Below are 60,948 nucleotides of genomic sequence, written 5' to 3'. Positions count from 1 at the left end.
ATGCAAGAAGTCTGACTACACTGAGCCCTCCAGGCTGGAGGGCATGTTAGGGACTCTGCTCGAAAGACCCAGCTGAGCCCAGCCTTTGGGCCATCCCTGCAAAGGTGTAAGACATGTGATGGAAGAAGCCAACCTAGATGTTGACCAGCATCCAGCTGTTTGAGTCACCCTTAGACTTCCCAGCTGAGACCCTAGATGTCAGGGGCAGAGACAAGCCAATCTGTCGTACCCTGTCCAAATTCCAGACCCACAGAATCTGTGAGGATAATAAAACAGTTGTTGTTTTCAATCACTAAGTCTTAAGGTAATTTGTTGCATGGAAATAGTAATTGGAACATAAGTCTATCTGTCCATCAAACATTTACTAAATGAAGATCTTTTGCCAAGTATTGGGATTCCAAATATAAATATGATATACCCCCTGCCCTTAAGAGAAGACAGTAGCTGGGAAAGCAGATGTATAAACAAATATAACCATAAAATGTGATACGTGTTGCAAACAAGGAAGGCACAGAGGCACAGTATGTATTGAGGGTGCTGAGAACTGGCTTGAGCGTCAGGTGGTGGTTCCTGGGGGGAGGGTGGAGTGAGGCTGGGGGAAGCAGGGAAGGAAGGCAGGGTCTTCAAGTTGGGTTAAAGAGTTCAGAATTTATACCCTAGGCCAGGGGTTGGCCAACTATAGCCTATGGGCCAAATGTGGCCTGCCATCTATTTTTGTAAATTTCTACTGGAACATAGCCAAGTTTATTCATTCATGTTTTGTCTATGGGTGGTTTCATACTACAGCAGCAGAGCTGATAAGCTGAGACAGAGACCATATGGCCTGTGGAGCCTAAAATACTTACTACCTGGCCCTTTACAGAAGAAGTGTGCTCATCCCTGCGGGAGCAAGGGGAACTACGAAGGAATTTGAGTGGTCGAGTGGCATCGCTACACTTGCACTTGGCATCGCTACACTTGCACTTGGGCCGTGCGTGGTGGTGGGAACCAGGGTGGGAGGAGGGAAGCAAGGCCATTAGGCCAGTTACGAGGCTGCTGTGATTTTCCAGGTCAGGAAGCCTTAATATCTTCTTGTCAAAACACCCTTTGAGAATCTGAAGAGAGCTTTGGATCCTCACTTAAGAAAAAATAAAAAGCCCAGATACATACACATAAACACTCACGTGCAGACGTGATATCCAAGCACAATCCCATTTAATCTTTCTAAGGCCCCTCGAAGTGGTTACCACCCCTATTCATCCCTATTTTATAGGTGAGAACAGCATGGCTTAGGGAAGTTGGACAAGGAGCTGTGGCCAGGGAATGCAAGTGCCTGTGCCTAATGCTGACGCCTGAGCCCTCCACCCCTAAGGCAGCAGTGACAGAGGGGATGGAGAGGAGGGCCCAGAGTCTGGACGTGCTCAGAAGGGTGACACTGAAGTCTGGATGTAAAGCTGTGCACCTCACAGAACGAGATGTGTCTGTCTTCTGAGTGTTTTATGAGAAAACCATCCCAAAACGTGCAACCAGCCTGCTGCGGCAGCAGTTACAGGGCCACCCTAGGACAGACCCTCTCTGACCAGGAGGACCACATGGGCAATGCAGCAAGTGAGCTGCCCCCAGTCTGTGGGGACAGGTCACCAAGGATGCCTGGAATAGTGGACTCAGCTGACTCAGGTTCTTAACCTAAGACTGTCATCTATAAAGTGTGTGACCGTGAGCAGGATACTTGGCCTTTTGGAACTCAGCTTCCTAAGCCATAACCTGAGTGGTTCATGTCCCCGGGTTGCTGGCAGAATTGAATATGTTGTGTTGACAACAACTAGCCCAGTGCCAAGCACACAGCAGGCACTTTACTGACTGCTCATCCCCCTTCAATGTAAATAAATGTGTTCTGGGAAGCTGGGGACCCACTCTCCCCTGAGCTCTGTCTTCGCTGCCTGAGCCCAGCTAGGCTGTGGCTGAGGAAGGACTTCACCTTGTCTTGAATAGTCTCGTCTCTTTCCTGGATCTCTCGCTTGAGGCCTTGGATGTCCTTCTCTAGGGACTTAATGACTCCTTGCAGCTTCACCTGCTCTGCCTTCAGGTTCTCAATGTCATTGGCTCGCTCTTCAATCTCCTTCTGCAGGCTGTTGAACTAAAGAAACAGATGGCAAAGGCACAGACCACCAAAGTCTTTGAACTCATGTCCATTCCTCCCAACTGTCTGAATGTGAAGCTCCCCAGCATGGGCCAGCTGTGATCTCAACTGCCACCTTCTATGAACTAAAAACACCTAGCACTCAACATTTCTGGGCTTTCAGGAGTGAATATTTGGAGAATTTGGGACAATTCAGGAATTTTCCAGGCTAAATGAATAATGTAGCATTCTGTCATTCCATCCCATAACACCCAGGTGCACTCCCTGGATGTGAGGACTGGCTGTCTCTGCACAGAGCCCCTGGGACCAGTACCCCGAGTGGACCAGAGACTTCCACAGCCACACTGACCTTGAAAGGTTGGGATGCATGCCCCATCAAGGTCACAGAGACTGGGCCCTAACTGATGAGCCATCTTAGCCATGTCCAAGAAGGGAAGACATGATTGTCTCCTGGATTTACTAGTAGTGTGATTTCTAATAGGAAGAAACTTGAGCTTGCTTTGAAATTGGCTTCTCTAAGGCTAAATATTTTGGGGAAACTGTGGCAATTCTGTAGGGATCAATGAGTTGAATCCTTCCTCACCCCAATCATCAGTGAACTAAAAACATCTTCCCTGCTTTGTAAACCAAGCAACCTATACCCCACTCCTTCTCCTGCCCATGGAGTCTGAAACAGAGCCACCCATGACTCTGTGCCAAGAGCCCAAGGTCACTTCCAGCCTAAGAATTTATCTATCTCATCCCCAGAAGATCTTATTTCCATTCCTATTGGGGGTTTAGCTCTGAGAACAATGACTAATTCCTACTTGCCAATAAGGGAAAGCCTAGAGAGCGTCTATCAGTGCGCAGAGAACCTCCTAGCTCTGTGAAAAGGAAAGAGAAGGGAGGCCCAGATGGTTACCCTTTCAGAGGATGTGGTGAGGGTCCTTCTGGTCCTTCTGCCTAAAGGTGCACCGGCCACTGCTCCCTCCTACTCCGTTCACTGGAGACGAGGACTTCAGGCAGGACCTCTGCCAGGCCAGCCAGGGTGGCCTAGCCACCCGCCCCTCCAGCCTTCTTTTTTCTTTCTTTCTTTCTTTTTTTTTTTTTTGAGACAGAGTCTCGCTTTGTTGCCCAGGCTAGAGTGAGTGCCGTGGCGGCAGCCTAGCTCACAGCAACCTCAAACTCCTGGGCTCAAGCAATCCTCCTGCCTCAGCCTCCCGAGTAGCTGGGACTACAGGCATGCACCACCACGCCCGCTAATTTTTTCTCTATATATTTTTAATTGGTCAATTAATTTCTTTCTATTTTTAGTAGAGACGGGGTCTCACTCAGGCTGGTCTCCAACTCCTGACCTCGAGCAATCTGCCCGCCTCGGCCTCCCAGAGTGCTAGGATTACAGGTGTGAGCCACTGCACCTGGCCGGGCCTTCTCTGTAATACTGCCCTCGCCCACACCCTGGCCCCTCAGAGAACAGCCTGGTAACCTTCTTCCTCATGATGCCAGTTTCTCCTTTGAGCCGCAGGTTTGACTCCTTTTCATCCCGAAGCCTTTTCTCATACTTGGTTTTGATATCTTGGATTTCTCGGTCTTCGTCTTCTTCAATTTGCTTCTTGGTCTCTTCAAACTCCCGCAGCTGCTGCCTTACATCTTCCTGGGCCTGGCTCAGGGACAGGGAGAGCATGTGGTCAGGGAAGAAAGGACTCATGCCACCTTGGTGCCAAGAGGGCTCGGGGGAAACGAGCACAGAGTCCTATCACAGGGAATGGGAGACACTGCCATTCCAGAAACGGACACCACGGCCACGGGTCCCTCGACCTGTCCACCTTCTTCCTGTCTGTCCCTCTGTCTTGGTGTCACCCCCTTTCCCCTACCAGATAAGGCCTCATGCTCCACACTTACCAACTCCCCCCACCCAGCTCTCCTCTGGTCTTCTTCACACAGACACCTCAGCTTCCTATATTTGTCCTTGACAGAACCCATGACAGTTATAATTTTATATTTATTTGTGAAATTACTTGGCTGTCTCTCCCATGAGGTGTAAGTTCTCGTGTGTCATAGCGCCCACCGCATTCCCAGCCTACAACACAGCCTGGCACACAGCGGCCTTGCAATGAAGATCCATCCAAATCAATGAGCAAGTCTCTAATTCTGCCCTTCCTCTGCTTAGCCCAGTCAACTCTGCCCTTTCTCTGAAAGGAGGCACAGGGGACTTCCTGAGACTAGCACCTCTTCCAGAAGGGCGGTCTTCTCCTGCAGTTTCGCCTCGTAAAACTCAGTCAGCTCCTCCAGGGCCTGGCTCTTGGTCTCATCGGTATCCCGAAGCTGTTTTTCATACTCTTCCTGCATCCTCTGGGACTTGAGCTGCAACTCCTGGTACTTCTCATATTCTAGAAGCAACTTTTGGTTGTTGCAGCATTCTGGAGAGAGGAAAGGAAGGTATTTAAGGTATGATCAGCACCAGCCCCAGGGCCACACAAGAGCCTGGGGCACTACCCCATTCCTTCCAGCCCCAGCTGGAGCAGCTGCCTCCAGAGCCGAGATCCAAACACCCACCCGGCTTCCTCCCCTACCTGCACCCCAGCACTGCTTCAAGAAGCCAAACTCCCTCCCTTCCCCTTCCAAGCAGAAGGGTTCCAGAAAAGCACAAAGCAGTTTTGGGGGCTCAGGGCCAAGAAGAATGTCCTGAGGGTAGAAAACCAGTACCAGTATCCCTATTTTACAGAAGAGCAAACTGAGTTTTGGTAAAGTTAGGTGACACTCTAGAGCACAGAGCAAGTAAGTGGTGAGTCTGGGACATCAGGTAGTCTGTCAGGCTCCAACCCTGAACTTTTCTGTAGCTCCTACTTTCATGCAGTAGGTGTTTAGTATGTGTTAAGGAATGAGTAAATACACAGCAGTGAAAACCAAGGTGAATTCCAGGGGATAAATGTAGCCTGTTTTTAGACAAAGCCACATTCCCTGGGACTTCCACCATGTCTGGAGGACTCTCAAATGTTTTCCCACAACCCATCTCCCTTTCCAACCCTAGTCCACCACCCTCTCTCCCCAGGCCTCTACTTATGGGCTCACCCAGGTCTTGCAGTTCCCTGCTCTGTTTGTCTAGGAGCTCTTCCATGCGCTCACGGTGGGATATATCCTGCTTGTCTTTTTCTGTTCTTAGGACCTGAAACAGTCACACTTTCTCATTTCTACACGTCTGCTGAAAGCACTACTAGGGCAAGAATTAATTTTACAAGTAACATCCTCTTTCACTCACAAACATTTCTCAAGCCCTTATTTTGTACCATGTATATTTCATGAAGCAACAACCACACTTTCATATTCTATTTACATTATATCCTGCTCTTAAAATTTCCGTACCATCTCTAGCCTTTCCCTCTTTATATCCTTGCTACTAAATGGGTTTGTCAGTGGTGAGTTCAGTTTTGGACATGTAGCAAATGGATTTCTGGGTGAAAAAGTAGGGATTCATTCAAATCCTCTGTTGCCAGCACCTTATTGGCACCTCAGTCCTTGAGTTTGTTAATGTGTAAGCATCTAAGGAAGTGTTTTCTTCTTTTCTTTCCTTTTTTTATTTCTTTACCTGGGGAGGAAGCTCCTCCAGGCTGGGGAGATGCCATCCCCAGGACCTAACTTTGTGCTTGGCTTATATAGGATACTAAGCAAATGCTTACTGACTAAAATAATGAAATTATAAATGAATGAATTAATACAATTAATAGCCAAGGGTTTTATTTGGCCAAACTTTCTGACCCACAGAGATAACAAACAAAACAAATATCCTGTGAGCAAAAAATTGGGAGTAAGAGGCCACATTTGTATAGAACACAGAAAAGATTCTGGGAGAGTCTTAGACCAAATCTAACTACATAAAGATCATTTAGACTAATTTTATTTAACTTTCTGACAATCCAGGAATCAATATTCTGTTAGCTCTTTCCCTTCTATACTTTATTATCTCTATTTTTCATTTTGTTTTTAAATAAATTTCTCCTGATCATACATGTTCATTGTAGAGAATTTAAAAATTACAAAAAAGTATAAAGAACAAAATTCAAATTATCCAAAGATAATTATACTGTTATCTATTGTCTATGTGTATTTAGTTTACCAATTAATATCATTCACCATAGAGAGGTTTATACTCTGCTTTTTTTCACTTAGTAATTTGTTTTAGGCTTTTCTGATGCCATCAACTGTATTTTAAAATTGAACATTGTCCAGTATCTTATTGTTCAAGTATAGCTTGAGCAACATATGCCAATCATTTAGAACCCATTTAGAACAAAGTGGAAATTTTTTGTTATTTGTGGTTGTTGGTCAGTCTCTCGAACAGACCTGGTTTTTTGTTTTCAAGGACTCCATTTCCTGGATGAACTTGTCTGTTAGTTCCTTAATCTTCTCAGAATAGTTCAGGTCCTTCAGTCGAAGTTGATACTCATTCTCCATTTTTAATTCTTCCACCCGCGTCTTCAGCTCCAGCATAATCTGAGCCTTTGGGAGAAGGACACAGAATCAAGAACATTCACAGTGTGGGTGAGCTGGAACATTTAAACCTGTGGCCTTGATCTCAGACCTGCAGCTCTGCCTACCTTCAAAATCAACACGTCTCAACTAGAACTTGTCGTCTTTCCCCCACAAGACACACAGGCTAACAACTAGGAGACACACAGGCTTCTCCCTCTTCACAAAATGTGTTTGGTGAGCCCCACTGCACGCCAGGCACTGTGCTAATAACTCTTTCATCTCCTTCAAACCGGCTTCGACACCTCCTGCTCAACCAAGCCTACTCGGACCACACGATGTAATCCTGCCACGCCACCTCCCACTCCCAGCACTCGTGGTCCCCCTTGCTCTTTATTAATAATACATGTTTTGTTATTTCCTTAGATTTTGGCACTAATATATAATTTACTTGTTATTTTGTTTATTTTCTTTTTTGTTCTTTCCCCATTAGAACTTGAGCTCCAAGCAGGTTGGGATCTTTGTTGGGTTTGTTTGCTGATGTAGCCCAAGTACCCAGAACTTTGCCTAACACATAATAGTCACTAAAAGATAATTGTTCCATCATGATTCCTGCCCCCATGGCAGCCAAATAAACATATAATTACAAATCGCAATGAATGCCTAAAGCTGGGCATTCTCAGTACTGTCAGTTGGTCCCTTTTAATGTCTTTCGTGCCTGTGCCTCACCGTTATTCCTTTAATTTAGGTCCTAACTCTTCCGTCTTGCTGGTTCCTATGTCCAGTGTCTTCTTTCTCCATTGTACTCACTGATGCTAAAATACTGTAATATCCATACCTCTTATTTCCTAGAAAAGTTACTGTTGATGACAGAGTGGGTAAGAACACAGGTGATTTCTTCTTGCTTGGCTATGAGGATACCCCCTGCATCCCTATCTCATCTTCTCAGCTCTGTCTCCCCTACTGCCCACGGGTGACCTGACAAGAGGCACACGTTCCACTCATTTCTGCATCCCTGGCCAGTGGACCAGTGTGGATCTGGTGCCCAGGAAATACTGAGATGCGAGATGAACACGAACTGCATGTGCAAAGTCAGGGAGGTAACAGCGAGGATGCCCGGTCAGGGCACTGCATGTGATGGGTGTGGGGTGCATAGGAAGAGGAGGCTGAGACTGGGTCAGACCAGCAAGCACCCTGCAGGTTAGAAGTTTGGATTGTATCCTGGAGGGCTTCCCAAGGTCCTCATTTAATCTGATCAAGCTGACTTTGATGTTATAAGGACCTCCCAGATGGCAGTATGTAACGCAAACTAGATTAGAGAAGGATCAAAGGCAGGGGGGTGGTGACAGCATGGTCCAGGTGAGAGATGGCAAGGGTTTGGACTGAGGTGGGGGAGGGGAACAGAGAGGAATGAGATGTTGGACAGAGAAAGTTCAGAGAAAGTGGCACCTGAATGGGTGTGGGGTGGAGATGAGGGGATGGAGACTTCGTCCCAGGTAGAATGGCCTGGAGTTGGGCTTGGCCTGTCTCGTTTCCCTGCTCTGTCCCCAGAGCCTAGCACAGGACCAGCAACATCGTCAGCACCAAGTGAATATCCACCAATGACCCCGGGGGCTGCCTTGGGTTGGTGGGCGACATTCATTGGAGGGAACAACCCAGCTTCTGACACGCAGTGAGATCCCTGCTCACTGTCCTTCCTCAATCCATTCTCTACACTGCTGCAGAGTAATCTCTCCAGGGTGTGAATCTTGTCAAGTCAGTCCCTAACTTACATCTATCAGTGGGTACTTATGAACAATTTCCAAAGTCTAAAAGACGGTATAAACAGCCCCTGGTGATCTGTTTCTCTCTCTAGTTTTATCTCTGGCCCCTCTCTCTGGCACAGCCTCTGTTCTCCAGCCACACCCAACTGGGAGCACCTCCCCCAGGGAGCACCACTGTCATCCCTCTGCACATGCTCATTCCGCAGTGTAGAAGGCCCTTTCCCATTTGTTCTGGAAGACTCTGAGCAAGGCTTACGTCCTCTGGCACCAGCTGGCCTGGGTCAGGGTCCTTCCTTTGTGCTTCCATAGCCTCGTTCTTTCATAACACCTACTGCACGCTTAATTCCCTTTTTTATTTTACCCAGCCCTCCTCCCAAGCTATAAGTTAAAGGACACTTCTAAGTCTTTTATCTCTGTAATCCTAGATGTTTGTAGAGTGTCAGGTACTTAGCAGAACCCTCTGTAAATACTAGAAGGAGAATGAATAAATGAATGACCCAGTCAGGGTATAATTCATGGACTGAGAGGTAGTTACACAGAATATCATTTTATGTAAAGAGAGCTGGGAATCTGGGGAACATGACTTTTAAGGATCAGTGGAGGGAAAGCCAGGGAGGGAGCTGGGAAGAAAGGGTCAGAGAGGTTTACAGGGAATAATTAGAGTGTGGTCACAGGGACGGTGAGAGAGAAGGGAATGCGCGGCAGTGAGCGATGCACACGCTGGTCATTTCCGGCTGGGCAGCACACTGTCAGGCCCATCTGGGGGCTGGGGTCAGAAGTCAGCTCAGACATCTCCAGGTCTTTGGTTCAGCTTGGTGTCTTCTATTTGGCCTCTTCCCCTACCCTCTGGGAAAAACAGAGGACGAGAGAGAGAGAGAAGGAAGAGGAGGAGATGTATTTGCCTGCCTGAAGTAGGTCAGACCCCCATTCTCATGGGCTCTCCCTTATCTTCTCATCCCCATTTGCCCTGCAGAAAGTTCTAGGGAGCTCTAGAAAAGATCTCCAGCAAATGCTAGGAGATTGTCATACTACTTTGTGGCAGCTTGTGTTGCTACTCTGATGGTTTTACTTGTCTCTGTCCCCCACTTCACTGTGAGCTTCCTGATCACAGGGCCCGGGCCTGCCTTGCCACATGTGCATCCCCAGTGCCTAGCAAACGTAGATATTCAGTACATTCACTCAGATTCTGCTTAGACACAAGGAGTGCACAGCTTTGTGACCCTCTGTGAGCCTCATGTGCTTACCATCCATTCAGCTTCTTCCTTAGGGAGAGTAGCACAGAGCTATGTACTCAAATCTCTGCAGAATACAACTCATTAACAGGAACGAAGTCCCTTTGGTATAGTGATGAAGAGAGAGGGCTCTAGATTAAATCTGGACTAAAACTCTGATCCTACTACTTACTAGCTCAGTGACTTTGGACATGTCACTCAACCTCTCTGAACCTCTGTTTCTTGAAACATGGAGGGAATAATAGTATCTTTTTCATAGAGATGTTGTGAGATTTAAATGAGAAAATACTGTACTTATAAAGTAATTAGCACAGTGCTTGTTCATGGCAAATGTTGGTTACCATTAATCTTGTTTTATTATTCAGAGGCATTATTTAGGAATGTTTTCTAAATACTTTTTTTTTTAAAAGAAGGCACCATGTACTAGCAATTACTGAGTTTCACAGATACAACTGGGGTATTTAGTTTGTCAGTTCAAATTTGTCAAAATTTATTAATTGTCTTCCATGTACCTAGCATGTGCTAGGAACTGGGGGTCATACAGGAGAATTGTATGTTATGGTTCCTGCACTCAAAAAGCAGGAAGAGGAAAGCCAGAAGACAGGCTGAAAGCAGAGCACAGCACAAGTCAAGATGGTCATATGGTGGAAGATAGGCAGGGTGCAGGTGGAAACAGGACAGGTGCAGGTGGCAGTGGGGAGGATGGCTGGGTGGTGTGGACAAGGACATGCAGGGCGCCAGGGAGTCTGCACCGGGCACAGGATGCGGCCAGGCCGTAGTAGGCCCAGGGCTGGACCAAGGAGTCTGGACGCAGTCTGGTGAGGAACTTGCAAATCCCTCTTCGTTAGACCCAATTCTTACCTTCTCTTCCATGTCTGTTTTAGTCACAAGCACCTCTTCGGCAAAGCCCACCTCCCTCTCTCGCTTGATTCCCCGACCGTCCTTGTCAAACACCCTCCAGGTGAACAGGCAGCCATCCTCAGCAGCTGTCAGCAGGAACTGGTCATCAAAGGTGAGCAGCATCTGAGAGAAAAAGGTCAGGAACAGGAAGCTTTCAGAGGCCACGGAGGACCGGCTGAGCGGCTACTGAGCAATCCCTCCCTCCCTGCAGTCCCGGCACAGCCCCACAGGGAGGCAGACTTGATCCTGGGTGAGAACGAGATGGGAGCCCTCATAGGTTTCTGTTCGTGAATAAAAGCAGCAATGCTATGTCTACATTCCCTGTGGGTTTAGAATCTGAAGAGTCAGTCATTATCTAGAATGTATAGCGAACTCTCAAAATTCAACAGTAAAACCCCAAACAATCCAATTAGAAGGTGGGCAAAAAGATATGGAGACATTTCATCAAAGAGGACATACAGATAGTAAGTACATGGAAACATGTTAAACAATATTAGCCATTAGAGGAATGCAAATTAGGACCAAGATAAAATATCAATACATATATCTATTAGAACAGCTAAAATGAAAATTAGCGGCAATACCAAGTGCTGGCACTGATGCTCTGAAACTGGGTCCTCATACTTTCCTGGTGGGAATGTAAAATGATACAGCCATTACGGATAATAGCTTGGCAGGTTTTTGAAAAAATTGGACACACACTTGCCATATGATTCAGCAATCATACTCCTGGGCATTTAACCCAGAGAAATGAAAACTTATGTCCATGCAAAAGCCTGTACCTGATTGTTCATAACAGCATTATCTGTAATAGCCAAAAACTGGACAAAAAACATGCTACAATAGGTGGATGGCTAAACAAACTATGGAACACTATTCAGCAATAAAAAGGAATAAACTATTGATATACAAAACAACTTAAATGGATCTGAAGGGTATTAAGCTGAGGAAAAGAAGCGACTTTCAAAACTATATTAAACTAAAAATCTTTTGCACAGCAAAGGAAACAATCAACAGAGTAAAGAGACAATCTGTTGAATGGGAGAACATATTTGCAAAATATTCATCTGACAAAGGATAATATCCAGAATATATAAGGAACTCAAATAATTTACCAGTAAAAATATAAATAATCCCATTAAAAATGGGCAAAAGACATGAATAGACATTTCTCAAAAGAATACACACAAATGGCCCACAGTATATGAAAAAAAGTTCAGTGTCACTAATTATCAGGGAAATGCAAATCAAAACCACAATGAGGTATCATCTTACACATGTTGGTAGTTGTCCTCTATCTGGAATAAGAGATGAGAAGGGAGAAGAGACGAGATGCACATTTTCCTAGTGCCTGTTTTTTAGGGGTTCTGTGTAAACAGAGATACTACTTAAAAAAAAAACTATGAATAGCCTTTAACTTAATATTGGCTATGATCTTTTTTTTTTTTAAGAGACAGGGTCTCACTATGTTAGCCAGGCTGGTCTCAAACTCCTGGCCTCAATGATCCCCCTGCCTCAGCCTCCCACAGCTCTGGGATTACAGGCGTGAGCTATCGTGCTGAGAGTATTGGCTATGATTTCTTGACAACCATTTTGCATGCTAGAGAATTCCTTCTTTTCATTTTTTAATTGTGGCAAAATACACATTACATAAATTTTACCGTCTTGACCATTTTTAAAGGTACAGTTGTTATTAAATACAGTCAAAATGTTGTGTAACCATCACCACCATCTATCTCTATAACTCTTATAAAACTGAAACTCTATACCCATTAAACAATTATTTCCCATTCCTCCCTCCCCCTAGTCCCTGTAAACCACCATTCTACATTCAGTCTCTGTGATTTTGACTATTCTAAATATCTCATAAAAATGGAACCACACAATATTTGTCTTTTTGTGATTGGCTTATTTAATGTAGCAGAATGTCCTTGAGGTTCATCCATGTTGTAGCACGTGTCAGAATTTCCTTCCTTTTTAAGGCTGAATACTATTACATTGTACGTATACACATTTTGCTCATCCGTTCTTCTGACAACGGACACTTGGGTTGTGTCCACATTTTAGTTATGGAACACAGACACTACTACATTGAAAGGGGCAATGAAAGGACAATTTACAAATGTGTGCTTGTGTTATTGCCCCCAGGGCCTTTTGTATCCTCAGGGAGTAGTAGGGGCTAATCTCGCAGGCTATGATTTCTTGTAGTCTAAGAAATTCTCTGATAAGGGGGCAGTTGTGGGGCATTTGCAGCAACACCCACAGCAGCTGGGATGTACCGGCGGTGCAGCTGGGACACTCATAGCATCCATCAAACAGCCCATCACTATGCATAACCTTCTGGTGAGCAACCTCACACATAAATCTTTGGGTATGTCTCTAATTATTCTAATTATTCCCTAGGCTAAATTCCTAAAAGTAGTTTAAACAAGGAGTACTAATAGTCAATAGATGTTTATTGAATGCATTGGTGGATGAATAAATAAGAAGAGAGAAAAGATGTTGGGAGGTTGAAGGGATGGAGAAGGTAGGTGGGTGGCAGGCAGCTCTGGGATGGGCTCCTGAGGGGTGGGTCCCTCTCACCTTGGTGACAGGACCCGCATGGGCCTGGTACTCGTTGAATTCTTTCTGCAAAGGTAGAGGGTACTTCATTGCACGAATGGTTCCCACCGAGGTGCCCACAAACATCATACGCCCGGAGTGCGAGATGGCAATGGTTGTGTAGGTGACGTCATATGCCGACATCTCTCGAAGGATCTGGAATGCAGTCAGCTCTGGTCAGCGGGAGGGGCTGAGCTGTATCTACAGTGTCCCGAAGCCATTCTTTCCCTCTCCTCCAATAGCACCCTTAGGGGTCTGTATTTTAAAAAATGTTTTTTTTTAATATTCCTTATAGCATCTGGAATAGTGCCTAGCACATAAAATGCACAAACTAAATATTTCTTGGTTGCCTGACTGATGAACAACTAGTTTTAGGAGTCTGGAATAATACTAGTGAAAGGAAATCTTTATGTAGCATGTACTACGTACCAAACACTGTCCTATGCCCTTGACATGTTGTTACTTATGCAATTCTTACAAAAACCCTCTGAGGTAGCCACCGTTATCCTTATCTTAAAGATGACAGACCAGAGTCACAGAGGTGGTAAGTAACTTGCCTCGACTCCTATACCTAGTAAGTGGCAGTCTGGCTCCAGTCTCTGCACTTGACTGCTATGCTGTCATGCATCTCAAAATGAGAATGGGATGTTGATCGTAGGTTTATTTATCAAACATTTATTAATGCCTATTAAATAAACAAAACTATATAACAGTCCCCCCTCATCAGTGGGGAGACCTCCAGTGGATGCCGGAAACCACAGATACTTACATACGGAACCTTATATACAAGGGCTGTCTGGAAAGTATCCATCCATAAATGTTTCTATTTTTCATATTACTTGGCTGGATAGTTTCCAGACAGCCCTCATATACTATGTTTTTTCCTATTCATACATAACTATGATAAAGATTAATTTATAACTTAGGCGCAGTAGGAGATTAACAACAGTAACTAAAAATAGAACAATTATAACAATATACTGTAATACAAGTCAGGTGAATGTAGTCTTTCTCTCCCTCTCTCTCATAATAACTTATTATACTATACTCACCTATTTTCAGACTGCAGTTGACCTCCAGTGACCGAAACTGCAGCTAAGGGGAGACTACTGCACTAGCAGGGAACTCGTTTATTCCTCCACTCATTAATGCATTCACCTGCCCACCCGCCCAAACATTTACTGAATGATGTCGTGGGCCAAGCAGAGGGCCAGCCAGCAGGGCTAACAAGATGAGTGGAACATGGCCCTGCCCTAAAGGAGCTTCATTCTGCTGTAGCACTGGAAAAGCTGCCATGGACTCAGGACCAGGCTACGTGGAGGCATGCAGGAGAGGCGCCACACTCTGGGCTGTGCTCCCGCCGTGGGGAGCCTGCCACTGTGGCACCTGTGCACTCTCCCAGGCACCAGCTCCTGACAGTGATGAGCCCCCAGGAAAAGCCAGAGAAGCCAGCGAAGATCAGCTGTTGCTGGGCTCCTGGAGAGGGACACAAGCCACATTGGTATGAAGTGTCCTTGCTGAGCTCTCCTCTCTTCCCTTAACTATTTGGAGCCAAATGTGGTAATTCTAAAATTTCAGAGTTTGGGGATTTCAAAAGAATACAGTGTCCAGCCTAGGTGGTAACCACTAACTATACGGTCATGCATTGCTTGATATGGAGACACGTCCTGCAAAACTTCTGGTCAGGCAATTTGTCATTGTGTGAACATCACAGAGTGTACTTCCACAAGCCTAGATGGTCTAGCCTACTACATACCTAGGCTACATGGTATAGCCTATTGCTCCCAGGCTACAAACATGGATAGCATGTTATTGTACGAATACTGTAGGCAGTTGTAACACAATGGTGTGTGTGTGTGTATCTAAACATAGGAAAAGCACAGCAAATCTGGGGCATTATAATCTTATGGGCCTACCATTACATACGCAGTCCATTACTGACATTATGTGATGCATGCCCGTAGTTGTGTTTTTACCCCAGGGAAGTAAGTGCAGACCAAGGGTAAGAGCGCAGTTTAGAGATGATGTTGACCTCCCTGCCTGGAAGGTGGAAGAGAAGTTATAGACAGCAAGCAAAACAGAAATGGAAAAGGTCCCCACAATTTAACCCAATCAGGAAGGGCACTGGGCAGGGAATGTAGGAAATGACACTAACTGAGCAGCTTGCCCAAAAGGAATGAGGAGCCAAGAACAGGAGGCCCTGTACTTTCTGCTGTAAGTACACGGACTAATACAGTAGCCCAGAGGCAGGCAGGCAGGCAGGGCAGACTCACCGAAGAATCTGCAATCTCCTTGATGGTTTGGTCTGATCCAACAGCAAATATAATTTTGGCATCAGGGGAAATAGTAACGCAGCTGTAGTTGCAGGACTTGAGCACACATTCTGTCTCTCTCCTTCCTGAGGACAGATTCCATTCATACACAGCACCATCTGTGCCACAAGAAATCAGTTTGCTATCATCTGCATTCCACACAATGGAACGGATCTGCAGGAGATAAAGACATATCCAGTTAAGGGTGCACGTGCACGCACGTGCGCACACACACACACGCGCGCACACACACGCACACTGCGATGTGGAAAAGGCATCAACTCCTCAGGTGCTCCACTCGACTGAGGCAAAATGTCCTTTCCTGGTATAGGCCCTTCTGTCAGCACAAAACACAGCTTCTTAGAAATGTTAACACTCTCTTTTCTAAGATGCTTGCAAGCTACTAAAGATGAAACATTCTCATTTCTTTTTCACTTGATGAATGTAAAGTCTGAATCATAATGGTTTATTAATGCTACAAACAACCAATTTTTGCTATTTTTCGAAAATTTTCTTATTTTGAAATAATTATATGTTCACAGGAAGTTGCAAAAATAGAGAAAGAGTGGACTTCTGATATGGCAAGGTATGGACCTCAGCTGACCTCCCTAATGAAATAAATTAACTGGCAAGTATGATCAAAACAGCCCCACAGACTTCAGTTCCTCTGAAACCTATGCGATCTCTCATCTGTGGTCTTTGGACCCCTATCTATTAATACAATGATTATCTCCCCACCGTGCAACACTGTTGTCCAGTTAATTCCTAGTCACTGCTCCAGGACCAAACCTTTACAAACACCCCAACCTAAATCATACCAATGCCTTCATTATTTCCTTTCATAGCAACCACATGTTTTTCTTTCATTGAATTTATTGCAATTAGTAATTAAATCTATCTGAGCACTTGTTTATTGTCTCTTTTGCCACTGTGCCCCTTGTTTCCCTGGACACTGTTCAGTCACTTACCTTCCCTGTGTGTCCTTTCAGGTTTGAGATGTTCTCTAGGCTTGTGGTGGTAAAAATGTGAATCACATTTCCATTGACTGCAGCAAACAGGTGACCTCCATTGCTAAAGGCACACTACAGGAAAAGGCAGCAAGAGAGCAATGAAGCAAGCAAGAAATGAATAGTCCAACTGGAGGTTATAGACAAGAGTTGCTTTTCCCAAAGAGTTGAGTGTGTGGGTGGGAGTGGGAGGAAGGCACAAAGAGGACTGAGAGGTGGCTGACATTTTCAGACACTTCCACTATTCCTATAGCCCATAGTGGCCAAGGTGCTGCCACTGCCATGCCCACTAATCATTAAACCGTTCGGATCACAGAGCACTCATTTTGTCTGTAGAAGCACCATTCCAGAGTGGGGAAGTGAGTCCTGAAATTACTGTCTTGTTTCTGCAAGTCCTCTCAGGGGAAAACCTGATGGGCTGCTTACTGCCTGTCATTGTTGATGCTTATTTTTCCTGGTCCCTCTCAATGTCCAACCTTGGCTTCCCAGCTGTGACTCTGATTCTCAGATTACTTCTCATTTTCAGTATTTGCTAATACTCCACCATTATAGAGGGGACTTATCATAGGTGGGATCTCACAAGGTTTTAGGTACAATGAAATATTTTGGTGGGTATAAGAAAATGGGGATAGGACCATATACTCAATAAGTTTGCTTGGTGAAGAATTGGATTTTTTTCCCTTTTTTTTTTTTTTAAAGCTACTAAAGTTCTTTAAGACAGACTTTGGTCCCACCTCCCCAGAGCATGTCAGTTCATGATATTTCCACCCTGGCTTATCTCCAGCAATTTTTTACCTCTTTGCAGCCTCTGACAGAGTATTCTTTGAAAGAACGTATATCATCAATGAGTAGATTCATAAGGCGTAGTTTGTCAGCAAACCCTACTACAATGAAGTGTCCAGATGGATGCAGGCTGATTGTATATGCCTCTTCTTGGTATTCCTTAAACAGTTCCAGAGTGCTGTGAAAAAGATCAATCACTAAATTACATTCCCAGCCCACTAAATCCCTCAAGTCCTCTCCTGCATCTGGTATATGTTGTTATCATAACATCTGCACTACTTTATTGCTCACAATCATTGGCTTCTCTCTTTTCTAGGTTTTGGTTCCTTGAGCATAATGTCTAGCACTGAGTATGGCAAATACATGGACTGGTCAAAGTGCTGTCCAGTGATGCAGAAGACAAAGCTCTGTTTAGATTCCCCAAATCACAAGGATTGTGCAAGTATTTTTTCCCCCAGCAGTCCCAGAAGGTGCATGCAAGAGCAGAGAAACAGTGTGGGGCCAATGTAGGGTTGGAGATTCTCAGGGATGCTGTGCCAGAAAGTAAAATCAGTAGGGGCAGTGAGGTTGGGTTAGTGAGGAGGAGGATAAAGAGGAGGAATGAGGGGTCTGGAGTGTTCTATGAAGCAGAAAGTAGACCTGGGGGGAGTGAGGGGATAGGAGAGCTGGAAGGACATAGGAGTTTGTGTAACAAAGTGAGATACGGGGGTTTTATCTTTATGTCCCTAATGTCTTGCATAGCATACACTAAGCATTTAATAAACCTCCAAGTTTTCTAGTCTATGCAAGAGTGAGAAATAAGTAGGTTGAATGACTTGATTTAAAAAACATCTTTTCAAACTGAAAGTTTCTAAGTATTTAAATTTTAAAACTCTCCAATTAAAATAATTCACATAAACAAAATTAACAACTGAAATCCTGCACACTACAATAGCAAAGCCTTTCATTCCTTACTTTGATTCATAATTCCATAGGCGAACGGATCGATCCAGAGAACAGGTGGCAATGAGGGGTTTGCGGATGCAGGTAGATAGCCCGGTGATGGATGCTGAGTGTAATGGGTACATCAGATACTCAAAGTGGGCAGCCTCGCCCTGGAGAAATCAGACAGAATGAATCCAGCAGGGTAAGCAAAAGGCTGGCTGTGCACCTCAGCTCTAATTAGTTCCCATGATCATTAATCAGCCTGGTTGTATAGAAATCAGGCTGTGGGCAAACTGTTTTAATATTGTGTATATTTTCCTGTGCCAATATTATTTAAACACATTATTTTAATGTCAATAAAATATTTTGTTCTATGTATATTCTAGAATTTAATGTAACCATTCCTCTATTGGAGGAACATTTAGGTGGTTTCCAATTTTTATTATTTAGAGATAATAAATAGACTAAATTTCCTTGCATATAAGTGTGTACCTCTCCAGTTACTTCCTTAGGATACATTTCTAGAAGTGGAATACTGGGTAAAATGGTATGAATGATTTTAAGGATCTGAATAAGTAGTACCAAGTTTCTCTTCAGAGAGACTACACTAATTACTCTACCACCAGCAGCAAATCGGAGTTAGGTGAATGGCTTTAAATTTAACTGTATCCCATTACACTGCTTATGTAGGTTCCAGATGTCTGTCATCAGAGGAATTATCACTAGGACACTTGAATGAGTAGTGATAGTTGGGAAATTTAATGAGAAGTACATATTTAGGTCTGTTCACAAGCCAAGACAAAGGCTGAGAAGGAAATCCCCTCAAATTCTGGCCCTCCACCACTTATACACTTGTCTGCATCCACTCCATCTACTCTACTATCTCAGAGAAAGAGGTGGTGTGCTGGGGTAGGAGGCAGGCACAGATTAGTCCCATTCTTCTTCCTTCTCCAATATCGTCAACTTGTCTGTCTCTACTAGCACATTCCTATTAGTTCTGAAATACACTCAAATCTCTCTTGACTTAAAAACAAAAGCAATTCTCTCTCATCCTCCTCTTTTCTGTACCTCTGCCTGAGTAGTCATGTATTTTAATAATAATGGAGAATCAGACAAGCAGGCTTACTGGTTTCACTTAGAATTCATGACCACAAACCTCCAATGAGCATTTAACCCTGCCTAGTAACTCTACCATGTTGTTTTTTTTTTTTTTTTTTTTTTTTTGAGACAGAGTCTCGCTTTGTTGTCCAGGCTAGAGTGAGTGCCGTGGCGTCAGCCTAGCTCACAGCAACCTCACACTCCTGGGCTCGAGCGATCCTTCTGCCTCAGCCTCCCGAGTAGCTGGGACTACAGGCATGCGCCACCATGCCCGGCTGATTTTTTATATACATATCAGTTGGCCAATTAATTTATTTCTATTTTTATAGTAGAGACGGGGTCTCGCTCTTGCTCAGGCTGGTTTTGAACTCCTGACCTTGAGCAATCCGCCCGCCTCGGCCTCCCAGAGAGCTAGGATTACAGGCGTGAGCCACCGCGCCCGGCCTCTACCATGTTTTTAAATAAGTTTGCCTTCTGAATATCCAGGATAACTATTTCATACTACTTATTCTCTCTTTTCAAACCTTCCAAACTCTTTCTCTCATTCCCAAATCTTATCAGATGCTATCATGTAATATTTCTTTGATTTTTTTATCTTTGTTTTCTTTATTTTGTATCTCAGGAGCAGAGTTTCAGACTATAACAATGAATTCATGTAAGGCCAATTTTATTTTATGTTTATTTCATTCCCTTTTCCTTCTCCTCCTCTTCTTCTTCTTCCTTCTTTTTGTGCCTTGTAATAGGTACCAACTAATGGATTTAATTCATGTCCTTGAATATATACATATATATTTTATATTTCTATAAATGCCATTGTGCTTCAGATCTAATTCTGTATTTTTACTTTTTCCTCTTAACACTATTTTTAAGGAATCACCTATGTTGCAGTATGTATAATTTATTGCTGCTAACTGATGTTTGGTATTCTATAATATCCATCCAGCTACTTTACTTCTCTATTACCACTAGGGATAGACATGTAGATTGTCTTCAACTCTTCATTGCTTCAAACACTATTGTGAGCATCTTTGTACATGTTCTTTAATGGCCCTGCAGAATGAAATTCCTGGTATGTATCTAATGGCAGGTTACTGGATAACAAGGTATATACATTCTTTATTTGACCAAGAACTATCAGACTGTTCAGTGGAATGGCTGTACCAGTTTACACTTCCATCATCACCACATTAGGATTCCCATTCTCCCCTGTGCTCAGATATCTGGTTCCTTATTCTTGATAATGAAATAAAGAAACTTCTTATAAAGAAGCATCTCAGAGTTGTTTTAATTTGCATTTTTCTGTTCACAGCCAATAGAAACTCCTTGGCAGAGTACCCAGATGTTGGATTTAATAGACAAAAGCTTCAAAGTAGCCATTATAAATATGTTCAAAGAACTAAAGAAAACCATAATTATAGAAGTCAAGAAAGGAATGATGACAATGTCCATCAAATAGAGAATAATAAAAGGATCCCACCAATAAAGGGATGGACAGTATAAAAAAACAGAAGTTCTAGAGTTAAAAACTACAATAACTGAAATGAAAAATCTGCTAAGGGGGCTCAAGAGTAGATACGAACTGGCAGAAGAATTAGTGAACTTGATAGATCAATAAAGATCATGTAATTTGAAAAACAGAGGAAAAAAGAATAAAGAAAAATTAACAGAGCCTCAGATAAATGTGGGACACCATTAAGCACACTAACTAATGCATAACATGAGTATCAGAAGGAAAGGAGAAAGAAACAGAAAAGTGTTTCGATAAATAATAGCTAAAAACATTCACAGTTTATTGAAAAACATTAAAGTATACAGATAGGAAGCCCAATGAACTCCAAGTGGGAAAAATACAAAAAGATCCATAAAAAGACATACCATGGTAAAAATACTGAGAGCCAAAGGCAAGAAGAAAATTTTGAAAGCTTCAAGAGAAAAATGACTGATCACTTACAGGGGAATCTCAATAAGATTAACAGCAGACTTTTCAGCAAAAACAATGGAAGCCAGAAGATCGTGGAATAACATGTTCAAAGTGCTCAAAGAAGAAAACTTGTCAACCAAGAATCCTATATCCAGCAAAGCTATCTTTCAAAACTGAAGGTGAAATAAAAACTTTTCCAACAGAAACTTAAAGGATGTGTTGTTAACATACTTGCCTTATGGGAAATCCTTCAGGTTGAAAGCAAGTGATCCCAGATAGTAATCTGAATCCACATAAAACAAAAGCACTGGTAAAGGTAACTAGGTAATTATAAAAGATAATACAAATATATATTTAATCTTCTTTCTTCTTTTAACTGACTTAAAAAGCCATTGCATAAAACCAAATGTATATAATGTACTGTTTGGACCTATAACATATAGAAATCTTTGTTTTCTATAGATAGTGAGTGGGAGAAAATGTGTATTGGATTAAAGAAATGACTCCACTTATAACTCAAATTCACAGGAACAAATGAAGACAATCAGAAATGATAAATAAGAAGGTTAATATAAAAAAGCTATAAGTATATAAGTTCCTCCATTATTCCCTTAGCATCTTTAAAAGGCATAAAATGATATAATTATAACAATATATTATTGGGTTTATAACATTTATCAATATACTATATAGACCAATAATACCATCAGAAGGGAAAAGGGGAATGTAGCTATATGAGAGTAACATTTCTATATCATAACTGGCATTAAGATAGCATTATATAAATCTGAATCTAATTATGACACATTAAAATGTACATAGTAAGCCATAGGGAATAACTAAAAGTATATAGTGAAAAAATAATTAAAGAAATTAAAATACTATGATAAAAATTCATTTAATGTGAAAGAAGGCAGTTAAGAGGAACAAAAAACCCATGATACACATAGAAAATAAAAGGCAACATAGCAGACATAAATCCAACCATAGCAATAAAAACATTATACATAAATGGATTAAATGATCCAATCAAAAGTCAGAGATTGTCAGGTTGATAAAAAAGTCAAGATCCAAGTATATGTTGTGTTCAGGAGACACACTTCTGAATCAGAGATACAAATATATTAAAAGTAAAAAGATAGAAAAAGATATACCATGCAAACAGCAACCACAAGAAATGTGAAGTGGCTAAAGTATTATCAGACAAAATAGACTTCAAAACAAAAAATGTGGCTGGGCTTCATGGCTCACGCCTATAATCCTAGCACTCTGGGAAGCTGAGGCAGGAGGATTGCTTGAGGTCAGGAATTCAAGACCAGCCTGAGCAAGAGTGGGATCCCGTCTCTACTAAAAATAGAAAGAAATTAATTTGACAAGTAAAAATATATAGAAAAAATGAGCCAGTCATGGTGGTGCATGCCTATAGTCCCAGCTACTTGGGAGGCTGAGGCAGAAGGATTGCTTGAACCCAGGAGTTTGAGGTTGCTGTGAGCTAGCCTGACGCCATGGCACTCTAGCCCAGGCAGCAGAGCAAGGCTCTGTCTCAAAAAAACAAAAACCAAAAAATGTTACTAGAAATAGAGTTATTTTATAATAAAAGGGATATTAATTGTAAGATATATTAATTATAAATATGTGCACCAATAGAGCACTGAAATATATGAAGTAAAATCTATAAGGAATGAAGGGGAATATAGACATTTCACCAATAAGAGTTAAAGATTGCAATATCCCACTTTCAATGACAGATAAGACAACTAGGCAGATGATAACAAGAAAGAGAAGACTTGAACAACACTAGAAACCAACTAGACCTAACAGACACCTATAGAACACCCAACTCAGTAATAATGGAATATGCATTTTTCTCAAGTGCACATAGAGCATTCTTTAAGACAAACTATATGCTAGGCCATAAAACAAACCTTAAACAATTTAAAAGAATATAAATAATACAGAATATGTTCTTCAAGCACAATGGAATGAATTAGAAATCAATAACAGAAAAAAATTGGGAAACTCACAAATACATGGAAATTAAACAATACGCTCCTAAAACAAATGCGCCGAAAAAGAAATCAAAGAGAAATTAGAAAATATTTGAGATGAATGAAAATGAAGACACAACATACCAAAACTTACAGGAAGCAGTAATTAGAGGGAAATTTTACAGCTGCAAATACCTATATTAAAAAAGAGGAAGGATCTTAAAGAAGTAACCTAATCTTTCACCTTAAGATATTGGAAAAAAAAGAGCAAACTAAACCTAAAGCAAGCCAAAGAAAGGAAAACAGTAAAGATTAGAGTGGAGCCGGGCGTGGTGGCTCACGCCTGTAATCCTAGCACTTTGGGAGGCTGAGGCGGGCGGATTGCTCAAGGTCAGGAGTTCGAAACCAGCCTGAGCGAGACCCCGTCTCTACCAAAAATAGAAATAAATTAATTGACCAACTAAAAATATATATATACAAAAAATTAGCCGGGCATGGTAGCGCATGCCTGTAGTCCCAGCTACTCAGGAGGCTGAGGCAGTAGGATCGCTGAGCCCCGGAGATTGAGGTTGCTGTGAGCCAGGCTGATGCCACGGCACTCACTCTAGCCTGGGCAACAAAGTGAGACTCTGTCTCAAAAAAAAAAAAAAAAAGATTAGAGTGGGCGTTAATGAAATAGAGAACAGGAAAACAATAAAGAAAAATGAATGAAACCAAAAGCCAATTCTTTGAAGATACCAACAAAATGGGAGAATATCAAAGTAATAGAATCAGGAATGAAAGCAAGTTTTGCTTCCTGAATCAAAACAACAACAACAACAAAGAAATGAAAGAAGAAACATTACTATTAAGCTTACAGAAATAGAAAGGATCATAAAGGATGGACAATGTATATGTTACTAATTTAGATGACTTAGATGAAGTGGACAAATTCCTACAAAGGACACCGCAATGAAACTGGCTCAAGAAGAAACAGATCATCTACATAGATTTATAACAGGTAAAGAGATTAAATTAATAAAAAAAACTTTGCACGAAGAAAAAGCCAGGCCCAGATGGCTTCACTGGTAAATGTTACCAAATATTTAAAGAAGAATTAATGCCAATTCTTCACAAACTCTTCAAAAAAAAAAAAAAAAATAGAAGAGGCTGGAACACTTCCCAATGCATTCTATGAGGCCCTGATACCAAAAGCGGATAAGGATATCACAAGAAAACTACAGATCAACATCTCTTATAAATAGGGATGCAAAAATCCTCAACAAAACATTAGGAAACTGAATCTAATAACATATAAAAAGGGTTATATGCCATAAACAAGTGGATTTTATCCCAGAATGCAAGGGTGATTTAACATCTGAAAATCAATTAATATAATATACTATATTAATAGAATAAAAAAAACCACCCACATAATCATCTCAAGGGACACAGAGAAAGCACTGGACAAAATCGAATACTCTTTCATGATAAAAATACCCAACAAACTAAGAACAGAAGGTAACCTTTTTTGGCCTAATAAAGGGTATCTTCAGAAAACTTACAGACAGCATTATACCTAATGGTGAAAGACTATATGCTTTCCCCCTAAGATTAGAAACAAAACAAGGATGTCTGCTCTCATCACTTCTATTTAGAATATACTAGAGGTTCTAACCAAGGAAGATAAATAAAAAGGCATTCAGATTGGAAAGGAATCCAAAGTCTTAGTATTGTTAAGATGGCAACACTCCCTAAATTGATCTACAAATTCATTGCAATCCCTATCAGGATTCCCGATGGCTCCTTAGTAGAAACTTCCAAGCTGATGGTAAAATCATATGGAATTATAAGGCACCCAGAACAGCCAAATCATTTTGAAAAAGAAGAACAAAGTTGGAACACTCACAAGTCCCAATTTTAAAACTTACTACAAAACTACTGTAATCAAGACATTGTAGTCTTGGCATAAAGATTAGAAGATAAATCAATGGAACAGAATTGAGAGTCCAGAAATAAACCTATGTGTCAACTGATTTTCAACAAAGAGGCCAAGACTATTCAATGGAGAAAGAATGGTCTTTTCAACAAATGATGCTGGGATAATTGGATATGCACATGCAAAAGAATGAAGGTGAATCCCAACCCCATGCCATATACACAGTTTAGCTCAAAATGGATCAAAGACCTAAATGTTAAGAGCTAACACTATAAAACTCTTAGAAGGAATATAGGGATAAATCTTCATGGTCTCAGCTATGGCACAGGATTTTTTTTTTTTTTTTTTTTTTGCGACAGAGTCTCACTTTGTTGCCCAGGCTAGAGTGAATGCTGTGGCGTCAGCCTAGCTCACAGCAACCTCTATCTCCTGGACTCAAGTGATCTTCCTGCCTCAGCGTCCTAAGTAGCTGGGACTACAGGCATGCGCCACCACACCCTGCTAATTTAATTTTTTTTTTTTTTTTTTTTTGAGACAGAGTCTCACTTTGTTGTCCAGGCTAGAGTGAGTGCCGTGGCGTCAGCCTAGCTCACAGCAACCTCAATCTCCTGGGCTTGAGTGATCCTTCTGCCTCAGCCTCCCGAGTAGCTGGGACTACAGGCATGCGCCACCATGCCCGGCTAATTTTTTTTTTTTTTATATATATATATCAGTTGGCCAATTAATTTCTTTCTATTTATGGTAGAGACGGGGTCTTGCTCTTGCTCAGGCTGGTTTTGAACTCCTGACCTTGAGCAATCCGCCCGCCTCGGCCTCCCAAGAGCTAGGATTACAGGCGTGAGCCACAGCGCCCGGCCTAATTTAATTTTTTTGTATATATATATTTTAGTTGGTCAATTAATTTCTTTCTATTTTTAGTAGAGATGGGTCTTGCTCTTGCTCAGGCTGGTTTCAAACTCCTGACCTCGAGCGATCTGCCTGCCTTGGCCTCCCAGAGTGCTAGGATTACAGGTGTGAGCCACCATGCCCAGCCAGGATTCTTAAATACAACACCAAAAGTATAACCAACAAAAGAAAAATAGATAAATTAGATTTATCAAAATTGAAAACTTTTGTTCATCAAGGACACCATCAAGAAAGTGAAAAGACATGTAATCCTAGCACTCTGGGAGGCTGAGGCAGAAGGATCATTTGAGCTCAAGAGTTTGAGATGAGCCTGAGCAAGAGCAAGGCCCCATCTCTATCAAACAGAAAAAATTAGCTAGGTGTGGTTGTGCACATCTGTAGTTCCAGCTACTTGGGAGGCCAAGCCAGGAGGCTCATTTGAGTCCAGGAGTTTGAGGTTGCAGTGAGCTATGATGATGTCACTGTGCTCTACCCAGGATAACACAGTGAGACTCTGTCTCAGAAAAAGAAAGAAAGGAAGGAAGGAAGGAGGGATGGAGGGAGGGAAGGCAGGAAGGAAGAGAAGACAGTCCACAGAATGAGAGAAAATATTTGCAAATTATATATCTGATAAAGGACTTATATCTAGAATACATAAAGAACTCCTACAACTCAGTAACAAAACATATAACCCAATTTTTAAAATGGGCAAAAGATCCTAATAGACATTTCTCCAGAGAGAAAGCACAAATTGCCAAATGCACATGAAAAGATGTTCAACATCATTAATCATCAGGGAAAAGCAATCAAAATCACAATGAAATATCACTTCACACCCATTAAAATGGCTATAATAAAAAAGTCAGATAATAATAAGTTTTAGCAGGGAAATCAGAACCTTCATACACTGTTTATGGGAATATAAAATGGTGCAGCCACTTTGGAAAACAGTCTGGCAGTTCCTTAAATAGTTAAGCATAGAGTTACCATATGACCCAGCAATTCCATATCAAGCAAGAGAAATTTAAAACGTACGTCCACACAAAAACTAGCACAGGAGTGTTCATAGAAGCATTATTCATAAAAGCAGAAAGACAAAAACAATCCAAATGTCCAAATCTAATGAACAGATAAACAAAATTGTTACAGTCGTGCAATGGAATATTAAGGAATAAAATACTGATACATGCTACAACATGGATGGACACTGAAAAAATTATGCTAAGTCAAAAGAAACAGTTATAAAAGTCCATATATTATATGATTACATTTATATGAAATGTCCAGAATAGGCAAATCTATAGAGGAGTAAAGCATCTAAGTGCTTACCTAGGACGGGGGAGGGAAGGGCCGGTGGATGGGAGGATGGAGGGGGATAACAGCTAAAGGGTATGGGCTTTTTTTTTAAGTGATGACAATGTTCTATGATTGACTATGGTAATGGTTACACAACCCTTTCAATATACTAAAACCCACTGAATTATGTACCTTGAATAGGTTATTTGCATGTGAATTCTAAGTCAGTAAAGCTATTATTAAAAAAAACATACTGAGAAAGATGTTAAAAATCTCTTACTATGATTGTAGATGGTCTATTTTCCTTGTTGTTCTGTCCTTTTGCCTTATACGTTTCGAATCCATGTTATTAGGTGCATACGGACAAAACTGTAATATCTTATTTTGATAAAGTGGACCTTTTAGAGGTACAATGTGGTCTTTATCTTTAAAAATGCTTTTCTTGTTATGTCTGCAATATATTTATACCAGCTTTTTTGTTATTCCAAAAGAATAAAACCAAAAATAAACCTTTTTATATATACATATCGGTGCGCTTGAACAAATATAGTAGATTAAGTTCTCTGAAGTGCAATTGCTGGGTAAAAGGATATGTAGGATTTAAATTTGATAATGCCACGTGTCCTCCAAAGATGCTGCAGCAACCACACAATCCCACTGGGTATGTCAGAGTGCTTCTATGTGGACATCTTAAAATTAGAATTTCTTTTGCTCTATTATGAAGAGGTGAATGAGCCCATGCTCAGCTTATTGGGATTAAAATTTGCCCACATGGTGACCAGTCCCCTGGCCAGGCACGCAGAGGCTGGCCTGGAAGGAAGTGTTGCTGGAAGACTCGCCTTGCTGATCTCTGTCAGGGACATGGTGATGCTGTACATTTGGTTCTTACTGGTGCTGGCAACCAGGGTTTCCTCCGAAGGGCTGAAGCACATGCAGAGAACGTCCTGTTTGTCAGACTGACTTGGGTCATAGCTCTGTGCGTCCACAGGAATCTGCCCAAGATGCAAAGCAATTATCAGTAATTTCCCCAACATTGTCAGGGTGTCCTTAGGCTTTCAGTGTTTTCTTAGATAATTTTAGCTTATAGATTCCCAGACCAGGATGCTTCCTGGGATCGCCCTCAGGTGTAAACAAGGGAGGTCTTGAGTCACCTCTGTTTCTGTGGGTTTTAAATGTCACCGTGTATTCATCTTTAAGTGATTAGTGACTAGATAATAAGACAGCAGCGTATGTGGAAATTACCAATCTGAGATCACCCTTAAAACAAGTGTCAGTCGAAATTTACTCTCACCCACCTGTTGGAAGCCCAGTGCATGTGCTCTCCTGGCACTCAGTACACCAGTGTGCACTTTCGGGCAGCAGAGGGGCATGTGACAGCTTTTCCACCACGTGGGGTACGTGATAGAGCAGTGAAAAGGGTCACATAGCTCCTGCCAATAGTGTTTGAGAGGGTCTGTAGCTCCCAAGTAGACATTATTAAATTGGATTTCCTTTTCCCTGTCCTTTATCTTCTTCCATTAAAAACCAAACTTACTGGAGGGCTGGCCTGCACATACCATTTCTGCTTCCTTACTACACACTCAGTTCTTAATTCCTTAGAATTTGGCTTCCATTGCATCTACTCTTGATTCTGATGAAGATCAGAATTTCCTTATCACCAAAGCCAGAGGCCTCTGCTCAATCCTCAGCTTCCTGGCTTTTCTAGAGCCAGGGGTGGTAAGGACAGCACCAGCCTCCCTGGGGGCCCGACACTTGGGCTCTCATGCTTTGCTCCCCCTGCTTGGAGGGCTATCTTTCTACATACGCCCACTCTGCTTCCCGCAGCCAGCACCCCCTGATCTGCCGGGACAGCACAGGCTCTAGGAAGCCTTCCCTGACCTGCCCTGGAATGGGCGGGTGCTGATATTCCCTGAATGCGCCCATAGCACCGGGGAGTGCCCGCTGTTGTCACATTTGACACGCCACGTAAAGTGGAATGGAAGCCCTCCAACCGAGGACCTTGTCCATTTTGTCCCACTGCTATATCCCAGTGCTTAGAACACTGTCTGGCACACAGCAGGCGATCAACAAACAGGTGGATGTTGACTTGTTCTCCTGAGATGGCGAGTTCCTGGAGGGAAGGGACCGCCATGTCTGACTCATCTGTCTCAGCCACCGAGCATGGAACCTGTCCCGTGGTAGATACACAACAGACACTCGGAGAATGAGTGAGTGAGTGGAGGATTACTCCTCAGTGTCCTCTGCTGGGTTCCCATCCTATCTCAGTCTCTTTTTCCATGTATTTTATCTCTCAGTGATTTTACCCTAATATGAGGGCTTCAATGAAAATAACAGTAGTAAAAACAATTACAATGATCAATACTTAAAATAGTAGAAATAATACATCAACTGTATGCCGGGCATGTGCTAAGCACTATCTGTGTGCATGTACATGTATACATTGATCTCGCTCCCACAGTCCAACCCGCATTTCTAACGGCTGTGCTTGATTCTGGTCTCTGCTCAACTGGCAATTCCTCAGCGACACCTCCCCCTGACTACTATCTAGAATGGAGCCCTGTCTTGCTCCCTCCCCTCTTTCCGGCTTATTTTCTTCCTTGCTTGTTGATTGAGCTTGAAGGGCAGGCTCTCCATGTGTTAGCTTCCCTGCTGTACCCCCCGCACCTGGCACGGAGCCTGGCACAGAGAAAATACTCAATAAATATTTGTTAAATGAATAGACAAATAAACAACAGAACAAATTACTTTCTGGGCAAAGGAAACCCATAATACTTCTGCCTTCTTCCCCTCAGTCCTCCTCCACCTTGCTCTTACCTGCAATCTTCCTATTTCTGGCACCTTTTCCTAGGCATCCAGCCTCATAGCCTGGGTGCCACCTCTGAGAGCTCCCTGCCTCTGGCCCTCCACATCTACTCAGGAAAGTCCTGTAGACCTAAGCTTCCCAAAGGCATGCTCCCCACTTCCCCTGTACTCACTGCCCTGATCTTAGACCTATTCCTAACCACAGAGTAATAACTACTATCATTCACTAAGCACCAAGCACTGTACACAGTGACCTGCATTAGCTGTTGTTTCATCCTTTGATACCAATGAGGGATGGATCATTTTCTCAATGAAGAAGAATGGGTTTTGCTAGATCTGGCAACTCGTGTTGAGTCACTCAGCCAATAAGTGGCAGGCCCAGGTCTGACTCTTTCTGCATGTTTTTAGCCACTTCAATTCCAATGCCTCTAAAACTACCCCTGCTATGTACATAGGCAAATTACCTTTCTTAAGCAAAATGTTTTTCCACTCAAAACCCTTATAGGGTGCCTGCAGAATTATGTACACACCCCTCAGGATGCCATTTGAGATCTTTTATCAGATTTAGTCCCCTCTTTTCTCCTCAGGCAACTTGAATCCCTCTCCACTGCTCCCCCTCCATGGTTCCTTTGTTTAACTTTCTCTCGCCATCTGGAGTTCTCAATTTGTTTCTTTTTGTCATATGTTATCCATTTCCTAAGACCCTTCCTCAAAGATGACCATCAAATACCAAGAAGCTTTTATGATTCTTCCCCCTCAGATATGATGTCTGTTTACAACACTTTGTGTCACATTCCACAGACATTTGCTTACTGAATGCTTACCATGTGCCAGGTGGTATGCTCGGCATTAGATATCATATATCATAATATCATAATAATGTAATTGTTATGAGGACATGAAGGTTTTAAGAGGAAATATAATTTGCCAACGTTTTCTCCCAGGATTTGAATCAAGATCTTCCTATTTTTAAACCCTAACTCTTTCTACCTCATCCTAAAACCTCCCTCAGGACAGATATGTTGAGTCACTGTCTCTGCTCAGCACTCCAGCCCCCTCCCTCCCCATCAGACACCTCGTGGGAGCACTGCTGCTTGTGGGACAAATGTCAGCAGGACCCCAGTTTTGCTTCTCCCTTCCTTCCCTCCTTACCAGAATTTCCCTGCTCTCACGGTAAAAATCCTTGTCTTCCAACTTCTCAAAGAGTAGAACTCTCCCTGGCCCGGCAGAACAGACAAAGCCCTTTGAGTAGGCTGCAATGGCAAACACCTGCGGCGCGGCCAGAGGGCCGTGGGTACTGGCTGCCACCATCTGTTCATAGGAGGGGACTGGAGAACTGATTGGTGGGAATTCGATCAGGCTGAAAAAGGAAAATAGCATAACAAGTTTACAGAGACAACTCCAAGGAGATGAATTCTGCTGGGCAGTCCTTGGCTGTGGGAGAAACCACCCAGTGATCCCCTTTCCCACAGCCAAATGCTACCCTTTGACCTGGGAATGCTGTGCACCCTCCAAATAGAGAAGACTGGAAGGCTTCACATTTACCTGAAGGGTCACAATCCTGTGTGGTCACTGTAACAAGGATGATGATGACGATTACCTCCATTTTGTTTAGAAAAAAGTGGCTCAGAAGGGTTGAGTTTTCCAAGATTAGGCAACTAGTAAGTGGCAGAGCTAAGACTTGATTCCAGGTTTCCATTTTTTTTAAATTTATGCATTCATATACTATTTATATTTGTTTATAAATGTTTAATTGGCATTCTACTATGTTAGCAGCTCTGTGAAACAATGGTAAGTAAGGCTAACATAGCCCTCGCCCTCAGAGGCTTACGGTCTGGGGGGACATGTGCCAAGGACTGTTAGGGATGGCCAAGTGTGACAGGAGAAGCCAGTCAGCAGGTCACAAGGGTTTTCTAAGGGTAGTTTCAGAAGATGGGTACCTATCTGAGATGAGCAGAGGCTGAGAGTTGAAGGACAAACAGGACAAACAGTGTGTGAGGTATGTGCATGTACCTAGGGGAGTGGGGTGGAGGTGGGAGGAGAGAGAGGACAGCACGTGGCCAAGCCCAGAAACAAGAGTGTCAGGTAGACAGAGGCAAGAGCTGCAGAGGGAGAGAACAGCAGGGACATGTGGGCCAAGCCAAGGAGTCTGGGCTTTCTTCTGGGAGTCCTTTACCCAGGACTGAAGGACTGTGAACACGGCAAATGGAGAAGGGCATGGGGACTTCTTCAGAAGCTCCTACATAATCACAACAAAAAAGATGTCATTGGCATGAGGGAGGTAACAAAAAATGAGTGGATTAGAAGTTATTGAGGAAGAAGAATCTACAGGATGCCATTGTGGCTGAAGGCTTGGGCTCTAGAGTTAGACAGATATGGGTTCAAATCATGATCCTGCCACTTGACAGCATTGTGATCTTGGGTGGATCACTTAATCTCTTTGAGGCTCAGTTTCCTTCTCTATAAAATGGGCATGATCATAGTCCCTACTACATAGGGTAAGAATCAAATGGGAATATATAGAAAGTGCTTAAATCAGTGTCTGGTGCATCCAATGGTGCACTGGAACATGTGTAAGATAAGATTTGTGCTGGCTGTCCTAGAGGTAAAGTGGGACCTCTTTTGCAGTGGTCAATAACGGGACTCCTTCCTAAACCTGCACTTCACCCCATATCCTCCTATCAGATTTACCTAATAACATTTCTTTGGACTTCTTGGTTGCTCTGCTGCCTCCTAGTGTATTGTAAGTTCCTTGAGGACCTGTGTACCTAGCATCTAGCAAGATGCCTTTTGCATACTCACAAGGCCTTGATGGACATTTATTTAATCAATTCAGTGAATTAGGTAGCCACTAGAACATATATTTTTAAAAAACCATAATTTTAAAGACTAGTATTAAATAATACTAAAATGCATATAAAATGAAGTTAGGTATAAAAATAAAAAGAATTGTATCTTGGCTATGGTTAAAACTATCAAATTTATGCTCAAATATAGATTAATGCTAGAAATGAAGAGGGAAAATGAACATAGTCTACTTTTAAGGTAGAGGGGTTACCGAGTGGTTTTTAGAGTACATTTTTCTGTACAATGCTGTTAGTACAACGAGTATATGAGCACCACCCAGAGGCACCATTACCTCTCTGATTCCTGTATGACCTCCAGGCTCTTTGAGCCACTGGTGGGCTCCTTGACATTTATACTTGTCTCCCAGCGTTGATCTCCAGATTCAAAGAGGAAGAGCCTGCCTGTATCAGTGCCAACGACAATCCTGTCATCAGACACCCAGGTATGGGCTAAATAGTTCTGGGGTTCTCCCCTCAGGAAATTGGTTTGCTTCAAGGTTCCCTCGGCAAAGCGGAGAAGCTTAAATATCCCGTGTCCAGTGACACAAACCTGAGTGTTATCCTGGGGATTAAAGCTCACCTATAAAATTAAAGAAAAAAATTGGTAATACCAATCTGGATGAAATTATTTCCTATTTTACTAATTAACATTTATTTAGTTAGGCTCAGAATATTCTTTAAATATCATTAAATCATGTAATTTTATACCACATTTGATAAGGGCACCCATCTGTAGCCATTATATTTGTAGAGCCCATGAGTCTTAAACTAGGAAATCTACAAAAGCCAAAAAGCAGAATGAGCAGGTTTTGACAATAGCTAAACTCTGTGCCAATAAACAGAATAAAGCTTAGCTGGAAACACAGACAAATGAGAGTCTGACAGCTTAATGCAGCCCTGTCCAGGAGGAAAGGAACCACACGTCAGGGGATGCCATGTGGTCTCCTGCCAACTGAGCACCCTTCATCCGTAGCCCCTACTGCAATATACAGATGCTCCTCCACTTACAATGTGGTTACCTCCTGATGAACCCATCGTAAGTTGAATATCATAAGTTGAAGTGCATTTAATACAACTAACCTATCCAACATCATAGCTTAGCCTAGCCTATCTTAAATGTGCCCACATCACTTACATTAGCCCACAATTAGGCAAAGTCATCTGGCAGCACAGTACTACACTGCAGAGTATTTCGGTGGTTTACTGTAGTGATCGCACGGCTGACTGGGAGCCGTGGCTCCCCGCTGCTGCGTGTTGTGAGAGAGCGCCAGATGGCTGCTTTCTACTAATTGCGTATCACTTTGGCACCACCATAGAGTCGAAATTGTAAGTTGAGCCGTCGTAACTCGGGGACTGGCTGTACGGTAATGGGCAGGCAACCCAGTAGACAGTGAGCAACTTGAGGGGCTGTGGCTTTTTCATCACTGTATTCCCAGGGCTGAGTTCATTATGGGCAGCCAATAAATGTTCATTGAAATCTACTTGACAGGAGGTGGGCTCTGCTTTGAATAGGGATACATCACCTGCCTCACTATGGCATGGTTGAAACCTTGATAACCTGGTTCTATCTGCCTTTGGTCTCATGCTGTGATTATCAAGCAACCTTCTGATTACTAATTTCACCTCTTGACTTCTCTATTACTAGGAAGGGAATACACTGGATAAATGATGTCAGTGTTCTGGTTGTGATATGCTAGTTTATACATCCACCTCTTGTGAGTTGAATAATTCAATCTATGCCTGAGACACGGATTAGCTAGTATTTCTGAACATGAACAGAACTGAGTTCTTGAACTTATAAAACAGCCCTGGATCGCGGATTAGGGTGATTGTACCAAAATAAACCTCCTTGGGACTCCCTATCTACACAGCCAGGCTCCTGATGGGTCCTCTTTATTTTGCCATCAAACCACATTAGCAAATTCTGCAACTTCATCAACAGATCTCTTCCTAGAGATCTGCCACTTTACATTCCTGAAATCTTCCTACTGCTCAGCAATACTGCTGGAAAGAGGCCAGGGCCAGGGCCCGAGAGCAAGTTTTATTAATCCACCTCTGGGCCCAACCTGTGACCAGAAAGCTGCTCTGGGCCAGAGTAAAGAAGACTGGAGCTGGAATCTGGCTCTACTACTCCCCACCTCTGTGATCCTGGGTGAGTTACTTAACCTCTTGGAGCCTCAGTTCCCTCCTCTCTAAACTGGGGATAATAATCATGTATACCTTATATGGTTGTTGTTACCCTAAATTTTAAAATACATGCAAGAAATTAGAACTGTGGTACATAGAAAGCATTCAATATGAGACAGCTCTATTATTTTTAATAATTTGTACCATACTTGTTAATGCTACAAGGTACCTGGTAGATAGGGTTGTTCTGAGTGTCGGTTCTAACAATGGCCATTACTTTCTGTTTTTCCCACAGCCAATAGACAAGGTTGGACTCTGGAGGCGATGACTGAGTCAATAGGTATTTGGAGTCTGGAGAAAAAGCCATGCTAATGAATTTATGAACCGGGAATTCAAAATTACTAAGCACTTTGCGCTTCCGGCAAGGGATGGATGACAATTCATAAATGGTGATGACGGGTTTTTCTTGCACGGTCTCAGAGATAGCAAGGTATCGCCGATTGGGACTGATGGACAAGGCCAACATGCCCTGACTCTTGTCTGAGCCTGCAAACAGAGGTAAAAGGGGATGATAAGGGTAGATCACACTTTCACCATGATTCAACATGGACCAGGTACAGCAGTGGGCGCTGCTGACACAAAGGAGATCATTATCCATCCCTGACAGTCCCTTGGTACAACTTGGGCTGGGTATTATGAAAATGATTAGGACAGGCACCTCTGAGGATGAGGTGGGAGGAGAAGTCAGGAACCCCTTCCTGAAGGAGGACAAAGTAGGGGACGGGAGCAGGTGGTAGGAAGAGCTTGAGCAAAGGGGTGGATGTGATGGAGAATAGTGGGAGAGCTGCAAGCAGTGGGGCATTGCTGGAACACTGCATTTGAGTCAGGCAGCCAAAGAAGGGTCTAAGGGGGTGGGGTAGGATCAGATCCTTGAAGTCCTTACCCCGAGTGGCCAGCACTCAAAACTCTTCCTCTAGTCCAGAGCCTGGGATGCTAACTACTGCATGGACATGAGATGGCCATAAGTCTTCTAGAGCAGCTTTATGATAAAGCTTGTGATTTCTTAAGAACCATGGACAGACACATTCTATCCTTTTATTCCTGGACTACAGAGGTGATGTCTGGGCACACAGCAGTCATCTTGCAACCATGAAGTAATAAGCATGAAATGAAAGCTGTGGGCCCTTTAGGATGCAGAGCCTGAAGCAAAGATTAAAGTGCAAATACTTTATTTGAAAAATGCAATCAGGGTCATATTATGATTTTTGTGGGCTTTAGGCACTTACTTTTGATTTCATGAGCTCCCTCCCACATTAAAAAATGTTAAAAAAATATATATAGTCAAATACTTTATGACAGCATTGCTACAAAGAGGAATATAAGCCAGGCTGGATTCAATATTACACATTCATGTCTTTTTGATTTTAAGATAAATTAAAACTAAAGCCTTTTCTTGGGCTCTAAAAACTACTGTGGGCTCTAGGCCCTGTACCTATCGTACCTAGTGGAGAAGTGGTTCGTTGGATGCGGGCCTGGGGCAGGAGGGTGTGTGAAGCAAGCAGAGAGGTGCTAGAAAGTGATGTGATGTGACGTGTCCCCACGTGATGCGTCCCCATGTGCTGCTTCACGACAAGCTAAGGAGCGAGGCGGCAAGTTCCTCAGCAGGCAGGGATGCGCAGCACACAGGAATTCTCCGGAAGGGCTGCAGGGAGTACTTGCAGCTCAGAGATGAACCCAGGTTCTGGGTCACTAAGAGATTTGCACAGAGTTTGGACTTCACCTGGGAGGCATTCAGGGAAGGAAACCGGTCAGCAGGTTATTTCAAAAAGTGAGAGGTGGTGGTAGCAAGGAGCAGTGAGAAGCAATAAAAAGGCAGTAGCGGCAGCAGGAATAGAGAGGAGGGGAGACTAGAGAAACGCTAAGAGGTGAAACCAGTAGGACTCTGTAATCGACTGGGTGAGGAGGCGATCGAGAGAAACAAAGGAGCAGTGAATGACATTTAGGATTCTGGTTTAGGTGATGGGGAGCAGTGAGTCACCTGTGATGGACAGGCTGAGGAGGCTAGTGGTGGCAGTGAAGAGTATGTCCACTGTCTTTTGCTTAAAATAGCCCACCCAAAGGATATATATTCATGCTTATTTGCTTCTAGTGTTTTATGGTTTGAGACTTTTATACTCAAGTTTTTAATCTGTCTTGGATTCATGATGGTAAAAGGTACAAGCCAAGGATCTAAATTACCGTTTCCCAAATAACTAACTAGTTGTCCCACAGCTAATCACTAATGCCACCTTTATGATATATTAAAATTAAATATTTACATAGATACGATTGGGTTTCTGGGATATTTCTATAGGGCTATATTGATTTGTAAACATATCTTTATTACATGTTTGAATATCTGGCAAGGTAGAGTCTTAAGGAAAGAGATGGAGGAAAAAGGAAATGATAAATTTAATGCTGGATATATTGTGCGTGAGGTATATATTGTGGAACCTTCGGGTAAGGAGGTCTAGCAGTTGGATGTGATTCTAAAGCTAGGTGGAGGGGTTGGCACTGAAAGCAAAGATTTGATGTAAAAGGCACAGTGGGAAGTTAAGACTATGAGCATGAGATTGCCCAGAGGGGGCAAAGGAACACTGCTCGCTCCCTCCTGTGCTTTTGTGCCAGGCTTGCACCTGGCATAGCATTTGTCCTGCTCACTTACAGAGTCCTGCTCCTTTGAACACACACTTGTCTCTCCTACAGTACTGAGAGCTCCTGGAGACCAGAGGCCATGGCTTTCTTGCTCATTCATTCATTCATTCATTCATTCAATCACCTGATCTGATTTTTGAGTTTGTAAAATGATTTTGCATTGTTTTAACCCAGCTAGTGACTAGCTGGGTTAAAACTCTCCTCCCTGAAATATTTTCATCTCTTGTGGATTTCTGATCTTTTTAGCCCCTCCTTCAAAACCTCTTTCATTGGTTCTTCCTCGTTTCCTCAGCACTAAATGCAGGAGTGCCCTAGAGCTCACTCTTTAGGCTTCTTCTCTTTTATACATATATCATTCACTGGGGGACTCTCATTCATTCTAAAGGCTTTAAATTTCACCTCTAGGTTGATGACCCTCAAATTCCTGGACTTCTCTCCCTTGAATCAGGCCTGAAATCAAATTGCTTACTTAACATCTCCATTTGGATATCTGGCAGGCACCTCAACCTTAACATGCCCCAAATTAATCCGCTCCATCTCAGCCTTTTGTCTCTATCAACGGCAACTCCATCTTTCCCATTGCTCAGGGGAAACCTTGCTGCATCTTTTCCTCTTCCACCCACATCAGGCCTGTGAGGAAATGTCACTTCTACCTTCAAAATAGATCCAGGATTTGGTCTTTTCTCACCATCCCTGTTGCTGCCTCCACCCTGCTCTAAGCACCATTTTCTCTCATCTGGATTACAGCACTCATCCCTCAACTGGTCTCCCTGCTTCCTCCCTTGTCCCTCCCTGTTTTCTTTGTTTGTTTTGAAGAGACAGGGTCTCACTCTGTCACCACTGCTGCAGTGCAGTGGTGTCATTAGAGCTCACTGCAGCCTTGAATCCTGGGCTCAAGTGATCCTCCCACCTCAGCCTCCTGGGTAGTTGGGACTATAGGTATGCACCACCATGCCTGGCTATTTTTTCTATCTTTTGTAGAGATGGGGTCTTGCTGTGTTGTTCAGGCTGGTCTTGAACTCCTGGCCTCAAAAGACCCCCCTCCCTCAGCTTCCCAAAGTGCTGGGATTACAGGTGTGAGCCACCATGCCTAACCCCTTACCCTGCCTCTTCACTGCACAGTAGTCAGAAAGAATCTGTGGAAATATAAGTCAGATCATGTTACCACTCATGGCTTCTCATCTTGCTCAGAGTAAGATCCTGTGATCTGTGTGTTGTTCCCCATCATTTCTTTGCCTCTCCTCTTGCTACCCATTCCTCTTTTCTCTCCCCTCCAGCCACACTGGCCTCCTTGCTATTCCCAAACACACTAAGCACCCTCCTAACTCAGAGCCTTTGCTACTCTCTCTGCTATGCCCCTGCCCCTCCCGCATCAGCAAGGCCAGCTCCTTTGCTTCCTTCAGTCTACACTCACAGATCAGCCCTCAGTGAGCCCTCCCCAGCTGTCCATCTACAACCCCACACTCTCCCAACAGCTTCACCGTCCATGCTTCATTTTCCCCCTCATTAGCATCTATCATTAATGTACATATTGTATTTCTTTTTGTTTATTGTCACTCCCACTTACTAGAAAGGAAACACCATGAGGACAAGGTCTTGTGTGTGTTTGTGTGTACCTGTCTTGTGCCTGGCACATAGGAAGTACTTAATAATGTTTTTGTTTTTGTTTTTGTTTTTTTTTTTGAGACAGAGTCTCACTCTGTTGCCCCAGCTAGAGTGCCTTGGCGTCAGCCTACCTCACAGCAACCTCAAACTCCTGGGCTCAAGCGATCCTCCTGCCTCAGCCTCCCAAGGAGCTGGGACTACAGGCATGTGCCACCATAGCTGGCTAATTTTTTCTATGTATTTTTAGTTGTCCAACTAATTTCTTTTTATTTTTAGTAGAGACAGGGTCTCACTCTTGCTCAGGTTGGTCTCAAACTCCTGAGCTCAAATGATCCACCCGCCTCGGCCTCCCAGAGTGCTAGGATTACAGGTGTGAGCCACCACGCCCGCCCAATAACGTTTTGTTAAATGAACAAATGAATACATCTGAGCCTCATCTTGACTCTGAGCCAAGTAAGCTGACCAAGCACTATCTCCATTTTACAGATGAGGGGACTAAGGTTCTGTGAGCTTATAAAATGGGTAGCTAGATCAAATCCATATCTTCCAATTTCATGACCTTTATATTTTTCACTTCACCAGTAATTCCCTGAGACTTGGCCAGCATGGATACTTCCCTGGGTCTACTCTATTTTAGAGTGCCCTGCTGTGGTTCTCCTCTGGCTGTGCACCTTTCCATTAAGTGGAATCTAGGGGCCACCTGGAGTTAGCAACAGCCTCTTCTGGATCACGTTCTAGGTACCTAGGACTCTGGCATTTCCAGTCCAAATGGTAAATGGCCCTGAGTCTGTTGATAAGACCAGTATTGGGTTCTTCCCAGGCCTGTCTCTACCCTTGGCCTGGGCCTGAAGGATGGTCAAACGGTGGTTGTTTATAGGATATGTGGGTAGAGCTTGAACATATGGGCTGGGAACGCGCGCGTGCACACACACACACACGCATACACACACACACACGCAAAGTCCCCTGATGTAAGACAGTTGGGAGAAAAGAAGTGGTGTAGACAGGAAGTGTGAGAACATGAGCACAATAACGGAAATTAAAATCTCAGTGGATACGTTAAACAGTAGGATTGATGCAGATGAAAAGAAAATCAATAAACTAGGAGATAAATCTAAAGTAATTATTTAGAATGCAACACAGAGACTAAGAAATTAAAAATCCAAGTAAGAGTTAAAAAACCATGGTGGATGGAGGTGAGATGATCTGGAGTTCTAAAGGAGATAACAGAACAGAAAAGATGCTATATTCAAAGTCGAAATTGTTAAAAATTTTCTAGAATCATTAAAAGACACCCTTCCTTAGATCCAGAATCTCAAAGAATCCCTAAGAGGATAAAATTGAAAATAAAACCTATACTATATGTATATATATAATAAGAAGAGAGAAAGAGAAGATCTTAAGGCATCCAGAAAGAAAAAAGACAGATCAGCTACAGAAAGAAGACCTTGATGGCTAATTTCTTACCCACAGCAACAAAACAGAAGCCAAGAAACAATGGAATAAGACCTATTAATATAATGTGACAAAAATTCTATACCTTGTGAAATAATCTTTTAAGAATGAGAATGAAATAAAAGCATTTTCAGAAAAACAAAAACTGGGGAGAGTTTATCACTAACATACTATGACTAAATGCAGAAGGAAAATGATCCTAGCTGGAATATTTGATTTGTAAAGAGCACTGGTGGGCAAAGAATTTGGGAAATATGAGAGCAAATATAAATTAATGTTGTCTGCATAAAACAATGATTGATTAGAAAATCAAATGATCTTATATAAAATACAGAAAACACATACAATAAAATTTAGTATCTGTTCATGGGAGCGGGAAGCATAGCAAATCAGAAAAAGAAAAGAATTTCTTTACTTCATAAAGGACATTGACAAATGCCCACAGCAAACATCCTTCTTTCTAAGAAAATGTTAAAAGAATTCTCTTTATGATCAGAATGTGACAAGGATGTTCATTTTCATTACCCCTATTGAACACTTTCTGGAAGTGCTTACCAGCCAGTAATACAAGAAAAAGGAATAAAACCATCATTATTTTTAGATAATATGATACTCTATGTAGAAAACTCTGAAGAATATATAGATAAATCATTAGACTTAATAATGGTTTAGAAAATATACTGGATATAAAAATCAATCAATAAAAATCAACTCTATTTAATACAGTTTATTCCAATAGAATATTATATGGGGTTTAATAAATGTGACTGCATTAAAACAAATAATTTACATCCATCAAAAGATAGTGTAAAGAGGGAGAAAATAAGCCCCAAACTGGGAGAACTTATTTACAATACATATATCTGACAAATGATTAGTATACAGAATATATAAAGTGTGCCCATAGATCAGTAAGAAAATTACCCAAAAAACTCCCACAAAAAACTATAGAAAAATGATTTTTTTCTATACCATTTAAACAAGCCATTTTACATAAAACTAAATAGAAATACCCAGCCAGGCATGGTGGCTCACCCCTGTGATCCTAGCACTCTGAGAGGCTGAGGTAGGAGGATGGCTTCAGGCCAGGAGTTCGAGACCAGCCTGAGCAAGAACAAGACCCTGTCTCTACAAAAAATAAAAAAAGTAGCCAGGCATGGTGGCACATACCTATAGACCCAGCTACTTAGGAGGCAAGGCAAGAAGATTGCTCCAGCCCAGGAGTTTGAGGTTGCTATGATGACACTACTGCACTCTAGTTTTGGGGACAGAGGAAGACCCTCTGTCTCAGAAAAAAAAAAAAAAGAAAGAAAGAAAGAAAGAAAGAAAGAAAGAAAAAGCAAAAAAGAAATAGAAATAGCCTATAAACATGTGAAAAGATACTCATCCTCATTAGTAACAGAGAAATGCACCACTAGATTAGCAAAAAGTTAGGAAGTTGGACAATACTAACAGTTGGCAATGTTGGGGAGGAATGAGGACTCTTATGCACTCCTGATGGGAGTATAGATTGCTACTATCATATTACTAAGTAATTTTAACACTGGCTGTGTATCCTGGGGAATTTTTACACAAGCAGATGAGTGTGTATGCACACAGAATGTTTATAGTGGTATGGCTTGTACTAGCAAATAACCGTTATTTCCTAAATTCTCTCAATGTTAGAATGGATAAATATATTTGTGACATTATATTCATATGATGGAACACTATATGGCAATAAAATGAACTTAGTCATATGTATCAAGTTGCATGAGTGTCAAAAGCATGATGCTGAACAAAAGAAGTCACAGGACACATGTACTATGATTCCATTTATATAAAACTGCAAAATAGCAAAACCAAAACTATATCTTGCATAAGGTTAAACACATATGTGGCAAAACTATATGGAAAAATGAGGGAATAATTACAAAATCCAAGATGAAGTATGTGAGAAGGAAGGGGAATGCAGTCAGGGAGAAGCACTGGAGCTGGCAATGTTCTATTTCCTATGCTGGGTAGTTTGGTTCACAGATCTTAATTTTATTGTAATTTTAAAATATTATGCATATGTAGTATATATTCTTTTGTTTGTATATGTCACAACAGAAAGTGTTCAATGCAACAAAGGATGGGAAAAAATGAATTAGGTTGTTGAAATCATGAATATCATAGACAGGACCAATGTGAACAAAAACAAATGCTGTAACATTATACAAATGGCCATTTGTAACTTGGAATAAAGTTTCTAGTGTCTTCATCATACACGGATTCAAAAGGGGATGTAGTGAAGGTGGTGTACTCTGGAAAACTGTGTTAGACAACTCAAAATGTGGATCTGGTGATGACAAAGACAATGATACTGGAGCTGCATACAAAGAGATTCTTTAAAGTAATTTTTTCATGAAATTACAGTTAAAAAAGGACTTTTAAATTAACATCTGCATGTGATTTTAACTATGTATGTGTGATTGATTAATCTATAGTTAAATAATGCAAGTTGACAGGTATTTCCCCTACACTGATAAAACTACGTGTATATTCAAGTTGGTCCACAGACGTTTCTTTCCAATCATCATGTTGGGATCATGGAGTTATTACGTGGCACACACCGTTAATGTATGCGTCAGGATGGGACGGGTTTTACCTGGAATGAATTTTTGCCATTTCTGATCCACATTGTACTTCACACAGTGATTTCCTGAAGGAAATATAACGATTTGTTCATCGAAGAAGAAGATATTGTTGGCTACGTGGGATCGAAGACCAAAAACATGCAGCGACTGAGCTACCACGGTAGACATGGTCTCCTGTCAGAGTTCTGCTGAAGACCGAGCGCAGCTCGTGAGAGTGGAGAAGCGCGTCGCCCGGCCCCGCCGGACACGCCCCTGCCCTTCCGCCCCCGCCCTGCAGGACACGCCCCTGCCCTCCCGTCCCGCCCTGCAGGACACACCCCTGCCCTCCCGTCCCGCCCTGCAGGACACGCCCCTGCCCTCCCGTCCCGCCCCGCAGGACACGCCCCTGCCCTTCCGCCCCCGCCCTGCAGGACACGCCCCTGCCCTCCCGTCCCGCCCTGCAGGACACGCCCCTGCCCTTCCGCCCCCGCCCTGCAGGACACGCCCCTGCCTTCCCGCCCGCCCCAGGACACGCCCATGTCCCCGCCCCAGAGTCCTCCTCCGAACCGCCCCCCTTCGTCCCCCCGGGACGGTGCCTTTTTCTCCCCTTTCCTTTGCTCCCTCGCTGCTTCTGTTTCCTCCAGGAGACCCCCAGGTACCCTCCTACCTGTCGCTTCTTCTCTGGGTCACCAGAGCACGCACGTATCAAGAGGTACCACCCCTATGGATGCCGAGCAACTCGGGCACTTTCAAACGCTGGGTGGTTCCTATAGCAACGACGAACCGGAAGTGTGGGTCTAAGGCCGGAAGCGGAAGTTCCGATCAAAAAGTTGAGCTGTAGGTGTGGGTTGTTGGCGCTGGTGCGGCTGGGGTCCACGTGGAGCGGCGGTGTGAGAGTTGGGAGCCGAAGGCAGGCGGCAGCGGCGAGGGCCGCCCTCTGTCGGCCGCGGGGGCCTCGGGCTACTCTGTTGTTTAACGTAGGTGTTGGACATAAGTGCTGCTAGATGGACACTCCACCGCTCTCAGGTTCGGACCCGGATTCTGACGATTCTCTTGTCACTGACAGAGAGGTAGGTGTCAGCCGAGCTCGCGGGCTGGGCGCGGGAGAGGGGGCCTTTCTCCTCTGGTACTGACTGCAGTTGTGTCCTGCAGTTGCAGGATGCGTTTTCCCGAGGGCTTCTGAAGCCAGGCCTCAATGTCGTGCTAGAGGGGCCGAAGAAGGCGGTGAATGACGTGGTGAGCTTGGGCTCCGGGTCACGGGGAGCGCGGAGGTGGATGCTCACAAGGCACTGTTGTGCTCGAGAGAGCGATTCTTGTCCCAAGACGCAACCCGCGCATTGCTAAGAGAATTAATTACCTGTTTTGGTATTGGGGGTTAGTGCTTTATCCATTGGCCTAGTACCGTGAGCTTGGAAAAGACAAACTCAGGGTTCCCTTACGAGTTCACTGTCTGAATTTCTTAGAATGGCCTGAAGCAGTGTTTGGCTGAGTTCAAGCGGGATCTGGAGTGGGTTGAAAGGCTCGATGTCACCCTTGCTGCGGTGCCGGAGGTCAGTGGATCTGAGGTGCCAACACCTGAGAACAAGGACCAGAGAGCTGTTAATCCAGAAGACGACTTCCAGCGGGAGATGAGTTTGTATGTTTGTTTTCAAATTCCGGAGAAGATGAGAGTCCTTTGTTTTCAACTTCTGGAGATGAGGGTCCCTGTGCTAGAGCTAGGGTAGGGAGGAAAGTAGTGAACCTGCACTCCACAAGGACCAGGGAGTTAGTGTAAGCCCATGATTGGGGGGACTGCTTCTTTTGACTAAGAAGAGCTAAGAGATTCTCCCTGGTTGAGAGAAGAGCACCTTGGTCCACCAGTCATTATTCAGTCTGTGGGCTATTGTGAAATATTCCCTGTTAAAATTTTTTTGAGTGTGTGCATTCTGTTATTAGAACGAAACTTTGCTCATGGAAAGTTCTTGTGTAGACTTTTATTGTGATTACATAAGAATCTCTAATGACATTAGTTTGTGTGTTAATAGATACATTTAGAGGGGTCATTCTCTTAAAATACTAATTTATTTTAGCACTACCCCCCTTTCAAAAATGGTGTACAGCTAAATTTCTCCTAGACAAAATTAGTGAGGTTTAATCCAGTTCTTGTTTGTTCATTCTTGCCAGTGGAGGTCAGATGTTGAGAGGTCTTCTGAGCTTGGATAACTCATGAGAGACAGTGAGAAGGAACGTAAGACTTCTTTCCCTTACCTCATTTCACATTTTGTCCTGCAATCTCAGCTACCGTCAAGCCCAGGCCGCAGTGCTTGCAGTATTACCCCGCCTCCACCAGCTCAAAGTCCCTACCAAGCGGCCCACTGATTATTTTGCAGAAATGGCCAAGTCTGATCAGCAGATGCAGAAGGTAAGACACAGGGAAGTTTTTATCTGGAAAGCCAAGGCTCTGTACTCAAGTGTATTCAGTTTGCTGTTCTCTGGGATTACTTATAATACCTAATACATTATTGGATAGAAGCCCCAAAATGGGGAGCGTGTTGTCAGAGGACAATTATTTCTTCCAGAGATTGTCTACTTCAGAGTCATGCCAGTCACCACCAGTTAGATAAATATAAGGACAATGTTTTCAATATTAACAATTGAGAGGATAAGTACTGTGAGAAATTTGGTTCCCAAGGTAAAAATGGCCCCTTGCATTTCCTAGCTGGCATGGTCATGCGTGGTGGGTAGAGAAGGCAACAGTTCTTGTCTGGCCATTGCCAGGTAACAGAGCTATGAATTGTAGACAGTAACTTTTTTCTGGGCCTCAGTTTTCTCTTCTGTAAAATGAAGGATTAATGTGTGGCTCAGAGGTAGTATAATTTAGAGTTAGGTAGAACTTTATCCTTATTTAACTTTGAGAGGAAGAGAATTGCCAACATCCAATCCAAGATACAGCTGGCCTTATGAATCCATGGCTTTCACATCTGTGGATTCAATCAACCACAAGTCAAAATTAATTGGGAAAAAAAAATTCCACAAAGTTCCAAAAAGAAAACATGAATTTGCCATGTGCTGAGTACTGCATTGAATTCATGAGAATGAAGTGATGGTTAGGCATTATGTTAGGTATTGCAAGTAATCCCAGAGGTGATTTGAAGTATATAGGAGGCTGTGAGTAGGTCTTCACATGCAAATATTATGGCATTGGTGGATTTTGGTGTGCGGGAGAGTCCTGGAGCCAATCCCCCATGGATACCAAGGGACAACTGTATGTTTTAATAGTACTCTTGCATCTCAAGGTGGATTTTAGGGAGCTTTTGTCTTGGTGGTACCCAGGAAAGCTTATCTAGAGGTGAGCCCAGACGTATCTCTGTACAAATTCTCACTGTGAATTCTGCGCAAGTTCACACTGACAGCTTCTCATCCTTTCACTGACATGTGTAGGTGTGATGGAGGAGGCCAGGCATCTGCTTGAGTTTGTTGTGTGTGTGGTACATTGGAGAAGAGAACTGAGTCTGCACGCTGGTTTAACCTCATTGTGTGGAAAGTAGGAATGGGGAGAAGCCAGTCTTCCCACCCAGACAGCACACTGGGAGTGGGAAGTTCACTTTGAACCTCTGGCTCCACCATCGACACTTTTGGTCCCTTGGGCATAGTATGTGTAAAACACAGGGGTTGGGATAGATGGCTTACAAGTTCCACAGATTGCAGAACTTGGAGTATCTGTTCCCTGTTCCAGTGCATCATAAGTAGTGGCCATCTCAGATTCAGATAACAAAAACTGACAACTTTTTGTGTTTTAGATTCGACAGAAGCTGCAGACTAAACAGGCTGCCATGGAGAGGTCTGAAAAGGCTAAGCAACTTCGAGCACTTAGGAAATATGGAAAGAAGGTAAGCAGGAAAATATGCAGGGAACAGGATGAGGCCAAGTGTATTTGTCAGATCAGATGGCCATGGTCTTCTTAGCCCCATGTCCTGTATGTTAGATCATGCATCTATTATCTCACAGTGGAGCATGTGCTAGTGTTCATGAGCACGATCTTGCTTTGACAGCAGCATGCCATCAGGAGTAGTGTGGGGACTGTAAGAGAGCCATTCACCTCTCTGGACTCTAGTTTCACACCCATGCAGCGAAGAGTTGGGCCCAGATCAGAGGTTTCTAATCCTGATCTCACAGCACAATCAGCAGGGGAAACTTTTTAAGACAAATATCTAGGCTTCAGAATCTCTGGGAATCTTTGTGTGTTTTCTGCTGTTACCCAGAAAGCTTCCCAGGGTATGCTGATATGCGTCCTGGTTTGGGGCTCACTGGCCTATGTGATTGTCAAGTCACTGAAGAAATTGTACTAATGATTGTCATCCAGTCTGAAAGAAAACAAATGTGGCCTGTGTGTTCAAACTATGAATGTCTGAGTTCTGATAGATCAGGCATACCATAAAACTTTTCTTGGTTTTCCTTTGATATTTTTCAGTCACCCAAGTAAAAAGATGATGGGAATTAAAGTTAAGATTGTGTGAAGAAATGAACATGAGGAGGATTGACTTGGGTGTTAAGACTTTGTCAGCATTTTGTACATGAACACTTGTGATCTGGGCCAGAGAACTTTTGTTCACATTTGGGGTCATTTCACTGATACATCCTCAGTGAAACAAGAATAGATTAGCGTCCTGTCCTCTATGAGAGATCTTCTATGGATTTATCTCTGATTTGGAGGTGGATGGTTGAGATTATCTCAAAGAGATCAGCAATTAGTTTAACCTAACCTAATTTGTAAAAAACAAAACCTTAGGCCTATTAGCTCACTATTTCTAACTCTTTTTTGAGACAGAGTCTCACTCTGTTGTCCGGGCTAGAGTGCCATGGCGTCAGCCTAGCTCACAGCAACCTCTCCAACTCCTGGGCTCAAGCAATCCTGCCTCAGCCTTCCAAGTAGCTGGGACTACAGGCATGCACCACCACGGCCAGCTAATTTTTTCTCTATATTTTTAGTTGGCCAATTAATTTCTTTTTATTTTTAGTAGAGACAGGGTCTTGCTCTTGCTCAGGCTGGTTTCGAACTCCTGACCTTGAACAATCCTGCCTCGGCCTCCCAGAGCTATTTCTAATTTTAAGAGACCTTACAACAGTGGTTCTCAACTGGGGGTGAATTGCTCCTCAGGTGACTTTTGTCACTGTCTGGAGACATTTTGGGTTCTCTCTTCTTGTGGGGAAGGAGCTACTTGGATCTGGTAGGTAGAGGGCAGGGATGCTGCTAAACATCCTGCAGTGCAGGTCAGGCCCCCACCACCAACAAAGGATTATCTTGTTCACAACGTCAGTGGTGTCCAGATTGAGAAATCCTGCGGTAGGGTAATAGGTGTCTCCTTTTGTCGTTGAAGCTTTCTATCTGTTTTATGGAAATATTTTTTTTTTCTTCTCTTTTGGGGCTTTCTTGTCTAGTAATAGTGGGTTAAATATTTAATCTGCCCAAATATAATTAATGGGAAAAATTGCATGTAGACTAAGCATGATTTCCTACAGTTTTGTGGGCAAGATTGAATAATAGGGTAGCAGGGCAGGCTTTGAAGTCAGCCTGGATGTGAATCTCAGCTCAGTGTTTTCTTATCTTGTGACTTGGGCAAATTAGGTTGCCTCTTGGTGCTTCAGTTTAGGGAATAAGAAATTCAACTTCACAGAATTGTTATAAAGATAAACTGAACATATGCTTAGACCCCATAATATTTTTTGGGGGGCACATAGTAAATGTTAAATGGTAGTGGTATTAATCACAGAGTTGTTCTTCTGAGAATGTAGGCACTTTGACTCATGATTTGAAGTGGACTTAACTGTCCTTGTGTCCATATTACAGGTGCAAACAGAGGTTCTTCAGAAGAGGCAGCAGGAGAAAGCACATATGATGAATGCCATTAAGAAATATCAGAAAGGTCAGTATGTCTTTCTGTTAAGGATGTCGGGTAGAAATGTACCAGGTACCGTAGAGTTAATTTTAACACTTAGTGCTTTGGAGCTTTCTTGATTGATTTGAAACTATTGAAGTTAAGTTTTGGGACTGAGTGGGGAGCAAGATGTGCCTTTTAAAATCAATTTAGTAAATAACAGACTAATTTTGAAGTTTAAGCTTTCTTAAAATATAATGGTGCTGATCATAATACTTCTTCATTCCCAGGATTCTCTGATAAACTGGATTTCCTTGAGGGAGATCAGAAACCCATTTCACGGGACAAGAAGGCAGGGGCTAAAGGCCAGCAGATGAAGAAGGGGTAAGACTGTTCTGCTTGGTTGGTTTGGTTTTGTGCTGTGTAAAAGGCCAACAGCTCTTGAGTGTGGCGGGCAGCTCCACACAGAGCAGCCTCAGCATCGGGAGATGCAACTGCTGCCTGTGGCCATGACTTACAATGATGTGGGATGGGTCTTTTAGCCATGTCAGCCTTTGAAGGTCAAAATAAGGTCATTTTAAGTATTTGGCACACTGTAGTGACTGCTGAGTAAGTGTTGATTCCCCACCACACAGTGTGATAGTTAAGAGTACAGACCTAGATCTAGGTCCTGACTCTGCTACTAATAGGGCAGTAGTTATGAGGAAGTCACTGTGCCTGTCTAAATGTTAATAGCTTCAACTCCTAAAATGAGGAAATAGTATGTACCTCATAGTACTATGAAGATTAAAAGGGAAAACGTTGGCTGTTATCTTTCTAGTCCACCTTTCTGCATTCTTGGACACCAGGCCTAGGGGACATGATAATTTCCGTATAATATAGTAACTGCAGTGATGGACACACTTAGGGAGTACTATGGACACATCTTAGAAATAGCAGACACAATCTGGGGATGGCTTCTTGGAGGAGGGTCCCACCCATGCTCAGTCTGAAGGATAAGTAAGAATTGACCAGGAGAGTAGGAGAGAAGCCAGTTTTGGCAAAGAGGAAGCACTAGAATGAGCAGAGGTGTAAAGATATGAAGAGAGGTTTGTGTGTCAGGAGCAGCAGGCGTTGGTGTCACTGAGAGCCCATTGCGAGGCCAGGAGTGCAGCGATGGGGCTGGGGGACCTGGGCTGTTGGTCTGCCTTGTCGAGGCGCTTGGGCTTTTGTCTGTAGGCAGTGGGGAGACTCATGGGTTGTATGCACGACAGTGGGCAGGTCATGTTCATGTCTTTAAAAGATTACAGGGCTACTTGTGTAAATGATGGATTAGAAGAAAGCAGGTAAATTGAGGAGGGACTTTTGCAAAAGTCCAGATGAGCAATGATCATGACCCGAAAGTGGTAGTGGAGGGAAAAGAGAAAATGGATTGAAGAAAGATTTAAGAGGTTAAGTTAGTGGGACTCAGTAATTGAATTGGGCATAGAGAGTGAGGAAGGAAGAAGTGAAGAAGGAAGAATCAAGGTAACTCCCAGGTGTTTGGCCTGGGGGGTGGGTAGATGGTGGCAGCACCAAACTCAAGGTAGGGCATATGTCCAGGAGGGAAAGCCAGTCCAGGAAGGGAGATGACATGTGATTTGGGAGATGCTGCATTTAGATTCCTGTAGGATGACCAGTTTTACAATATATTACATTTGAATGTTAGCTGCATGTATATACCCTTGGGAGGACTAGAAACAACTGATGATGATTTAGCCATATTTAGTTAAAATAGAAATCTTTCCAAACACAGCAGGAAGCCACATAACATATAGAGCCTTTCCTGCTTCTTGCTCTGCTTTCCTGCCTTGGTGGTTAGAAGGGCAAACAGATAAGCAACATGACCTTGCATGGAGAGTTTATAGAATAAGGTCGTAGGGCCAAGTTTGAAATTCTGGGTTAGCGAAGTGCCCAAGGGGCTTTGCTCACAGAAAGGAGACTGAGGGTATTGTTGGGCCATAAGATTCATCACGTTTTCCAGTGCTGCAGTGACCCATAGGATCACTTTTGTCCAGGCCCAGCGCTAAACGACGATATAAAAACCAGAAATTTGGTTTTGGTGGAAAGAAGAAAGGTTCAAAGTGGAACACTCGTGAGAGCCACGATGATGTGTCTAGCTTCCGGGCCAAGACAGCTCATGGCAGGGGCCTCAAGAGACCTGGGAAGAAAGGATCAAATGTAAGTGAGCTGGGTGCCCGGGTGAGCGGCAGCCCAGCCTCCTGTCCCACCCCACAGCTGCCCTCCCCTTTCTTCCTCTGTGTTCTCAAGCTGCTGTGTGACCAGATGTGGTTTTTCTCTTTCTGTAGAAGAGACCTGGAAAACGAACAAGAGAGAAAATGAAGAACAGAACCCGCTAAACAGTATCTTTGAATACAAAGAACCAGGAAAAAGGGATGAAGGCCTGGACTTCCAAAATACAGTTATATCCGTTCTGTGGTTTCTTTTTGTAAAAAAATGCTTTCAATCAATAAACTAAAGAAAAATTATCAAAGGAACATATGTCCTTGGTTAAAAACTTACTATTACGAGATTTAGAAGTTAATTTGCATATTGAGTAATAATTGATGTTTATCAGTAATTAAATGTTGAATCAAAATTGCATTCCTTCATGATAAATGAAGATATAAGCTATACCTCCTTCCCTTCCTCTTTCTGATTCCTTCCAAATGGTTATATCACCATCTGAACCTGTAAAGCTAGATGTATTGTGATAAAATTTCCTTTGTGGTACAGCTTTTGGTTCCACCTTGAGTTAATTATTACCTTATATTTTTCTCTTGCCTAATTTTCCTTTTGTATCTGTAGTTTTTCCAGATTCTTGCTCATTTTATCTGCCTTATAATTTTTCTGCTATGACTGTCATCTCTTTTGTAGACTTTTTGTTGTTTCCATTATTTCCTGGATCCCCTGTTTTGCTATCTTAACTTATGTTTCTTTCATTGTGGTCCATTTTCTAGTATTCTTCTAAGAAGGGGAACATAAGAGGTCAACTTTTTACTTCCCTGCATTTCTAAAATTGCCTGTAATGGGACTGGTGTGAATTTCTCCTAGGATGTTGCAGGCTCCGCTGCTTTGTCTTGGAGCCTCCTGTGTTCCATTGAGAAATCTAGTGCCATTATGTTCTTCTTTTCTCTGGAAACTTTTCTTTTTCCTGCCAGTCTGATATTCGATGGTGACGTGCCTTGGTGTGGGCCTGTTTTCATTCTTTGATTAGGGTATTTGGAAGGACTCAAGTTCTTCATTCTGGGAAATTTTATTTGGTAAGTTCCCCTCTCCCATTTTCTTTGTTCTGATTCTGCAATTTTTGTTAGTCCATTGTTGAACCTCTTCTACTGATAACTTCTAAGATTGTATTTTAGTTCTACTTTGAAGAAAAGATTTCTTTGATTCTTTTTTCTAATCTTTTATTCACTATTTATTCCAGGTTTTGTTCCATTTTATTCTCCGAGACTTCTTGATTCTCTCATGGGTCTTATTTCATATAATTTTGCTGTTATTCTATAGAGGCAGTATCTTATCACATCTCTCAGGATATGAATTATAGCTTTAATTTTTTTCCCATGTTTTCTTCTGTTCCCTTCATTCTGTTTCCTCAGCCCATACATTTTGATCTCCCTTTTTCATGATGAGCTATAGTGTATGGTAGAAGTGAAAAACATAGACTCTTGGGTCTGGCTCTATTGCCTACTTACTGTTTGATTCTAAGCAAGTTAATTTTTCTGTTCTTTGTCATCTCTATGGCAAAATATAGACATAGTATCTCCCTCATTGGATTCCTCTCAGCATTGAGTTAATATATGGAAATTGTTTAGAGCATTGCCTGCCACATAGATAATATCTTAATACAATTCAATATCCTATATCTAATGATCCTCTCATTTTCCCTTGATTAGTATTATTTTGCTGGGGTAGCTTTCCTTAATGTCTGATGAGCCTTGGCTGCCCCTATTTGAGAGGTACAAATATGCTGGCTGGATGCTGTGCATAAGTGGTGTGTGGTGTGTGGGTGGGCAGGCTACATTATGTGTTGGGCTTTACTCTGTTGATAGGTGGTAAGTCAGTTTACCTGCCTCCCTCTCTCCATTCCACGTTAGAAACTATACTTAAGTTTTAGGGAAGCTAGAAATACCTGAGAACTATATAGTATACTTAAGCAGAAAAAATACTTTCACACTTTCTTCCTTTTAGTAGCATCATTGATACATAAGAAGACATACCTGGTTTCATACAATTACTGGGTTTCTGGAATGAAAAGAATGAATTTAGTTTTTGTAAGCTAACTGTAACTATACTGTCTTCTGCACAGGTCATTTTTAGAAGACAAAAATATTTTTCTCTGGCCTATTTTTGACAATCTGTACAATATTAGTGAATGGAGCAAATATATACTAACTTAAATAAGGAGCCTCAGAAGTAGTCAGAGACTTTGAATTATCCATGGAACATATTGAGAGTTTTAAAAATGGACAACACAGGTTAACCATATTTCACAATGGTAAGGCGAAAAGCAAGTTATTAATGCAAACTACTTTTAAAAGATTTGAAAACTATGTTTCTCACTTTTTCATTTTTCTTGTATTCCTTCCTTTTCTATTGTAGAGCAAAGGTTAGTTTCAGAGATATCCTCTGTAGAGCTCATTTACAGCGCTTCAAATAAAGTATGACCAGGCTGCAGACAATTTTATCTTTTTATATTGCTTTAAAATCTAGTCCTGCACATTGAAAAATAGGTAGAGACCTAGAAGTTTTCTTTCTCTCTTTTTTCCTTTTTATTGAGACAGAGTCTCACTCTGTTGCCCAGGCTAGAGTGCCATGGCGTCAGCCTAGCTCACAGCAACCTCAAACTCCTGGGCTCAAGCAATCCTGCTGCCTCAGCCTCCGGAGTAGCTGGGACTATAGTCATGTGCCACCATGCCTGGCTAAGTTTTTCTATATATTTTTAATTGGCCAGTTAATTTCTTTCTATTTTTAGTAAAGACGGGGGTCTCTGCTCAGGCTGGTTTCGAATTCCTAACCTTGAGCAATCTGCCTGCGTCGACCTCCCAGAGTGCTAGGATTACAGGCGTGAGCCACTGCTCCCGGCCCCTAGAAGTATTAAATACAGGGTATTTAATACTTCTTGTTTGGCATGATTCTAACATGCATGACTTTCAGTTATCAAGGTACAGTTAAAAAGAGTTTCTCAATATTCACATTTCATTTACTATTTTACTAGTAAAATAATTGCTGTTAGCTCTTTAATCCACAAATCACTACATAATAACATATGCATGATGATTAGTGAACAATCATCACTTTTTTCAAAGTTGGCGTGTGATTGATCACCATGCATTCGTTACTCATTTCACATACAGCAAAGTGTGTGCTTGTGTTGCCTCTTATCTCCAGCAATAAACCCACATGCATTTTCAGGTAGTATAGTAGATAATTGAGAGAATTGACCAACATAGATGGATGTGCAGCCAAGAAACAGAGACTGATAAGGCGGGAAGTACAATTTGAGTAGAATGCAAATAGAGTTATAGAGATAGCTGATATGGGAGTGTTGACACTGCTGCTATTCCACAGACTCGATGTGCAGCCAGAGAAACTGTGAAGGGAAGCACATTAACATAAGTGAGGAAAGGGATGAAAAGGATGATATCTCCCAGGAAGTGACACTGGTGAAAACTTCACATTAAAGGGACTCTTGGAGATATGACATTGGAAACACAAATAATAAGATGTTGGAAGTGAATTTAGAAAGGAGTAAGACGAATTGCCACAGGATATGTAAAAGATGCTTGCTCTATATGATAAATTGTACCAAAGAAGGCGAGCACTGTTTATTTACAAAGAAACAAAATGATCATTAGTGTTTCTATTGTTTTAAATTATAGTCTACTAAATATTAGTTCTACTAAATGTTATTTTTACTATTTTGTTATGCATTTAACAGAGCTTTTAATACTTGGACAATTTTTTTCATTGCCTAATTTAGTTTTCACTTTCCAAGACTTTAAGATACATGCTTTTAAAAAAGAATTTTTGATAAAATTTTTTAAAGGTCACAGAAAAATTGTAACTTTTCCCCAATGATTATGAAGATCACTTTGCATGGTGTCAGCAAGCAGGACATTTTTATGGTTCTGTGCTATTATGCAAAGCGTAGACCGCCTGCATAGACTTTCTTAGATGTGCCCAGAGTAACAGCTTTCTCTTTTCTTTGTGGAGTTGAAAAGGATGTGAAAGCAGAAGAAACATGGTTCTCTATTTAAAGAAACAGACCTGCAGGAGCACAATGATGGCTTTCAGACCTAACACTCTTGTGATAAAAACCATTCAGGGATTTAATCTATTTTATAATTTACACTAGATCGTAACATTAGACTTACCTCTCTGCTTATCAACTGATCCATTTTTTATGCTTTCCTTGAAATTTAAATATTCATAATTATGAATTCAAGTATAATTCTATTAAGTACATTTTCCATGTTGAAGACTGAATGCCAAACAGTATGTTCCAGAATCTTTTGGTATAAGATGTTTAGGTGGAAGCCATTGGACCTCAACTGCATACATGTAAACTAACTCTTCTGGCCAAATCAGAAATGTCTGCTCATTATCCTTCGTATTACCATATGGCTGGTTGAATTAACCCCAGTATTAGATATGTTCATAGAGTTTTGGTGTTCATGATGGTAGCTATGACGAAGAAGTAAGCTTCTGCTCATGGCAGATATGTAAGAGGAAAATGAGATCGGGCGTGGTGGCTCATCCCTGAAATCCCTGCACTTTGGGAGGCCAAAGTGGGAGGATTGCTTGAAGTCAGGAGTTTGAGATCATGTGGGCAATACAGCAAGACCCCATCTCTATAAAAAATAAATATGAGCTGGGCATGGTGGCACATGCCTGTAGTCCCAGCTACTCAGGAGGCTGAGGTAGGAGGATTGCTTGAGCCTAGGAGTTCAAGGTTACAGTAAGCTGTGATCACACTGCTGCACTCCAGCGTGTGCAACAGAGCAAGACCTTGTCTCTGAAAAGAAAAAAAAAAGAAAATGAACCTCTTTTCCAATATGGAAAAATTGCACAGTATTTTATTTGTATTTTAGGTGACAGAATCAAGATTATATGTAGCATTTACAAATATCTTTCCTTATATTAATATCACCATGCAAGATTTCATTGCTCCCTACAATCTACTGAATTTCTGTATATGGGCTTCCATGATGTAAAATGGGTTAAATCTACTGAAAATGCCCTAGGGGCTTTCATCCTTAACCAAACCCTTTTATTCATTGGTGAATCCATGGCCTTTCTTCTCAAAACAAAGAAAATAAAAATATCGAAAGACAAAATATACCTAACTCTATTTAAATAATGAGTAGTGGTTTCCTCTGATTAGAGTCATTCCTCCTCACTCGGGAATAAGAAGTCTTTAACAATTTCTTCTTTATGAAACCAAGCCAAATGACAAGCCAAAATGATCAGCACATTTCAAAATTTACACATTATCTTTCATTTTTCTCTAAGTTTTTCACACTTTCTAAAAGTTTTTAAAAATGCTAAAATGATCATGTTATAGTTTGCAGTGGTTTAAAATGTCCTTCAAAGTTCAGGTTTTGGAAACTTAATTCCTAATGCAACAGTGTTGAAAGGTGGTACCTTTAAGAGAAACTTCAAGCCCTCATGAATGGATTAATGCTGTTATTGGCATATGGGTTTCTGAGAAAAGGATGAGTTCAGCTGTGCTTCCCTCCCTGCCTTGCTCTTTGACCTTCCACCATGGGATGATACAGCAGGAAGGCAGTCATCAGACGTACCCCTCAACTTCCCAGCCTCCAGAACTGTGAGCCAAATACATTTCTTTTTTTTTTATTTTTAATTTTTAATTTCTTTATTTCTTTTTTTTCTTTTACAAGGTTTTAGAGAGATGCAGCAAGACAAATAAATTTCTTATCTTTATAAATTGCCCAGTATCAGGTTTTCTGTTACACAGCACAAAACAGCCTAGGACATAGTTCAAATTTATATCTAATAAGTAGGAAAACATTTGAAAAGACTAAGAGTAAATTACTATAAAAATATTCCATTGGGCCAGAGGGGTAGGGATCATCATCAAAGTTTTCCAGATTATTTTTTCAAATGAGGTCAAAGTAGCTTGGTTTGAATTATTGTGATGTCTAGTAACTGATCTGGATATATTTTTTTCTTTTGGTAGGACACTGTTTACCAGAAAGGCATTAGGTTAGCCCTCCACATTTGGATGATGATTTTCTAAGATTCTTAGCTATCATGTTGCTCTGGTCACTTGACACATTTGCTGGGAACTGGGCCATATCCTGAAAGGTCACCAATACTTCTGGATCCTGCATTGCCATAGGAACCTTAGAATTTCTCTGAGCAAAGGCATTTCTGCTAATCCAGGCCATGCAGCCTCACTCCCTTGTTTCAGGTATTCTTCCAGGACAATGAGCTAGGACATCACCCAGATGAGTTGCTGCATGTCACCTGCCTCTTCCTTCCCGGACCCTCTTGGTGACTCCCAAGGCTTTGCCACTTTGGCTTTTTCCTAACCTGCTCTTCTGTACACTTTTGATCCTCCTTCCAGTGTCCTGTAGTTCTCCAGCTCTTGGGGTGACTTCTTTTTCTGCATTTCACTGGTGTCTTTGTCACAGTCCAGTTTATAAGCAAGGGCAAGATCCCAGACTGCATCCTCTCATGGTCCCTGCTGCTTGCAGGGCTGAGCTGGTCAGGGGCTCTCTCACACACGGCTGGATGGCAGCATTGGCTTCTGCAGTTTTACAAAGGCAGCAGCTCTCTTGGCACACAGAGCGGCCAACTAAGGTTCTAGCTTGATGGGAGCTGGGAACAAGCCATTAACTTTCTGGAACTCATCATTTAGGGTTTTAGTGGCAGCAAACTTCTTTTCATTTTTCTGTTCCACTATCTCTTAAACACTTGTGTGGTTTCATTTCTTCTCTTGTGAGCCTCAGTGTGTGGCTCAATGATCAGTTCATCAGTTACTTTCCTTAGCCACTGGTGCTTCTGTAAGGACTACTCTGACATCTAGCCTTTTTCCCCTTTGGCATTCCCTTCTTAGCTCTATGAGGAGCAGGGGAATTACAGATTATCTCTTTCTGGCTCTAGTCTGTTTCCATTCTTGTTTCCTTACTGCTACAGCGGGGGAATGCCAGCAGCGTGCACACACCCTGCAACAAGTTTTGCTGGCATTCTTCTTGGAGGCTTCCTACTTACCAATTTTAGCTCATCATGCCCTGCTCTCCACTTAGCTTCGTGCATTTCTTTCCTCCTGGAATCAAATTATTATTTCTTCCTCTCCTCCTCCTCCTCCTTCTTCTTCTCTCTCTCTCTCTCTCTCTTATTTATTTATTTTTTTGAGACAGGGTCTTGCTCTGTCACTCAGGCTAGAGTGCAATGGCATCATCAGAGCTCACTGCAACCTCAAACTCCTGGGCTCAAGTGATCTTCCTGTTTCAGCCTCCTGAGCAGCTGGGACTACAGGCATGTGTCACCACACCTGGCTAATTTTTCTATTTTTAGTAGAGATGGGGTCTCATTCTTGTTCAGGCTGGTCTCCAACTCCTGGCTTCAAGCAATCCTTCCCCAGTGCTAGGAGCCACAGTGCCTGGCCTACTTATTGTTTTAATGAGGGTGTATTAGTGGTGAATTCTCTCAGCGTTTTTTAAGTACTTTAGTTAAATGATCAACACGTCTTTATTCAGCACTCAATTTTGAATAATTTTGAATGATAACTTGGTTGGGTATGACATTCTACTTTAATAGTCATTTCCTCTTAGCATTTATAAGATATCACTTCACTCCCTTCTTTCATTGTTTCTTTCAAGAATTTTGCTTCCAGTTTCATTCCTTTATGGATAATCTATCTATTCTCTTTTACTGCTTTTGAGATCTCTGTCTTCAATGTTCTACAGTTTCACTCTGTTTTGTCTGGATGTGGATTTCTTATGTTTTCTGCTAGGACTTCAATGTGTGTATTCAATCTGAGGATACAAGAGTTTTATTATTTCTTGAACAAGCTCAGCCATTATCTCCTCAAATATTTCCCTTCCTCATACTCTGTGTTTCTTCTTCTGGTATTATTTTGAGAAGTATGTTGGACTTTTATATTTTATTCTGTTCTTTTATGTTCTATTCTCTTAACCTTTCTCTTATAATTTCCTTCTTTCATCTATTTGTGCTGTCTCTTGGCAATTCCCTTAGATGTTTTTTCTCTTTCCCTCTCAATGGCATCTAATATCAGGTTTGTCCTGTTCACTAAGGTATTATTGTTATTTCAATGTTCATATTTTTCATTCTGATATTAGAAAGTTGTATCTAATTTGAAGTTTATCCTATTCACTGAGTTTTTAATTTCAATTACCTTTAATTACATAACATTCTTAGTAGGGTATAAATCTGCTCTTTGTTGTATCTGCTGAAAATTCCTCATGTAAATTGTTTGCTCAAGTGTTCTGTAATTTTGTATTATGAGTCCATCTTCAGCGAGGCTTTCCTATGGGAAGTCCTGTGTTCTGGGCTATGGTGATGTTCCTCCAGAGTAACAAACTTTGCATTGTCCTAACACTTCAGAAGTAACACTGACCTGGAGCCAATGTTAATTCTTGCCTGTGTGTTTCCACACCATGTAGTTTGAATTTTGAACTCTTTTGCATTAGGGTAAGAGGTAGGGCCAAGGTTTCAGTTTCTTAGAAACTTTTTTTTTTAAACCCAGATTCTAGTCAAAGTCCTTGTAATTTCTCTGTGATAATGGATAGTTCCTTCTAGAGAGCCAGCAAAACCCATGCCCCTAGCAACTATCAAATTTGATAATTTACACCTACCCTTCATCCTTGATTGCTATAGTATCACCTCAAGTACTTACTCAACTTATTTTTTTATTTGTGTATTTCCTTTTCTTATTCTATGGTGTGTCTGTATCATAAATCTTTATTTATACGTATTTAGATTGTTTCCAATTTTTTTTTGAGACAAAGTCTCTCTCTCTCTTGCCTAGGTTAGAGTGCAGTGATGTTGCCATAGGTCACTGCAACTGCCAACCCCTGGGCTCAAATGACCTTCCTGCCTCAGTCTCCTGAGAAGTTGGGACTACAGGCACATGCCACCACACCTGGCTAATTTTTTTATTTTTTATTTTTGAAGAGATGAGGTTTCACTATTGCCCAGGCAATAGTGTAGTCTCAGCTACTTGGGAGGCTGAGGCAGGAGGATTGCTTGAGCCCAGGAGTTTGAGGTTGGAGTGTGTTATGATGGGTGACAGAGCCTGGGTGACAGAGTGAGACTCTGCCTCAAAAACAAAACAAAACAAAAAAACCCCCCAAAAAACCCTAAACTAAACTAAAATAAAAAGCAGTCTAAGAAATAGTAAAATTTGCTAATTATGCAGCTAGACCTGCAGAGAGAGTACACTCAAAGTATTGCTAACAATGGGAGAAAACAAGTGTTGAGTCAGGGAGAAAAAAACTCAGAAGACTATGGTGATAAGAGTGCAGGGAAGAACAGGGGACCAAAGGGGCTTATATGTAGATGGGGATCAAAAAAACAAGGAATGTTAAGCAGAGAGGTTGGTACATCAACAAAAGAAAGGGGGGAGAGTGCAGTAGCCTCCTTAATCATCTCACATGGAGTTAGTTGTCTCAGGTAGTGAGCAAGAGAGCCCCAATCTAGTCATGAGGCCCTCAGAGGTGGGTAGTCACCCTGCCAGCCTTGGCCCTATGTTCTACTCCCAGTGA

General features: G+C 42.2%; 2 protein-coding genes across 2 annotated transcripts; one reads left to right on the top strand and one right to left on the bottom strand.

Moving 5' to 3' along the window:
- Positions 1 to 8,872: 8,872 nt before the first annotated feature.
- Positions 8,873 to 44,110, bottom strand: CFAP57 (cilia and flagella associated protein 57). Its single transcript, XM_012775843.3, has 13 exons — positions 43,987 to 44,110; positions 43,352 to 43,525; positions 35,198 to 35,514; positions 33,135 to 33,421; positions 31,148 to 31,355; positions 28,033 to 28,185; positions 18,118 to 18,257; positions 17,176 to 17,341; positions 16,342 to 16,455; positions 15,335 to 15,547; positions 13,044 to 13,217; positions 10,422 to 10,583; positions 8,873 to 9,174 (listed from the first exon to the last, which is right to left on the bottom strand). Exons 2-13 carry the CDS (start codon positions 43,506 to 43,508, stop codon positions 9,151 to 9,153), a joined length of 2,115 nt encoding a protein of 704 aa, XP_012631297.1. The 5' UTR covers positions 43,509 to 43,525; positions 43,987 to 44,110; the 3' UTR covers positions 8,873 to 9,150.
- EBNA1BP2 (EBNA1 binding protein 2) lies at positions 44,108 to 51,686 on the top strand. The gene is made up of 9 exons (XM_075997354.1): positions 44,108 to 44,389; positions 44,472 to 44,555; positions 44,783 to 44,955; positions 45,597 to 45,720; positions 47,099 to 47,188; positions 49,147 to 49,222; positions 49,465 to 49,558; positions 51,211 to 51,373; positions 51,502 to 51,686. The coding sequence occupies exons 1-9, from the start codon at positions 44,324 to 44,326 to the stop codon at positions 51,550 to 51,552; spliced, it is 921 nt and encodes a 306-aa protein (XP_075853469.1). The 5' UTR covers positions 44,108 to 44,323; the 3' UTR covers positions 51,553 to 51,686.
- The last annotated feature ends 9,262 nt before the right edge of the window (positions 51,687 to 60,948 follow it).

Source organism: Microcebus murinus, chromosome 2, assembly GCF_040939455.1.
Source record: "Microcebus murinus isolate Inina chromosome 2, M.murinus_Inina_mat1.0, whole genome shotgun sequence".
Classification (NCBI taxonomy): domain Eukaryota; kingdom Metazoa; phylum Chordata; class Mammalia; order Primates; family Cheirogaleidae; genus Microcebus; species Microcebus murinus.
Note: the sequence above shows the minus strand (reverse complement) of the source record. Positions and strands in the feature narration are given on the sequence as shown.

Excerpts from the sequence above, each read along its gene's own strand:
- CFAP57 (XM_012775843.3), bottom strand. The coding sequence starts at position 43,508 with ATGTCTACCGTGGTAGCTCAGTCGCTGCATGTTTTTGGTCTTCGATCC. Across the intron at positions 10,584-13,043 it reads ATGCGGGTCCTGTCACCAAG|ATGCTGCTCACCTTTGATGA; the intron begins GTGAGAGGGACC and ends TTTTTCTCTCAG. Across the intron at positions 9,175-10,421 it reads AAACAGACATGGAAGAGAAG|AGGGTAGGGGAAGAGGCCAA; the intron begins GTAAGAATTGGG and ends TGTTTTTCCCAG.
- EBNA1BP2 (XM_075997354.1), top strand. The coding sequence starts at position 44,324 with ATGGACACTCCACCGCTCTCAGGTTCGGACCCGGATTCTGACGATTCT. Across the intron at positions 44,556-44,782 it reads AGAAGGCGGTGAATGACGTG|AATGGCCTGAAGCAGTGTTT; the intron begins GTGAGCTTGGGC and ends TGAATTTCTTAG. Across the intron at positions 47,189-49,146 it reads TTAGGAAATATGGAAAGAAG|GTGCAAACAGAGGTTCTTCA; the intron begins GTAAGCAGGAAA and ends TCCATATTACAG.